We start from the raw sequence: 72,089 nt of genomic DNA, 5'->3' as shown, positions 1-72,089 counted from the left end.
GTGTGCCCGGAGCCTGTCTCCAAGTGCCACCAGCGCAGGCGCCAAGGCCAAATACACCCACATAAACTGCAGAACGGAAATGGGAATCAGAGACACCCAACGTATCGTCTGCTCAGATGGATTCTGAAGAAATGAGTTTTGTATTCACTTCCGAGGTTTCCTCTTCACACTGTGCCACCGAAAAAACAACAACAGCAACAAAACAAAAACGCAGCATCCCCTAATTATTTATCACGCCCCTAATCAACGCTTTTCTTAGGTGGTTTCAAGCACCCTCTGTTTCGACAGGCAGAGGTTGTGCTCGTGTTGCCAAGTTCAAAATTCAGCACGAGATTAAACCGACGGTGCACCGTGTCCAGCGGCCAAGACCTCTGATTGTTGAAGATGCCTTATGCCACATTTCTACCTGGATAGCGGAAGCCTGGCAGCCTCTGAGACCTGTCTCAGAACGATGGAAAGAACAGGTTCCTTAACTAGGACAGAAAGCCACCATTTTCCTTAAAAACAAAAACAAAACAAAATGTGTGTCACCCGCTGATTCCTGGCTCCATGATAGAGCTTCACTAAGTGCCTGGAAACACCTCCATCATCACCCTGGCCCCTCCGACCCCAGCGCTTCCCCAGGCCAGGACCCACCACTTCCCTCCAGAGAGCAGGCATGGCTTCCCAGGCGGGTGAGCAGGTGTCACTTGCTAACCCGCTAATTCCAACTTACTGCCTGACAGGTGCACATTATACAGATCTCGCAGGATGTGCCGCCTGGAGCTCTTGCCCCTTCCCGGGAGAGCGGAGCTGTTTGCTTTAATCTGCTGCAAGATGGAGAGCTCCGCCCCTGAAGAGGAGCTGGATCATTTCATTTTGTTACCACCAAACGGATGCAAGACAGGGGCCATTTGGGAACTGAATTTTTATTTTCAACAGAGCATGTTTGGATACTCCAAAGGCATGGGGAGGCGGGGAGTTTGACAAAGAGAAAGATGCTGTTCCCCCTCCCATTAGCACCTTTCTCAGCTTCCAAAACACTGGGCTGTCCTGGAGGAGGTGATGTGGTACCAGCATGGCTCTGTGGACGTGACTGCACATTGAGAAACAGATTCTTGTCCAGCCCCATCCTATAGGCTGCCGTGTTCTCCATGGGGTTCCAGATTGACACAGTATGTAAAGTAAGTAGGTTAACCAAGAAAGAATACATTCATCAAAGGAGAGAGAAGTGTCATTTACTAAGGACATTAAGTGCCATACACTGGGCTTCACACAATTTCCTTTGGTCCTTCCTGGTTTACAGGTGACATCGGCACTGAGAACATGTAATTGATTAGCCCAGACACCCAGCAAGCGTCAGTGTCAAGACTAGAACCCAAATCTCCCCGCTCAAGGGCCCTTTGCTCTTCCACAGTCTGCCCTGAGGATGGTGGGGCCTCCTCTGGTGACTAGAAGCTTCATGGCCGTGTGAGCTGAGCAATCACATGGGCCCCTTAGGAGGGCCTGAACTTGGCTTAGTGCTCTGCTGTTGCCATCTTGAAATTCTTAACACTGATTTTTGAATAAAGGCCCCTGCGTTTTCATTTTGCACAGGGCCAGCAAATTACTTAGCTGGTCCTGCTTGCAGGTATAGTCTAACTTCATCTCTGACACTTTCCTGATGCACCATTTTCTCCCATCACATTAGCTGCCTCTCTGAGACCCACATCTGTATCTTTCCTTGTTGTCCAGATATTGTTATTGATATCTGATTGGGGAAGGGTAGAGAGTAGGAAACAATCATGCGCTATTCCCCTGTGGGTACCATGCTATTGCATTTAATCATCGTGATAACCTGGAGATGGAGCTACTACTATCCCCATTTTATGGATGAAGAAACTTAGGCTCTGAGAAGTTAACTTACCCATAACTGATGAAGGCCAAACTGACATTTGGATCCAGATCTGACTTACTCTTCCCACTACATTATGCTTCCTTTTTCATCCCCTCTACCACTCCAACTTCTGTGCCAGAACTTGGCAGACTTTTTCTGCAAAGGGCCAAATAATAAATATTTCTAAGCCTTGCAGGCCATATAGTCCTGTCACAGCTCAACTTGGCCATCACAGCACCACAGCAGCCATAGACAATACATTAAACAAATGGGGGAGGCTGTATTCCAATGAAACTTTGTTTATAAAATAGGTGGTGAGCCAGATTTGGCCCGTGAACTATAGTTGGCCAGCCCCTGTTTTATATCAACTGCTATTTGAAAGCCCCTCATGAATTTCAACATGGTCTTTTCTTTATCTGAATTCTACAGTTTATGAGTCAGAAATCCGGCAGGAAACAGAATTCTACTCAGATATTTCAACTAAAGAGATGTTAATGTAGAAATTATTATACAGACGTAGAGGCAGGCTAAGGGACCCAGCAAGGATGTTGAGGTGCCCAGAGACCAGCAAAAGCAGGACCCTGATCCTATCTGGAAGCCACAATGGCAAGGAGGGGAAGTGGTGCCAGTGAAGTCCAGGGAGAGCTGGCGCCATGGAGAAGGGCCTCCCCAGGAGGAGCTGTGGTCACGGCACAAGGCTGCCATTTCTAGAGATACGGCACCAAAGCAGAGGAGGTAAAGAAGCATCCCAACCTCTCTCTCTCTCTTCCTTCTCTCTGATTTTCTGCCAGAACAACCCATTGGCCAAGTCCTAGTGGAAGCCAGCCAAGAAGGGTGCCCTGGTGATGTCACCTGTCAGCCTCCTGGGACACAGAGCAAGCAGTAAGGGTTGGAGAGTGAATCTGGGTGGGGCAAATGGAGAATGACCAACACTCTTATTTATTCTTTGTTCCTTCACATCCCAGTGCCCAACTGGACACTGTGTTGGATGTCCACATGTGGTTTTCAAGGGTAGCTCTTGACTCTCCAATTGGCCCATAAGACCTGGCACAGTAGTCAGCAGAGTGCTGGGTGCCCATTAGGTGTTTCTAATACAACAGCCTCCACTGGTGGTCCTGAGACACATGAACTCCTAGAACCCTTCTTTACATAACCATTGGGTCAATCCACTCTCTTAAGATTTCCCTCATTTAATTTGAGCCCCTTCAGAAAGTCCAACTTTCCCGTCCTGTTGCTATCCTGCTAGGTCCCTGGCAGAGGACTTCTTTGAGAAACACCCGAAGTGGCCTTTTGTGACTCACATGGCCTTATAATTTAACTAGTTCTGAAATAACATTACCCTTGGTCTTCATGTTCATAACACTTGGGAGAATTCCTAGCGAACTTAGGTCATAATGAACCATCTGTAAATCCTTTCTCTGATTTCCAGGAATCTAGCTCTGAAGAAAAATTCTGGAATGATTATCCTCTAAAACTAGCCATTCTTAGAAATCATGAATAGATGGGACAGTGAATGAAAAGCACTTAGAATAGGACCTGCTATATAATAAGGGCTTAATAACTTTAATGATTTTATTATTATAATTAATGTTTTGATTAGAGAATGCATTTAGCCAAAACAAAAATGCAATCAATACAGCTAATGGCTACCCAATATCCATTCTCCTCTTCTTCCTTTTAATATAAAACCACTCCCTACCCCATTCTCATCTATTCACCCAGGTAGAGACTACATTTACCAGCTTCCCTTGCAGCTAGGTAAGGCCATGTGACTAAGATCTGGCCAATGGGATGTGAGCCATAGTGACATACAGCTTGAGTCATGCCCATTACAAAGGAGACTACTTGACTCCCAGTCTTTTTTGCCCCTACCTAGGGGCCAGAATGCAAACATGATTCTATTAAGCCAACCTTGAACATGTCACAGAGAGCAACAATCCAGGAAATGATAAGCCACAACCAGAATAACCCTGGGACCCTGGGTGACCTCATGGAGCAGAGAAGTCTGCCTACCCTGTACCTCTCACCTCTGAACTGCTACAGTAGAGAGAGAATAAACTGTTCTGGTTTGAGCTACTGATTTTTAGAGTTTCTCTGCTACAGAAGCTTAGACCATACCCTAACTGATACATGACTTAAACACTTAAGAGGTTTTTCTTTTTTTCCTCATACAACGAGAAGTCCAATGCTGTACACCTGAAACTAACACAACATTATAAATCAACTATACCCCAATAAAATTAAAATTAAAAAAAAAAAAGAAGAAGTCCAGTAAACTTCTGCTGGCGTTGGTTCAACAGGTTCTAGGATGTCAGGACTGAAGTCTCTGTGATTCTCTTGAACTTTTATTCATGACCTCCGAATGGCTATTATAGCTACTGTTATAATGTCTGCATTTCTGAGGGGAAGGAGAAGGAAGGGAAAAGCAGGAAGGAAATGAAAGTCTTCCCAGAAATTCCCAGCGCTCATCCACTTCCATTTAATCAGCCAGATCACAACACTTGGCCGTTCCTATCTGAGCCAGGGAAGTGAGTTCTCCATTTTTCCCCCTTTCTAGTAGAGGAAGTCAAGGGGAAGGGGGTTGGCATGGCCATATTGAGAGAGCCACACTATTAATATGATTATTATTATAGCAGTTCTTAGAACTTCCTGGGCTGTCCCATGGAAATTCCTGGCTTTTCCCAACTCTGCTGCCGCCCCTTCCATCAAAGGCTTTAGATCTAGCTGGAGATGGGTATTGTCTTAAGCACCCCAAGTGGGAAGTGACAAGCAGAGGGTCCCCCTGAGCCTGCCCCTCCCAGCTTGCTCTCTGCAAACAGCTTTCCTTTGGAGCTCTGACATCAGACTTGTGGATGAAGGAGGCTGTGTCATCTAACTGAGGAAGCCACCAGGGAAATGTCTGGTGTTTGGAGGCCATGAGTGTGCAGGACATTGTGCCATATTTACAAGATTGATTCTTAGCCCCAAGGGAGCTTTAAGCGATCGTGAGGGTCTCACGGTGCCCTGGATGAGGACTCAGTACGAGCCGGGCACCAGGCTGAGCGCTTTCCAGGCTTTGTCACAGTTGCTGCTCTCCAAAGCCCTACAAAGTGGACGATATTATTTTCCAGATGAGAAAACTCATCTGAAAGGCTCAGAGAGGTTTAGAAGAATGGAGAGATATTAGGGGACATTTTGCTATGAATTATGCAATTCGTCTCTATTTTGCTTGGACTGACTTTGGTAATGATTTCGATGAATTTGCAATGCTTTGTGAAGGTCACATGGATGTGTCTTCTGGACATGACCCTGTGCTGAGCATGGCCAGCAGGCAGTTCTTTACGCAGGTCACACTCACTGTCTCTTTTCAGGCGGAAAGAGGCAGGGATGGTGACTCAGGTCTGTGCTGGGGCTGCCTCCAGTTCTGACTTCCGTGAGCGTGTGGTCCACGGCCACCATCAAAGTGGAGCAAGGAACCCCTTTCCCAGGCAAATCCTCCCGAGTTGCTCTGTATATGCCCTCTTACTGACTTCTTCACCAAAGGCCCCACTGCCAGCTCGAAAGCATTATCACGTGTTCAGTTTTCATAAGTTACAGATTTTCCCAACAAAATATTTACTCAGCCTTTGACCCAGTGAGTGTAAATGTTTACAACGACAAAGAACTCTAGAACAGAAACTCAGAGCCGAAGAAAGAAACACACTGCGGAAAGCCCTCCAATGAGGTACGCGGGGTTTCTCTTCCTCAGCTGGCTTTACCCCTACCTTACCCCTCCCCTCCGCCCATCAGATAAATGCGCCCTAGGTCCAATTAGATTGGCGGTTATCCCCCCGCCCCCTCCGAGCGCAGTCTTTCTTTCTTCCCACCCAAAGAACTGTCTGACCCTCTCTCGCTGCCCCGACCCACAAAAAAAGTGAATACAATGAATCGAGCAGAAAAACAGGCAGGAAGTCTCTACCCCCGGTTCCTGGACTACAGCCCAGGACTACATCCCATCTGAGTGGCCCCAGAAGTGATCTCGTGCAAGAAATGACTGATCTTTCCAGAACTCTGACTGCAGAATCTCCAGGAAAGTGGAGTAACGCCACTTCCCCAGGTTTTAACCGGTCGTTTCCTTCGTTTCCTTGTCCCCACACCTTTCTTGTGGTGTAAAATAAACATTTTCCTCTCACTTCTTTTATGTCCAGCCACCTCCCTGTAGACCTGGGGCTGCTACATTTGTCGAGATTGCTGCCAGCGAACGCTACAGTAGAAGAAGGACACGTAATGCCCCTTTGTCACAGGGTGGACATCTGTATTTACAGCCTTCCCAGCATCCTCTCTTCTAGGAACGGCTCACTGGTGTTCCTTGAGGTCCCAGCGCTCCTCCACCGCACTGCACGTGGTCTGGGTGGGGCTGACCCCATCACCCACTCTAGGAATCTGGCTTATCAGAGGGTCACGTCTCCCCTGGCTGTGGGGATTGGTTTAGGGGTAGGTGTATAACCCAAGCCAGGCCAAAAGAATCAACTCCGTTCCAAGATATCTGTGCAAACTGTAGAAAAGAGGCATGCAGACCATGCCTTACAGATTTCATTCTAAATGCAAAGGGATGAGGGGAGAATCACAGAAAGTTTAAACATGTTGACTGAGGCTTTTAAGAGATGGATCTGGCTACTGTGTGAAGAACGGAAGAAACTGGCTGATGGCAGTTGGAGCCAGTGCAATGGAGAGAAATGAATAGCTTCAAGATATATTTTGTAGTTCAATAGCCTTCCTGCTCTCCCCATGACAGATTTATGCAGAACAAAAGGCCCTCAAATCACCTTTGCACACTTTTCCCCGGATGAAAACAACAGCGGGAGTTTCCTCAGCCTCGTCCAGGAAGCAGCAGCAAGTGCTTTGACCCAAACAGGATTTTGAGAAAACGTGCACAGCTGTGGCATCTGCCATCTGCCCCCATGTGGCGAAAAATGCTGTTTGCAGTCCTCCCGCCCGAGCTCTTAGGGTTCATTCAGAAGATGGGAGGGAAAATGTTGGAGAGACTGGTTTAAAGATCCCCCCCAAATTTGGATTACACTTACCTGGACACTTAGGGAAAAACATACAGGGAAGCATGTTGGTTGCCTTTCTTCAGCTGATTATTCTGAAACAATAAAATGTTAGGTAGCTTTATTTATACAATTTAACATGAACCCTAGGAAGAAACTGAGTTTTCTTAACTGTTGTGGGTTAAATTATGTCTCCCAGAAAGATATGCCGATGTCCTCACCTCTGATAGGTGTGAATGTGACCTTATTTGGAAGTAGGGTCTTTGTAGATGTAATGCAGAAGTGGGTTAAGATGAGCTCATACTGGAGTAGGGTGGATTTTAATCAAATATGACCAGTGTCCTTACAGGAAAAGGAGAAGAGATTCAGAGAGACACAAAGGGGTAACACCGTGTGACATGTGACGTCAGAGGAATGGATAGGAGTGATGCCAAGGATTTCCAGCAACCACAAAAAGAAGCTCAGAAAGGGAGCATGGCTTTGCCGACACCTTGATCTTGGACTTCTAGCCTCCAGAACTGTGAGAGAATACATTTCTGTTGTCTTATGCCACCCAGTTGGTAGTATTTTTTGTGGCAGCCACAGGAAACTAACACGCTCGGGTTTTTTAATTAAAACAAGTTTTGAGTCTTTGCCAGAACTCCGAATTTGGGTTTGGGGATGTATATTCAAGATGTTTAAAAGCACCTCTTTCAGTACTTTCCAACTATGTTCATATGTAACTTTTATTTCTTAGTAAGGTCTTTGGGATTATCTGGGCAGTCATATTTGAGCCTTTTTAGGCTTTGCTGCATTAAAAAAAACTCATATGTTTTTAAAAATTAAAAAGCACAATTGTAAACACATATATAAACACACTACAACACATAATAGTTTCAAAATAGTATCCTACATCTATTTATTCAAATACTGGTTATTTGTGTGTAAATCCTTTTCTCATACCTCTCAGCTTCTTTAACCAAGCAGACATTCAAATATTGACTGAAAAATGAAAATCAATATTAGTAGCAAATTGATAGAGGCAAATTATTTTTGTAAGGAAAAAGGGCATTCACCCAAGAAACCCTTATCTAAAGACCCAAATCATAAATTTAAGGTTGGAGGGAAAATGAGGCTCATGTCTAGTTATTCCATGCCCCATCCTCTAGGTCATCTTGAGATTCTTCTCCATCCTAGTTCTTTTTTTTTTTTTTTTAATAAGATATTTATTTATTTATGGCTGCGTTGGGTCTTTGTTGCCGCATGCGGGCTTTCTCTAGTTGCAGCGAGCGGGGGCTGCTCTTTGTTGCGGTGCGCGGGCTTCTCATTGAGCTGGCTTCTCTTGTTGCAAAGCACGGGCGCACGGGCTTCAGTAGTTGTGGCTCATGGGCTCTAGAGCGCAGGCTCAGTCGTCGTGCGCACGGGCTTAGTTGCTCTGAGGCATGTGGGATCTTCCCGGACCAGGGCTCGAACCTGTGTCCCCTGCATTGGCAAGCGGATTCTTAACCACTGCGCCACCAGGGAAGTCCCCTCCAACCTAGTTCTATATGAGTATTATGGGTCTCGGATGGATGGATGGAGGGATGGATAGATGATAGATAGATAGACAGACAGACAGACAGACAGACAGATAGATAGATAGATAGATAGACAGACAGACAGACAACACGATAGAACTGGGAAGAAGAGCCGTACACTGGGCCATGAACTAAACTCAGCTAATCTCATTTTCAGCTATGAGTGCAGACTTGGGTTTCAGGGTTACAGAAACTTACTCTCATGATTCCCTAGTTTTCCAAAGTTTTGCAGCCACTCATATATTTCCCTCTTGCTTCATTGGAGGTCCCACAGCCAAGATATTCTCCTGTTTGAAGAGCCCATAGAGAAGACGGAAATTAGGGCCAAGTATACCCTCAAGTCCCCCTGCTCCCGTTACCTCCCTGAAGCAACCCCCTCTCTCCCAACCACTCCGAGAAGCTCTTGCCGGCCTGGTGTGGTCCGAGCCAGGACGACAGGAACAGGAAGCAGCCATTCCCGCTCCCTCCGGCTGCCAGCGCCTTGGCTGAGACAGGTTCACATATATAAACTCAGCCCTTCATCTTCTGCCTGTTTATTATTTTTAATGGGCACCATATGCAATTCACTGACTTTTGTTTAACGTTTTTCTTTTCCTTCCTGGTCCTTCGCAAGCTATTCCCACCAAGGCAGGCGAGTAAGCACAGCTGGAAAACACACACCATCATAAGAATCTGGTTCCTCTGAAGCCTTCTCTTTGCACCCAATTTTAGCCAGGGGAAGAAGGTGCGGGGGCGGGGCAGCAGGGGTAGTGGATTGTGCCCTGGTCTGGGCTGGAGGGACTGACATCATTTTAACTTATCAAAGGGAGCCAGGGCTATGATACATTTATGGGAAACTGCTGTCACTTCCAACTGAGTACATGCTATCTCCTTTAATTTCATGATTAGTGTCATTTCATCATTGGAAAGACCAAGCCTTTTCTTGTTCAGTGGCATAAAGCTAATGTAAAATCAAGTGTGTGGTTCCTGGAAATTTTCACACAGTGTTTTTTAAAAATTGACATGGTTCAATAGTTGGGCAGTAAATTTTCTTCCTAATGAGACACTGAAAAGAAAGTGAACATTGGATGTTATGCCCAAGGAGAGTTAGTTATTGAAGATTTATGGGCAATCTGTGCAAATACTGTCCTTTTCTTCCAATGAGTTTCTAATTTTGGTTTGATAGTCTCCAGGTGTCCATATTTGCCTGTGATATTAGATGCGTAAAACTGGGTAATAGACATATATTGTCTCTCTTCCTTCTTGAACTGTACCTCTCCCATGGGCTCATTCACAGCAGAATCATACGGAATCTGTTTATACGCCAGCTCTGCTGACATTGACATAGATACATGACACTAAATAAAGACCGGCCTCCAGCCACCCACACCAGCAGATAATGTGGGGAAAAAATTCTCCTTTCTACAGATTTTCCCCAGAGAAAGTTGGCCTTCTGAACAAGGAATGCAGAGCTTCTCTGCTGAGCCTGGGATGTTTCCCCACTTGGAATGCTCAGAAGCCAGAGGGCAGACATGGCCTGTAGGAACACCTTAGGTCTTTCCTCAGTAAGGGGTCTGGCATTCATTTTCTGCTAATGTTCAGATAAAACATTCCTTGCACCAGATCCCTTTGGAAGCCTGGCTGCACCAGGTCTTTTATCTTGTCCTGGGAGAAGCTATAGTGACCCCCTTAAATGTCTGTTGGCACCATTATGCACATCTGAGTGACTTCATGCAGTCTTGTTACCTTACCATAAATATCAAATGATGGGCCAGTGAGTAAACCTCAAAGGTCTTGCTAATGGTCAGCCATGTACGCAGTGCCCGGGAGGAGCAAAGTCATCTATTCTTTATGCTCAAGGCATCTATTGCTATCCACGTGGAGCCCTCCACGGTGGGATGGCCAGTGTGGCCTTTCTCTCCTATTTAGCTGCTCTCTCTTCTCCTTCTGAAGCATAATGAGCCTTTTTTGTCACATTAGGGGCACCTACACAACCACTCTTCTTCTGGTCCTCTGGAGTCCTCCCAAAGAAATCAGAAGACATGACAAGGGACAAGCACGCTGTGTAGACAGAAAACACAGTTACTTTCTGAAGTGTCTCTGATAAGGAACAAGTGATAGAAAGTTTATAACACACATAAGGTATTCTCTAATCTGCAAAGCTCTACACACTTGGTGGTGATGGTGACAGTGGTGGTGATGATGGTGTTGGTGGTGGTGATGATGATGGTGGTGATGGTGGTAGTGGTACTGGTGGTGGTGATAGTGGTAGTGATCATGATGGTGGTGATGGTGGCAGTTGTGATGGTGGTGATGATGGTAGCGGTGCTGGTAGTGGTGATGGTGGTGGTGATGATGATGGTGGTGATGGTGATGATGGTGGTGATGGTGGTGGTGGTGATGGTGGTGATGATAGTAGTGGTGACGGTGGTGGTGATGGTGGTAGTGGTGATGGTGGTGATGACGGTAGTGGTGCTGGTAGTGGTGATGGTGGTGGTGATGATGGTAGTGGTGATGGTGGTGGTGGTGATGGTGGTGGTGATGGTGGTAGTCGTGATGGTGGTGATGACGGTAGTGGTGCTGGTAGTGGTGATGGTGGTGGTGATGATGGTAGTGGTGATGGTGGTGGTGGTGATGGTGGTGGTGGTGGTGATGATGGTGGTGATGGTGGTGGTGGTGGTGATGATAGTGGTGATGGTGGTGGTGATGTTGGTGGTGATGATGATGGTGGTGATGGTGATGATGGTGGTGATGGTGGTGATGGTGGTGGTGGTGATGGTGGTGATGATAGTAGTGGTGATGGTGATGATGGTGGTGATGGTGGTGATGATGGTAGTGGTGCTGGTAGTGGTGATGGTGGTGGTGATGATGGCAGTGGTGATGGTGGTGGTGGTGATGGTGGTGGTGGTGATGGTAGTGGTGATTGTGGTGGTGGTGATGGTGGTGGTGGTGGTGATGATAGTGGTGATGATGATGATGATGATGATGGTGGTGATGGTGGTGATGGTGGTGGTGGGAGTGGCAGCCACAATGGTAGTATTTCAATATATTATCATGTCTTAATTTCAGTCTCATATTCCTCTGCTAAAGTACCCTATTGCTTAATAGAAAAACTTCTCCCACTGCCTGGTGCTGAACCACCTTCTCTACATTTCCTGGAGCCTCTCTGATGCAGAAGGGGAGTCCTGGGATCTTTCTGGAAACTTGACTCAGCCAGCATCCTGCTCCATCCCCACACCAGCAGGAATTATGGAGGGATAACCCCCACCTGGCTTTCTTCACTCCCACTTACTCTACTCCCGCAAGGCTGAATGGATGACCAGGAAGGGCAGAGCTGAGATGAGAGTAGTGGGACGTGGCCCAGAGAGAGGGATTGTCACACACTGCTATTGTCAATCCAGAGTCAACCACAGACCTGCCAGGCTGCTCTAGTAGACACCTTGGTGCCACCTGCTGGCCATTCCCAGTATGGCACCCTGGGAGGTTAAGCTGTCCTGTGAGAAGGGGCTGGAGGCACACACACTTCGAGGGTGACCACTCTGTACAAGGCAGATGGTGGACAGGACAAGGTCCCAGCTTCACAGGCTGCCTGGAAAATCAAGGCATGTACCAACTGGGGTCTCCTGGGGAATAAATGGGAAATGTGGATCAAAACCACTTGAGAAGGGCCTTGAATGACAAGCCAACAATTTGGGGCATCAGACTGCCTGAGTATCCCAGAGTGTACCCTGTGGAGGGCCAGGGGTATGCAAAACCCCAGGAAAAACATGGCACATTTTCTGGAGAACCTATTCTATTCAAAGACTTGGGAGGAGAAATTGCAATAATTTTGAAGACATTTTAAATTAAATGCATATATATTATGCAGAAGAATGCAAAGTTCTGCAAAATTTTAAAGACAACACAGCTGCCTCAAAGACGTCTTCCATGTCAGAAAACATCTGCAGCCCCCTGGAGGTCAGGGTATCTATTTTTTTTATTAATTTTTATTGGAGTATAGTTGCTTTACAATGTTGTGTTAGTTCCTGCTCCACAGCAAAGTGAATCAGCTATACATATACATATATCCCCTCTTTTTTGGATTTCCTTCCCATTTAGGTCACCACAGAGCACTGAGTAGAGTTCCCTGTTCTATACAATAGGTTCTCATTAGTTATCTATTTTATACATAGTCGTGTATATATGTCAATCCCAATCTCCCAATCATCCCACCCACCCTGGTCAGGGCATCTAAATGGAAGAGGTTGAGATACGTCACAGAAAGCCTTGGAAGGGACGACATTATGTGGGTGATTTCAGAGGGAAAAGGACTACTTCCAGCCTGGAGAGGGGCCAGGGAAGAAGAGGAAGCGATCTTCAGCACCATGTCAGCTGTGCCATGATGTCACTGACATCCGAGCATCCCCTTCTTGTGTGCTGCTGTCAGAGGCTGAAACTCAGCTGCAATGGAAGCTCAAGGTGAAAGACACCTGCCAGCCTGAGAGAAGGCAGCCTCCGTGACCCTCTCCAGCAACATTACAACAAGGGCACTGGTGGGAAAAGCAGGCTTTGCTGGCATGGAGGGTTATTGCAAACAGACGCCACCTCCAGAAAAAAGTGGCAAATGTCCGGCACTTTCATCCAGCTCATCTCCAGTCATTCCTTGCTTCCCTCTCTTGGTATAACATGGCCTAACCCCATTTCTGTACAAAGACAGAAAGGAAGACTTTTTTGATGCCTCATCCCTCATATCAGTTGAAACAGCTCAGGTCTTAGTGGAATGCTTGATTGGAATTTGACCTCTTTTATCCTCAAGCATTCATGACTTAAGGTATCTTCACTGAGAACACACACCCTGGAATGCCTTGACCATGGTCACTCGGTTCCCATGCACCAGTTCTACTCACTCAGCCTCTTTTGGAAATATGCACATATTTCCTCCATGTTTTCCCTATCCCTACCCCCACTTGTCAAATAAGAGCTTTGTTAAAGTAATTATTATTTTCTCAGGATGACCAGGCGGGTAGCAATTTACAAGGCTGTGCTAAGCCTGCCCATGGCTTTGATAGAATGTGAAGTCCACTGGCTGTTTAGACATAGTAGGAAGAATTGTACAAAGATGGCAACAGACCAACTACCCCTGACCCGTCGCTTCTTCAGTGAAGTGGTTTGTCTTTGCTAGGCATTTGTTTTGCTCTGAATTATGTCAAGTCAAGCAAATATGAAGAGTGCAGTGGGGCTGGGGGCTGGAGCTGAGTAGCTGGAGAAGTTAAAAAGTTTGTGGTGGAAAAGAGAGAAGACTGGGTGAAGCAGCTGAAACTTCATAAAGGCTTTCAAAGAGGGTCGCCTGTGTGATGTGCAGTAGCCCTTGCCTCCTGCACCTCTGCAAACCTGCGGTGAAATCTACCTCATTTATGAAGGCTTTCGGAGCTGGACTTGGGTTGTGTCGAGGATGTGGGGATGCACTAAGGCAATGAGAGGTCTGGGGGTGAGCAGGGGGTGAGGGCAGAAGCTGGAAAGGAAGCCCAGCTATTTGCCTGTTTATATATACATACCAGTTTGCAATGGAAGATGCCAGCACGGGGATGAAGCCATTAAAGAAATCACGGCAGGGTATCACTGAGAAAAAAGGGAGGGCTTTCATGTTAGAAAACCCTTGGTTCACTTCTCAGTGCTTCCCTTACTCTGCGTGTGACTTTGGTCAAGTCATGGAACCTCTTTAAGACTCAGAACGTGACTTCGTAAAATGGGGCTTATAATAGTACCCATCGGAGAGGATTGTTGTGAGGTTTCAATGAGATAATACATGGAAAGCAGAAGAATCCAAGATCCTTATTACTTCCTGGCTCTGAGACACACCTTTCCTCTCTACCCAGTCTTCCATGCACATAACCACACACACACACACACACAAGTGCACACCACCATGGGCCAGCTCTACTTCTTCATTACCCTTGATATTAATTTGTGATTCTTGTAAAAAAAAACACTAAAGCTCAACAAATAAGACTAGGGTCTCTTTGATCATCATCCTATGGGGCAGAGTACTCACTAAATATCCATATGGCCCCCCACATTGCCCAGCAACCCTTGCAGTTAGGTTGGGGTCATTTGACTAGTTCTGACCAATGGGCTATAAGCAGAAGTACCACATACGCTCTCAATCTTAGCAACTATGGAGATCTCGCATTTCCAATGGCAGAGATACAAAGTGGAGGAGGGCTGCCTTGCTCCTCCTTTTTATTATCTTAAGGCACTGGAGAGTCTAACCCAGTGATTCTCAAACTTGAGCCTGCACCAGGATTACCTGGAAGGTCTGTTAAAACATAGATTGCGGGCTTCCCTGGTGGCGCAGTGGTTGAGAATCTGCCTGCTAATGCAGGGGACACGGGTTCGAGCCCTGGTCTGGGAGGATCCCACATGCCGCGGAGCGGCTGGGCCCGTGAGCCACAACTACTGAGCCTGCGCCCGGCAACAGGAGGGGCCGCGATAGTGAAAGGCCCGCGCACCGCGATGAAGAGTGGCCCCCGCTTGCCGCAACTAGAGAAAGCCCTCGCACGAACCGAAGACCCAACACAGCCAAAAATAAAATAAATAAATAAATAAAGTAGCTATAAAATTAAAAAAAAAAAAAAAATACATTGCTGGGGCCCACCCCAGAGCTTCTGATTCGTAGGTCAGGTGGAGAGAGCCTAGGAATTTGCATTTCTAACAAGTTCCCAGGTGATGCAGAGGCTGCTGCTCTGGGACCACCCTTTGAGAGCCACTGGTCTAGCCTATCCTGATCTAACTAATCCATGCCTTTGACCCCAACTGACCTCTCACAAACTCAGAGGCGAAAACTCTCATTAACTTGTGTCTCCTTCCAATTTCTGTTTTATGCATTAACATACATATAGGTCTCTGTAAAAACTGTAGATTTACTCAATTTCACATACACGGGATCATGTTAAATATATTGTTCTGCATCTAATCTCTTCTATTCAGCAATACATCTTAGAGACTTACCCATGTTAACCCATGTAGGGCTAGCTCATTCTTTTTAGTTGCTGTGTGGCATTGCATATATAGATATACTATAGTATAGTATATATAGTGTAGTATAGTATAGATATACTATGCTTTCTTTTTTTGTCCCTGTTGGTAGATATTTAGATTGTTTCCAACAGCTTCCAATTCAAACAACTCTGCGACGAACTTCTTCACGCGTATTTCCCTGTGCGTATATTAGTGTTTTTATCAAGGGTATGTACATTAAAAAATGTAATAGCTACTGTTGGCCATTCTTATTTTTTCTAGGACAAAGCTGGAATTCATGAAGAGAAGAAAAAAGAAATCTTAACAGTAAACTTTGGCTTCTGGGCTTTTGGGGCCCTCACAGTACAAGTGTGACATTTCTCAAAGTTTGTTTTATAGGGGAAAAAAGAGACTTGTGTTCAAATAAGAGTGAGCAGGTCAGAGTTAAACAGCTTTATATACTACAGGACTTCTCAGAGCCTTTAATACATGAACATGCACTATAGATTGCTGAGAGAGGCAGGTAGCCTGCAACACTTCTCAAACTGACTTGCCTTGGATACCGTTCTTCATTTGGAAGTCTTGAAACTAGGGTTACTCAGCACCCACTTGAGGAAATAAGGTTATAATAGAAAGAGCTTGAGTTTGGGAAGCCATCTTGGGATTGACTCTTAACTCCGCCACTTACTAGCTATATGACCTTGAACAAGCTATTTAGCCTTTCTGAACCTCCATTTATTCAACTGTAAAATAGGAGAAACAAATCCTACAGAATTGTTGTGATTAAATGAGATAATAAATGTGAAACCGCCTGGCCTAAAAAGTGTCACAAAATATTTTCTCTACAGCCCAAGGCTGGGCAAGAGGCTAGGGTCAGTTTCTTCAGCTACGATATAAAATATTTCCCATCAGAACCTGACTGCCCCAGTGTCAAGAACATTTTGTTTCTGGTGTGTGGTCCCTAGAAGACGGGATAGAGTAGAAGTTATTTAGACTCTAGAATCAAATTAGGTACAAACCCCAGCTTATCACTCACAGACTGTGTGACCCTGGGCGAGTTACCTAGCTTCTCTGGGCTCAGTTCTGTCATCTATAGAAGGGGACAGTAGCAACACCCACCTCATACAATTGCTGAGGCTGAAATGAGAGAATCCATGTCAAGCTCTTATGATGAGCACGGTGCCTGGTGCAGAGTAACAGTAAGCCCCAGGAAGGGCTATGGTATCAGTTGTTGATGTCAAGCATGCAGTGGCATAGACAACATGACTGCTAATTTCCACGTATCACATGCAGTGACCTGGTTGGAAAGTGCAGTAACAACTGGGCTTCCATCCTGCCACTCTGAGCAACAGCTGAGGTCTGACATGAGAAGACAAGGGTCAGGAAGTGCCCAGGAGAGGATAAGGTCTTTGCAGGGCAATGCAAGAAAAATATGAAACAGCTATAAATGTGCTCTGCAACATTCAGATGACAAAAAGGAAAAAGCCATATTACTTTCTTAAAAAAAAAAAAATCAAATTAGATCTGGCTCTGAGCCCCACACGTGCCTAGATAACTAGAAATTCTATCTCAATCATGTTTCAAGAGAGGAGGTTATAAGGGTCACGTGACATCCGGGAAGGTGACGTGGTGCCCAGAAAAGGTGTCTAAGGTCTGCCCTTAGTGTATGGGGGTCGCCTTATTATCACTGCTCCTTCTGCTAAGCTTTGCTCGCATGGGTCTGGTTGTCAGCCCCGGGAGCCTGGGTGAGCCCAGAGGTGCTTCCCAGCACCGTCTACAGTGAGTGACGACTCTGAGACTCCCTCTCCCTCTGCACCCAGACTTTGGGCTTAGTGGTCTCTCTCCACCGCAGCCCGCAGCCATCTCCACATCTGGCTGCTGCACGTCAACGGAACTCAGGGCAACAGTACTTGTGAACTGCACACCCACACACACACACACTCAAATCCATCCCCTTCCCAGTCCTGGGGGAGCTCAAGTTCATTTTCTGACCTGAGCTACCTCTGCAACTTCACTCGGCTTCTCCAAGAACCTAGATCCCCAAACAAAGCCATGATGGGTCTGGGAGTTATGACCCATGTGCCCGGCAGGTGCCATTTTTGACTCTGAAACATGAAGGCAATTAGGGCAAGAGAGCCCCAGCTGGGAGGGTCTGGGAGCATATGCAGCACAGAGGAAGGAGAACACCACTCATGCGTATGGGCTGCAAGAATAGCATACGGATGGGCATCTCCAAAAATCACCTGCCCCACAGGCACCCACACAGCCGATGTGTTTTTCACGTATGATGTATACAAACCATACACCAGCATTTAATTCCTATTGCTTCAGTCCTGATTTTGTCCTGAAATTAATAAATTTCTCAAAGATTCTCAAAGACCCAATTGGTTCCCAATTCCCATGATGGCACAGAACTGCAGAAAGGACATGGGCTTAGAAAAGTGTTATTCTGAGCATGAAGGGAACGTAGTGAATATCTGGGTTTTCCTCTATTTTATTGGTTCATTTTTGTTAATCTTTTTCCCCTGCTTACAAAAGAAGTATTTGTATATTATAAAATGTCCAAAATATTACAGAAATATTTGCTCTAAGAAGCAAAAGTCTTCCATAATCTCACCTCTCAGAGTTAAATATCAATAATGGTTTGATGCTTATTTCTCCACTTTTTTTTGTTAATTTATTTTGGCTGTGCCGGGTCTTAGTTGCGGCACATGGGATCTTTGTTGCAGCATGCAGGATTTTTAGTTGCAGCATGCGCGCTTCTTAGTTGTGGCATGCATTCAGGATCTAGTTCCCCGACCAGGGATTGAACCCGGGCCCCCTGCATTGGGAGAGTGGAGTCTTACCCACTGGACCACCAGGGAAGTCTCTCTCCACATTTTCTTTGTCCACGTGCATATTTTAATTACTTTTTTGAAAAATAGAATGATACCATATGTGAAAACTTTTTTCAAACAACAGATCTTAGACCTGCCAAAGCAAAGAGATCTACCTGCCTCATTCTTTTGAAAAGTTGTACAGTGTTTTCTTGTATGCACCATAATTTATTTAATCTGTCTGTCACTGGCTGACATTTTATCTACCCAGCTTTCTAAGTGGATCCCAAAGGGGCTAACTGGCTTGTGCCAGGTCACATGGATATTGAGAGGTGACCCCCAGACTCAAGCCTCCTCATGCCCAAGCTACTCTGCTGCCCCTTGAGTTTCAATTTTATTTACTCTTATTGCCACGGGCAGGAGTAGGGTCTGTACTGGAGAAGGACTCTTGAACCAGCTTTTGTCCCAAGGATTCTGGAGAAGAACTGAGGACAATTGGCTGTCACAGCTAAGAGAATGCCAGCCAGGTCCTTTCACTAAGGAATGATTTAGACACATGCCATCCTACTGAATTAGTAAGAACATACAGACAAAGGACATAAAAGAATCTGCGGGGGAAAAAAAAAAAAACTGGCGTCTGGTCCTTAAATCAATTTTTGATAATGAGTGTCATATATTTAAATGTTCACACATAATCATCACATTAGTATTAACCATACCATCAAAGACAATCTGATTATATAATATGCTTCTTCATGTATCACCGCCATGAACTTGTTAATACATGTAATTATAAATGGAGAAGTAGATTGAGAGTATATTCAATAGAAGCCTCTGGAAGTCTGAGTGTGATTTCCTGCTGTTTCCCATCAACTTGCATGAGACAAAGCTAAACGACTGTCCTGGCACAAGGACGCCAGGCCTCACTGCCAGGCCGTTCACCCCAGGCCTCATCTTGGACCCACTTTTGCTGATTTTGGGGGGCCCTGTGATCCCTGTGTGTCACCCAGGACTCCTCTGGTTGCAAGAGTCTTGTGCCCAACTCCAACCGGCATCAGTGGGAAAGGGTTGGTGGGAGGGGTACCAGGAAGTCGCTGGGTGATGCCCAGATGGAAGGGGTCTAAATAAGCCAGAATCGGGAAAGCAGACATGAGGCTGACCCTGGGAATCTCAGGAACTGGAAGCAGCTCAAATTCTGCCCCCCATGTCCACACCCCCTCACTCCACTGGGGCCCTGACACCCACTGACCCACCTCCTGCACAGATGCCCCCTTGCCCTGCAGAGGTTCCAACACTCTATGCTAGGCCACCCTCCTCTCCTCACGCTCGGATCCCCCTGCTTGCCACCCCCTGAGGGAGGGCACCCCTGCCATGCCACGTGGGCTCCCAAACTCTACGACAGCTCTGCCACCCTCACTAGGCCACCCCTCCGGACACAAATGCCCTCAGTGCTCTCAGGACCCACCCCCGCCCAGGTACCAGGGCCCCAGACGCCCTGTGCAGACACCGCCCTTGCCTGGTCCCACCTAAGGGCACCTGGACCAAATTGTTTGGGAAGGAGAGGGGGAGGGGGAAGGACAGAAAATTTCTGACCTGAGAAAATATAATTCTATCTAGGATGAAGAAAAAAGGGTATCAAAACAGTACATAGGGTTTCCCTGGTGGCACAGTGGTTAAGAATCCGCCTGCCAATGCAGGGGACAGGGGTTCAAGCCCTGGTCAGGGAAGATCCCACACGCCGCGGAGCAACTAAGCCCGTGTGCCACAACTACTGAGCCTGTGTTCTAGAGCCTGTGTGCCATAACTACTGAGCCAGTGTGCCACAACTACTGAGACTGCACTCTAGGGCCCGCGAGCCACAACTGCTGAAGCCCGTGCGCCTAGAGCCTGTGCTCCGCAACAAGAGAAGCCACCGCAATGAGAAGCCTGCGCACCGCAGCGAAGGGTATCCCCCGCTCGCCGCAACTAGAGAAAGCCTGCGCGCAGCAACGAAGACCCAGCGCAGCCAAAAATAAAAATAAATAAAATAAATTTAAAAAAAGAAAGTACATGCACTAGCGTGACTCTCAGAGGCAGGGACCCCAGTGTCGGGGCTGGTTTAACAGTCCTGAGCACGGCAACGGGGTGGAGGGCGGGAAATGGATCGCTGTGCTCGGCTGAGTTTTGATTTTCATCTGCAAAAGGGGCATGTAGTAAAATGAGCTCATGTTTTACTCTAAAATTCTGTGCATTACCATAGAACTCTTCTTTCCACCCAAATGATGGTGGCACAATCTGCTCAGCTTAAAACTGGACATTTACCCCCTCAGAGTGTCCCATGGTCTCTCCAGGAGTGAAGGGCTTGTCGCTGTGAGCCCACGGCCGTCACCATGTGGTGTCTTCCTCCCCTTCCCCTCTGGGTCCCGCGAGTCCACATCTGGGTCCTTAAAGCTCCATGGAGAAGCCTCCCCAAGGCCACGGCCATCATGAACCCCAGGGCCCCTTCGAATGACCCGAGTGTTCTGCAGGTCTCCAGGGCTAGAGGCGGCAGAGCACTTCTCGATACTGTTATCTCCTTCCTTTGGCACCTGAGCCCCAAAGTGGCTCTGACTTTACACAGAATCTAACTTATCCCAGGAAACAATTTTCCATGTTTGGATACAATGGAAACAATTGTATCTCATGGAAACAATTCTGTCTGTTCCAACGCTCATCCCTCCAACCACAGCACCTCTTCCCTAGACCAAGGGGCTGGCCGAGCAGCAGATCTTATCAACTCCTCTCCCTCCTCTGTTTATCCCACCGTCCTCTTTCCTCCCAAAAGTCCTCCTTCTTTACCCAGTAACAAAACGTATGCTCCTAGATATATCAACGGATACCAGCAGATCGCAAGGGTAGGGGAAGGATAGAACCCTTATCAGTAGCACCTGAACGCCATCCAAAGATGCCTAAGACTTGTATTAAATAGGAGAGACTCTGAGCAATAATAGTGTGACAGAGTTTCCAAATTTCAAAGGAATCATTTGTATAAGGCTGGATACTGAAGACTTCTATCTTCAGAGATATCAACTCTCACAGCCAGTTATTAGTGTTTTCAAGAAAGACCCAATGGATAAAAACAAAGGGACCGCTGATATTCAGTCTTGAAGATGACCACATGACTATGGTCAGAGCAGAATTGCATTCTGGGAAGTGCTTGAGCTCTGAAGTGAACCAACCTGGGTTCAGATCCTCCCTCTACCATTTACAACTTAATAGACCTCGAGCAACCCCCTTGATGTCTCTGGGTCTCTGTTTCTTTATCAAGATTGTTTGACAATATCCGTGTCAAGCCTCTGGTACATGGAAGACACTAATACACAGCAATTATTATTACTGACTAATATTGGGGTACACAAGCTACTTTATTTTACTTACATTTTATTAAATGTATACAAAGTTGTCTGGAATATTTTTTATATTTGTTTGTCAAATTGCCCATTAAAGATCCATCCAAAATATTATACCATTTTAGCAAAAACTAAAATGATGGAAATCCAACTCAGTTTTTGGACTGTTTTCTATCTAATTGGAATTTCCATGGAGACCAGGCATCGAAAGTTCTCTCTCCCCCAACCCATGGCTGGGGGCAGTCAGCTCCCCTCCCCCGCCAGGCTGCCCACAACCTAGGTGTAATATATCCGTGAGCCCCTCATGTTTCAGATCCAGCCCAGAGAATACCCTCCAGCAGCTTGTTGGCTGGGTATTTTTTGGTGGAAATTCAGCATTTCATTCTACCATTTCAAATGGAAAACTGAAATCCAGTAATGAAACTTTTTATATTCTTTTCGACCATGGAAAAAACCAGGGGAACTACTCAAGGAGACATTGTCCACCAAGCCATCATTGAGATGTGGACTGTCTTCCCTGAAATGACTTTCAAGGTCACTGTTCGATCTTTGACCTTGGACTGGGAGAATGACGAGTTAGGTTTTCACATGGTAGTCACATACATAGAAGCTGGGCTTGGGGTGCCGCTGACATGATACAGGGAATGGGGTGAGGGCTGGGAATCAGGGAGAAGGGAAGCAAATCTTCAGTTTCACCGAGAATCTTGCTTCCCCCAGCCCTTCTTAGCTCATCTCATTGGGTAGATCAGTCATCTTTGGCCCAGTAAGACTACCACTTTCTGCTTGGCTAATACCCAGTGCTTTACTGAACCAGAAAATGCCCTCAGCAGGGAAAGCAGAGGTAGACACATGAGATAAAACTCACTTCAAGTCTTTCGTGTCCTTGAAGGATTGTGTTCCCTCCGGTTCCTGGCTGCTTGGGTTGCTCTCCAGTGCCTGCAAACAAACACATCCAGAGATTACATATATATATATAATACATCTTCTATATAACATGTTATATATAATGTGTACAATTTTCCTCCAGCTTTTATAATTGCTATCAGTGGAAGGGCTAACCCAATACATGCTACTTTGACTGGAACTGGAACTCTAGTTAGAACGATGTTTAATAGTAGGAGGCAACACTTGCACAAGACTCTTCAAATGAAGTCTTATGTGAAAGCCTAATACATTAAACAGGTGAAAGAAAAGCTAGTCCAGTATTGGCCAGGTCGGTAGAAAGTATCCAGATTCACACACACAGAAAATGGAACATAAAGCTGGTCATATTCTTTGGGACTCTTGAAGTTTGAAAACTACCAAGAGAAAGGATGTGGGTTTTGGCTTCTGAGAGACCTCAGCTTGAATGTCAGACCTTACTAGGTATGTGTCCATAGGTAAGTGATTTAACTTCTCTCAAGAAAGTCACCTTGTCTGCAACATGGAGACAGTGGTACCCATCTTGTTTTCATTTTTGTTTTTGTTTTCTTTTTGGGCTGCGCCGTGCAGCTTGTGGGGTCTTAGTTCCCTGACCAGTGAATGATCCTGGGCCCTCAGCAGTGAAAGTGTGGAGTTCTAACCACTGGAATGCCAGGGAATTCCCCCCATCTTGCTTTTTAATGAAAAGTTGTTATAAGGATTATCACAAAGTACATGAAAAGCATCTTGCACATTGCCTGGTGTATAGTGGACAAAATTGTGAGCTTCTCTCAAATGCAGGGCTATTTTCTGCACTTTTCTAACTCACTTAGCTCCTATCCAAGGATTGTACACTTGCTTGTTGTTTTACTTGCCTTTTCTCTATTAAAAATATTTCCATGTAGGCCTCCACAGCCCTAAATCCTGAGCTGTCATTATTCTGAAATAGCACCGTAGGACACAAGAGCATATTGAGAAGTATTAGGCTAAACAGAGCTTTTAATTGCAAATGGAAGATAAAGGAAGATGGACTCCTGTCTATGTATGCACATGAAAACTAACAGTTCCGATGGTGATAAGAAATTGACACTTCTACCTGCCATGCTTGATATGAATTATAAACTGATCTTCTGTAACAGCCCAAATATCTCTAAAGACATGTAATGTAACCATTCAGTAGCACACCCTTTTTTAAAAAAATAAATTTGCTTTACTAAATGTGTAAATGGATTAATGGATAGAGGATCATGGAAGCCTTTGCCACTGTGTATTGATAATCTTGTTAATAAAACATCATGAAATTTTTCTAGGAAAAAAAAGATGAGTCTTCTGATTTCAGCCTTAAAAGAAGGGGAAAAAAAAAAAAAAAGAAGGGGAAAACATTTCTTGCATCATAGCAAACCTAGGGAAGGCTGGAGAATAGCACTAATAAATATAAAAAGGGGACATTAATTAATCAGAAAACAAGAAAGGAGAAGACAGTAAATAAACAATTCTCTAGATAGTGTAATTTAAAAAAAGAGAGAAAATAGATATTGATAATTAGAAATAAGTAAAGGAGTATAAGCAAAGATATTGAAGCTATTTTAAATCTTAGAGAAATAATATGCATAATTCTATGATACTAAATTTTAAAGGCTTGATAAAATGGATGGTTTTCTAAGAAACTGTAAATTGTCAAAATTGTCTTAAGAAATAAATAGGAAATCTGAGCAGATTAGCAACTCTGCAGAAAGCTACAGCACCATGAAAAGAAAAAACAATAGACCAAACTCTCTTGTGAATATAGATATAAATTTAAATTGCAAATCAAGTCAAATCAATTTTCAAGTGATAGTAACACCATAACTAAGTATGATTTGGAATAAAGGGTAGTTCAATGGCAGGAAAGCTATTAATGTAATTTATCACATCAGTAGATCAAAGAAGGTACCACAGTAGGAAGAGAGGAGAGGTAGAGGCCAAGCATCAGATGCTGAAGACAGAGCCCATGGGTTGGAAACATGGCTTTTCTTCTTATGTTGTGACTTTTACCAAGCAGTCTAACTTCCCTGCGCCTCAGTTCCCTCACTGTAAAATGGAGATACTAACATTATCTACTTTAGGGAGTTGTTGTGAGAAATCAATAAATTAACATTTGTAAAGTGGTTTACACCGTGGCTTGGTGTTTAGTAAGCCAGATACAAGTACTTGCTTAAAAAAACAAAACCCAATCATCATCTGTCTAAAGGCTGATGATAAATTTATCATCATTTCCTGTTAGACGCTTTTGATAAACTGAATAGCAGGATATTTCCTTAACATCATAAAGAATGTCTATCCCAGACTAACAACTAACATCACTCCACTGAGACAATAAACGGACAAATACAGAAAAGGGAAAAGCTAGACTATATCCTGTGGTGTTGAACTGGAACTAGAGGTATTGGTATGAACCAATGGGTTTTAACAAATACAGATCACTCAGTATGAAAATAGGTATGTGTGTGTGTGTGTGTGTGTGTGTGTTTGTGTGTATGTACACATACATCTATTTCTTAGCTCTGCCCACCCCAAGGGCCTATAAGCAATGACACTCCAGTAGCAGTAAGCTACTAGTATCCAGAGATCAGTTTCTAAATACTATTATCCATTAAAATGAAACAGGGTTCCTTGGAGAAATTGCTGATTCCAGGGCAGAGACAGGGGAAGTACAAACTGAGCCTAGGACAGCTTCTGCCATAAAGAAAGGACATGCTTAAAAATGATGGAGACATGTCAAAAGTATTGGGAAGCCAATTTAAGGGGATCTCATGGAAAACTCTGGGACAATTTGAACATCAAAATATTTAATGATAAGAAGTTATAACCTGTTGAAAAAGATAAAATCCATGAGTCCACACTGATGTAAGTAAGCAAATACATACATACATATATACAGACATGGATGGATGGATAGATAGATAGATAGATAAGAAGGAAAAGCTCCTTTTTACAGAGAAAAGCCAATGAATAAACGTGGAAGAAATGATGGAATTAGGAAATCACCCTCATGGTAACAACTGATTAAGGCGAGAATCATTAATGGATGCTTAAACCAGTGAGTGAAATTGTTATTTTTACATGTGAATGTTTATATAGTCACTAAGAATCTCTCCATAAGATACTTGTAGTGTTCACTATAAATGTCAAAATAGTATTTTTACAGTAGAAAAAACTAGCAAGCTCTACCTGCATCAAAGAATCAGTGTTAACATCATCAGTAATGGGTCAAACCATAGTATATGCCTCTCAATACAACCCACAGAGAACACACCATCGCTTTGGAGGTATTCCTGCCAAAATCACACACTCTAAATCTCACCGTGAGGAAACATCAGACAAACCCAAAGAGGGCATTCTGAAAGATAAGCGCTCTAGAATCTTCAAAGCAGTCTCCCCTCACCGCCCCTCCCAGTTCTCCAAACCGGGGCCTCTGGGAGGGTAGCTCTCCACACTAGGGGTGTTGCTGCTTTGCAGAGCCGGGGAGCTGCCTCCCCCCACGGCTTTGGCCTGACGTCAGGCGGAGAAAGGGGAAGCCGCACAGGTAGCCATGGCCGGGGGAGGAGGGGCTGGAGCCCTGGGCAGCCATCCCAGGAGATTTTCCTTGGACCGAAAGGAAGGTTCCAGAGAGCCAGCCCGGAAGGCTCTGCGAGTCAGGGCCCTTCCCCTGGACCCCATCTGGGGCAGGCGAATCACGTACATGCGTACTCCCACCCCGCGCCCAGCCCCGAATCCTCATCAGGCAGCCATGAGATAGGGGAGAACTGGAGAGCTACCTCGGATGGGGAACAGACGGGCAAGACAGCTTCTGTCATTCCTCCAGAGCAGGCAGCTGGGACACGGAGGAGGAGGGTGCAACACCACCGTTGTCTGACTTCAAAACCGCCTTCTTGGGCTTCCCTGGTGGCGCAGTGGTTGAGAATCTGCCTGCCAATGCAGGGAACACGGGTTCGAGCCCTGGTCCGAAAAGCTCCCACATGCCACCGAGCAACTAGGCCCGTTCGCCACAATTACTGAGCATGCGCATCTGGAGCCTGTGCTCCGCAACGAAAGGCCGCGATACTGAGAGGCCCGCGCACCGCGATGAAGAGTGGCCCCCGCTCGCCGCAATTAGAGAAAGCCCTCACTTAGAAACGAAGACCCAACACAGCCAAAAATAAATAAATAAATAAATAATTTTAAAACTCTTAGAAAAAAAACAAAACCCCTTTTTGGGACTGCAAAACCGCCAGTGGTTAAGACCCCGCACTTCCACCGCAGGGGGCGTGGGTTCGCTACCTGGTCAGGGAACTAAGATCCCACACGCCAGGAGGTGCAGCCAAAAAATTAAAAAATTAAATAACAACACCACCACCTTCTTAATGACTCTGCCCTCTGGACTCTCCGTGAAAGTAGACTGGGGTGCAGCGGGGAGGGAGTCTTCATGGGGGGCACTCCAGGTCTAGATCACGTCAATCCACTCAGCTGACAGATATTTACTGAGCCTGGGACGTGGGTTCCGAATCAAAGGTTGCGCAGCCGATCCTAACAGACTTTACCAAACTCGCACGATGACTGACATCAGGGGCCCAAGATACACAGACAGGTTCTGGACCCGATCCCAGGCCCCCTGAGCCCTTCCCTAGGGGAGAGGCCTGGGAATCTGCACTTTTAACCGGTACTCCAGAGGCTTGCTCTCCCCGGGTTAATTTGAGAAATGGTGGCGCAGCTGTTTCCTGTTTCCTGTGCAGGTGGGGCGGGGCTGGCCTCGTTAAGGGGGTGGTTTTGCTAATCCCGCATCACCAGATGCTGCTCTCCTAACAGTGAAAAGCACAGGGAGTGGGTCTAGCATGGACCCTCAGAGCCTCGGGCCTGAGACAGGGCTGAGGCTACTTCTCATCCCAGTCGTTCCCAAAGTGCCACACGGTCCCCCTGAAAGCTCATTTGGGTGGTTTCTCCAACTTAACGAGGCCAAACCAGAACCTTGGTTTTCACACTGGACCAGCTGTTCCCCCATCTTCCCCATCTCACTCAATGGTGCCATTGTCTGCCAGGTGTCCAGACCCAAACTCTGGGAACCCTCCTTGCATCCTCTCCTTCCCTCTTCATCCCCAACATCCAATCCATCAACAAGTCCTGGCAGCGCTCCCCACAAAACATATCCCAAGTTTGCCGCCTCTCCATCAGCTCTGCTCCCACCCAGACCAAGCCTTCCTCAGCATCCCCCCCCCACCCCGGGCCTGGGCAAGAGACCCATCTCCTCCACGCTCCTCCTCCTCCTCCCTCTCGGGCCCTCTCATGTCACCGCCCACAGTGATCCTTTCTAAAAGGAAATCAGATCAAGTCCGTCCCTGCTTAAAACTCTTCATGGTGACCCACTGCAACTAAAATAAAATCCTAATCCCTTACTAGACTATTCTTTCCACGAGGGGAAGGAACATTTTCATGCAGTTCACTGCTCCGCCCTCCAGACCTGGGACAGTGTCTCCACTGGCTCATCAATAGTCGTTTCCATAATTAATTGTCTTTTACAATGACCCAGGCTGTTTCCTGTTGAGCTTTACACAAGCGAAATAGCTGGCAAGTGTGACAGTCAGACAGTGCAACACCCAAGTGGGAGGGGCAGAGGGTGACTCGGGAGGGAGTGAGAAGAACGATGACGTGTCTCCACGCAGCCAGGGGAGAAGGTCAGGGCCAGGGCTCCTTCATTTGATTGGGTCTCTCCTAGCAGAGGGAAAATGAGGTGCCGGCAGGGTTTATATGATTACTGACAAGCGTGGACCCCTTGTACCTGGACCCCTGCCCCTTTAGTAGGGCAGCTTGTCAATAAGAGGCAAGGTCACAGCTTTGATGGCAAAGCAACCCCCAGTGCTCTGGGTCTCTTTGTGGGCTTTCCAGGGCCCTAGAGAGCCCAGCTGTGCTGGGTCTATCGGCTCTCCCCACCTATGTGTGTACAGAAGATGCTACACCACAAATGACCTCATTTCTGAGAACACAGATTAGGGTTGTGGGCATCCTATGTTAAGCTGTGAGTTCTCAGACTTAAGGCTTTGCAGAGACATAGATATATAGTGACCTTTTCACTGATTGAGGGGTGGATGGCAAAGGGAAGTATTGATCCTAAAGTCCTGGATAGGAAGGCAAAGTATAGGCCAGCAGTGCTGGAAGAAATGTCTATATTGAGAAAATTGACAATATACCAGAGACTAATGTTAGCCCTAGGAATGTCCATAAGAAAAAATAGAGCAGATAATGGGGAATCTGGAAGGAACAGTTAACTGTTCATTCATCAGCGTTTATGGTGTGTCTCCTCTGGGCTGGCTTTCCAGGTGCCTAGGAAGAAACGCCCCTGGCTCTGGAGGCCCCATAGGACACTTCTCAGAGGCTAAAACAGAGCCCACCAAGTTGTACTGTATTATCTGGGCTGGGGGCTCCTCATGGTGGGGACTGTCATTTCTGTGTGCTAGCACAGAATCCAGTAGTGGGCAGTGGAGGTGGGGTGCCTGAAGCTTTTCCCTGGAGAAAAGTTCATCCTAGGAAAATACAACACTTTGTCACAAGATGGCACTCAAGGCTCACACAGCTTTGGACACAGTTTTGTTTGTTTGTTTTGTTTTGTTTTGCTTATGTTTTGTTTTTGAGCAGCGCAAGTGTTCTTAAAGATCATCTACATCCCACCAGAGTTTTTGGGTTTTGTTCATTTTTCAGTATATGGAGGAGAATCCGGTTTTCCTAAACAGCTTTCCAGCTCTCCCCCATCAAATTCTAATTTTTCTTCAAACCCAGAATCTTGTAAACAAGCCGTAAGATGGTCTTCTGGGTTGTCTGGGCACCAGGCTGAGTTGACTTTGTAGATGGCTGTGAAATGTGTGGGAGGTTTGACTTGTTGATATCTGGAAAGCATGCCTCTATTCTGAGCCAGCTTGGGCCGGGCTAGGTACTGTTGCCTTGCTGGCCTTGAGCCAACAGGTCTGATCCAAGTACATTCCATGACTTTCATAGGAATTATTGCGTCAAGAAATTCCTTTACAGGGGGTCTCGCTAGTGATAAGGCTGCAAGCCTGAGCTTCTAGAGAGCTGCCAGTGTATGAAGACAACAGAGAGAAAAGGAGCACCGAGAGCTGAAGAGAGAGGGACAGGAGCCTGGGGACCCATCTGAGCCCCTGGATCCCTCGTGCCTGAAGGCAGCTCTGGAGTTTCCAGCTGCAACAGCCAACGTCAGCCAATAAATTCCTTTTCCGCTTAAAGCCAGTTTGAGTTGGGTTTCTCTCGCTTGATACTGAAAGAATTCTTGCTAATACATTTGGAGAAAGGTCCTTGTCAACTGTTGTGGTTTAATCAACCAAAAGCGGAGGTAAGGTTAGGTCTCTGGGGTCAGCTGTTTGCCTTTGACCCAGGGGGTCCAGGCAGCAGCTTCAGGAAGCCCCGACACAGCCTCAGAGCTGCCCAGCACCTAAAATCCAGACGCAGTGCCGGGCACCAGACATCTCTGTGCCTGAGGAGGCTGGGGGAGTAAAACAGCCTCTGAGTGCTAGCTCTGTGCAATAATGATGATAGAACGAGCATTTCAGATGAAAACAGGGTCTTGAAGAGACATCCGCACCCCAGTGTTCACTGCAGCATTATTCATAATAGCCAAAACATGGAAAACAATCTAAGTGCCCATCAATGGATGACTGGATAAAGAAAATGGAGATATATATGAATATCATTCAGCCATGAGAAAGAGGAATATCCTGCCATTTGCCATGACATGGGTGGACCATGAGGGCATTACGCTAAGTGCAACAAGTCAGACAGAGAAAGACAGATACTATATGATACCACTTATATGTGGAACCTAAAGAACACCAAACTCATAGAAACAGAGGCTAGAATGTTGGTTACCAAAATGGACAGATATAGGTCAAACGGTATAAATTGCCAGTTGTGAGATGAATAAGTTCTGGGGATCTACTGGGCAGCATGGTGACTCTAGTTAATAATTCTGTATTATATGCTTGAAAGTTGTTAAGAGGTTAGGTCTTAAATATTCTCACTACAAAAAAAGAAATGATAATTATGTGACATGATGGAGGTATGTGCTAAGCTACTGTGGTAATCGTTTTGCAATATAAAAGTGTATCAGATCAACACATTATACACCTTAAACGTACATAATGTTATATATCAATTATATCTCAATAAAGCTGGGGGGTGGATATCATGTAACCTTTCATGAGTAATGTGTGTCAGACCCTATTCTGAGTGCCTTACATGTGTTATTTCATTTAATCCTCTCAGCACTTCTATGCAGTGAGCTGTCATCCCACCAACAGTGAGGAAACTGGATAGTAAAGAAACTCAGACTTGGCCAAGGTCACTTGCTAGTAAGGAGGGCTGGATTTGAATCTAGGCCTTTGAGGTAAGGAGCCCAAGGGAACCTCCTTCTCAGAGCTGGGACCCAGGGCCCAAGCTGGAAATGTGACAGACTAGCTACTGAGTCATCTGACCCACCGCCTCAGGATCTCACAAACCCCCAGCCAGGACAGAGCTGGTCCTGAGCACGGGGGCGATGCTGAACCTGCAGGTGTGGACCAGCGGTTCTCCTGTGGGGACAGAAGTCATTGGCACAACTAGTTGAGCTTTGGAGTAAGACCCGTGCCCAAATCCTGGATCTGTCACTTGGCAGTGGGGCACTGAACCTCCCCGAGCATCAGTTTCCTTGTTCATAAAATGGGACCAACAAAAATATCCACTTTACGAGATTATTGTGAGGATTCCAAGAGGTCATGCAGGTAAAGACACATAGTGCTGTGCCCAGTGCCCAGTGTCCAGTCGTTAAAAGCTCATTATCAGAGTTATTGTATGTGAGATGGGGAGGAAGTGATTGGGAGACTTAAAAAAAAAAAATCTGAGAGGCTCTGGAACTTTGAAAATGAGATACAGCAGTGGAAAGGTGACAGTTCTATAAATCAGTGGTTCTTTGCCTGGGTAGCCCATTAAAATCACTTAGGGGAGGGACTTCCCTGGTGGCGCAATGGTTAAGAATCCACCTGCCAATACAGGGGACACAGGTTCGGTCCCTGGTCCACGAAGATCCCACATGCCTCGGAGCAACTAAGCCCGCGCGCCGCAACTACTGAGCCTGCACTCTGGAGCCCATGAGCCACAACTACTGAGCCTGCGCACCGCAAATACTGAAGCCCACGCGCCTAGAGCCGGGGCTCCGCAACAAGAGAAGCCACCGCAGTGAGAAGCCCTCGCACCACAACAAAGAGTAGCCTCCACTCGCTGCAACTAGAGAAAGCCCGCGTGCAGCAACGAAGACCCAATGCAGCCAAAAATAAATAAATTTCTTTTTAAAAAATCACTTAGGGGAGATTTTTTTTAAATCCCATGCCTGGACCACACCCCTACACCAATTACATGAGAATCCTCGGGGATGCAGCCCAAATATTGGTCTTTTTTCAAAGCACCCCAGGTGACCACTGTCCATCCAGAATAGAGAGCCGCTGCTGCGGGGCACGAGAGTCTCGTGTGGCAGAGATCGGTGAGGCCCTCGCCAGCTTTCTTCACGCAATAGGAACGGGTGGCCTCTCCAACAGTAAAATCAAAGCTCAGGGTCCCACTCTGATAGATGAAATTTACACATGCTTTGGACAAGTCTGTTCTCCACCCTGGGGTTGCAATTAGCAGTTCCTCCCAGCTTCAATGACATGGTGACAGATGGATGAAATGAATACACTGGGAGATTAAACAACGAGGAAATGTTATGCCAACAAAATTAACTTGTCCAGCCCCGTTCCTTAGCAACTGCACTCTTATTTCAGGTTTCCTCCCAAAGCCTCTGGTTGTTCACACCACTCCCTTTCATTAACATGTGAGGCACAGTTATTTATAACTTTAAGGAAAGGGCGAGAAAGGCAAGGAATGAGGCAAGAGAAGCTTCCAACCACCCCTCAAGTTGCATCGGGCCTGCCCCAGACAAATAGGATCAAATTGGCAACTTGTAAACGGGGGTACTGATTTCATTTTCCTGCAGGCGTAGCATTTGGTACCCCTTCAAGGCTTCACAAAGCAGTCCCGACTTTTATGAAAACACAGGCATTTGCCAATCCAATCTGGGGCTGCCTTGATAGTCATCATGTGGGAGTCATGCCCTGGATGCCAGAGCACAGACCACAGTGCCCTCAGAAGAAAACCCCTTTTGTGCAGCAGGAACAGGCGCAGAGCGGGTAATTGGCTGGTTGTCAGGAAGGGGTGCAGGCCCTCTTCTTTCTAAACTGCCCAGTTGAATTGCCAAAGACCGATCCTCTTCTCAGAGGAAGTCTCTCCTGGGTGACCAGCAAGACCAGGGTTTGCTGAGCTTTTCCACTTGACTGATGCAGAGTCCATGGGTCTGGGTAGCAGGAATCTCTGAGATCCAGTGCCCGGCCCAGAAACTTGGCTTCCTGTGATCTCCTAATCGGATCCAGCTGTGCTCTTGGCTGCCCTGGCCTCATCATCTTATTTATTGACCACTGTGGACTTCTGGTCTTAAATGACTTTTTTTTTAAGTGTCTGCCAGAAATCTCTGCCTATAGGGTTTGCTGTTATTGCTCTGTTTTATCCTTAAAGCTGAGGTTGTTAACCAGGGTCAAGAATTCAGTGGATCTGTGAAGTGGAATCAGAAAGTAATTGACCTTTATTTTTGACTTGTTATAACTAAAATTTGGCATTTCCTTCAATGATGAGAGGCAGGGTCAAATAAGAGGCATCAGTGACTCTGTCCCCAGCAGAAATCACAGATCATTTGACATTACACTGCAACTGTGGCAGATTCTCAAAATACCACTAATGTAAATCACTACTTCAATATTACAGTGACCATTAGACCTACATATTTTATCTAATATATTAAGAAAGAAATGGATATATTAATATATCCCAAACGTGGGTTTGTTAATATTCTGATAACCAAGTTTTAACATAATTGGTTCCCTCTGTAAAGCTACGTGTTTTATTTTATGCACTTAAAAACGTTACCTTGGAACTTCTGCTTCCAGGAAGATAGAATGCATGTACTTTTTCCTATTTCTCCTGCTAAGTACAAAAAAATCCTAAATATTTTTTTTATAAATTCATTTATTTATTTTTGGCTGCATTGGGTCTCTGTTGCTGCGCACAGGCTTTCTCAAGTTGCGGCGAGCGGGGGCTACTCTTCGTTGAGGTGCGTGGGCTTCTCATTGCAGTGGCTTCTTTTTGTTGCAGAGCACGGGCTCTAGGTGCGGGGGCTTCAGTAGTTGTGGCTCACGGGCTCTAGAGCACAGGCTAAGTAGTTGTGGCGCACGGGCTTAGTTGCTCTGCAGCATGTGGGATCTTCCCGGAGCAGGGATCGAACCCATGTCCCCTGAACTGGCAGGTGGATTCTTAACCACTGCACCACCAGGGAAGCCCCCCAAAATCCCAAATATTATACATAAAGAAAAACATAAGGAGATTCTGAAAGAGAGAAGGAAGAAGGCAGACCAGCTAGGGACCTCAAAACCTGGGGAGTGACACAGTGGTGAGTTCCCCGGGTTTTCTTTTTGCCTCATAAAGAAAAAAAAAAAAAAGCTGGCAGATTTGGAGCTGAAAAAGCTGGCAACACAAAAATGCCACTAAACATGAGTTTTTTAAAAACTCCATTCTCTCAGGCCAAGCTCAGTAAAGAAGCTTAGCAAGACAGATAAGCTTCAGGCAATAACTGCTCTCTACTCCAGCCAAAGACCACAGGAAAACTGTGGCCACACCTATACCAGCAAAAGCTGAATGGGGAGCAGAGACTTCCACCCTCATGAGGAACCCCAACACCCCCACTGGGGTGGTAATGGGAAGGCCAAGGAGGGAACCAGGACTTTCATCCCAGCCAGACCCTAACAAGCTCCCACCACACTCCCCACCTCCCAGCTGGGACATCTACCTCCACCGGCAGTAATAAGGCATCTCTTCCCCTCCCCACTGGGCTGGTATCAGAGGAGGCCTAATAAGAGTCAGCACCCTCAGTAGTAACAAAGCACCTCCTTGGGTGTCAACAGAGGTCAAATGGAAAACCTGGACATCTACCTCCATCTGGCAGTAATGAAGCTGTGCCTACCCCTCCCCCTACCAAAATGGGGTCAGGGAAAGTCAGCTAAAAGAGAAGGTTTAAATAAGATCCAAAGTCTCAGAATATAAAACAAAAGTGTTCAGCTTTCCATCAAAAATCACTGCTCATACCAAGAAAAGCCAAGATCTCAACCTGATTTTTAAAAAAGACACTTAATTGAGGCCAACACCAAGATGAAAGTGATGTTAGAAATATCTGACAGAGATGTTAAAGGAGCTGAGATTAAAAAATGCTTCAATGAGCAATTATGAACACACTTGAAACAAGTGGAAAAAAAATAGAAAATTTCAGGAAAGAAGTAGGTCTCCTCAAATAGGTTATGTAAATAAAAACTAAATGGAAATTTTAGAACTGACAACTACAATAACCAAAATTAATAGGTTTAATTTCAAAACTCAGTGGATGGCTCAACAGCAATATGGGGGAGACAGAGAAAAGAATCAGTGAACTGAAAGACAGAACAATAGAATGTAGCCAATCTGCTAAAACAGAAACAAAAATAGAAAAATGGACTGAAAAAAAAAAAAAGAATAGAGCCTCAGGGACCTGTGGGGCTATAACAGAAGATTTATCATTTGTACCATCAGAGTCCTGGAAAGCAAAGACAGAGAATGAGGCCAAAAAGCAGTAGAAGATAAGCTGGCTAAAAACTTCCAAAATTTGGAAAGACATAAACCTACAGATTCAAGCTGCTGATAAAAACAGGACAAACCTAAAGAAATCCATGCCAAGACACATCATAATTAAACTTCAGAAAACTAGAAACAACACAAAATCCTGAAAACAGCCACCGGAAGAAAATGACACCCAAGTACAGGGCAAAAACAATTAGAATGACAGTGGATTTCTCATCAGAAACTGTGGAGGCTGGATCAAAATGGAACCATATTTTTCAGGTGATGAAAAAATAACTTAAAACTCAAAATCCTCTACATAGAAAAAACAGTCTTCAGGAATGAAGGAGAAATCGATGAAGATATTCTCACATAAAAGAAAACTAAGGGAATTTTTTGCCAGCACACCTACCCTAAAACAATGGCTAAAGGAATTTCTCTAAACAGAAAAGAAACAATAAAAGTATTCTTGGAACATTAGGAAGATCAAAACTGGTAAGAAAAAATCGAAAACTCTTGAGTTTTCTGAATTATGTTTGACAGTTGAAGCAAAAATTATAACACTGACTGATATGGTTCTAAATGTATGAAAAGAAAATATTTAAGACAATTATATTATAAATGGGAGAGGGTAAAAGGACATAAAGGAAGTAAGTTTTCTATACTTTACTCAGACTGGTAAATTCCTGACATCAGTAGACTGTGAAAAGTTATACACATATAATGTATTGAATAATACCTAGGGCAATCATTAAAGAAGCTATACAGGGACGTCCCTGGTGGTCCAGTGGTTAGGACTCCACTCTCCCAGTGCAAGGGGCCCAGGTTCAATCCCTGGTCAGGGAACTAGATCCCGCCTGCTGCAACTAAGAGAGCCCGCATGCCACAACTAAAGATCCCATGTGCCACAATGGAGACCCAGCGCAGCCAAATAAATAAAATTTTTTTTTAAAAGAAGCTATACAAAAAGATACACTCAAAAAACACTATAGAGGAATCAAGTATAATCCTAAAAAAAAAAATTCAAGTAACCCACAGGAAAGCAGAAAAAATTTAAAAATGAAAAATAGGCCAAACAGAAAACAAAAAAATAAAATGACAGACGTAAGCCCTAACACATCACTAATTACATTACATGTAAATAATCTAATACTCAAATTAAAAGACGGAAATTGAGAGAATAGATTAAAGACATGACCCAACTATACGCTGTCTAAACAAATCTTGCTTCAAATATAACAATATAGGCAGGTTGAAAGTAAAAGGATGGAAGAGATATATCATACAAACATCAATCAAAGGAGAGTAGGACGGCTCTATTAATATCAGATAACATCATAAAGATGTCAATCCTCTGCTTCCTCTCATGCATATTAACTGTGTAGAGGCATGGGGGACATATGTTATTTAACATATTGAACAAATATGAATATATCTTCTTTTGTCTTCCAGGGAGGTGGGGAGATGAGGTGAGAAAATAAATCTCGTTTCTGCTTGTTCCCTTTCACTTACAGTGAAGAAGGGTGGAGGGAGAAAAGACATGCTAAAATTTCAGTGTTTCTCCTGATTCTCCTCTGACACTAGTGGAGGGACCTGAAGGTGAGAACAGTTCCTTCACTTAGAGCACACAAGGTAGGCTGAGCACTGCGATGTGTCTCTCAGATCTGCCTTCAGAGAAGAGGGATGCATTCCCCAGCTGCTGGGAGCGCTGCCAGGAGACAGCCCTCACCTAGCAGTCCCCTTCAAGCATTGCTTCTGCTGGAAAGAAAACCGCCTCCCCCAAGGTCCTGCACCCTCTAGGGACAGCTGCATCCAATGACTAATTGGTGCCACGGTATAATGGCCCAGCCTCTTGTCCCAACTCAAGACAACGCTGAAGGACCATCCCAGCTTCAGAGTAACCTGTAGGATCAGCTGTGGCCTCTATTGACAGTGATCGCAAATCAACTCCTCCCTGTGCCGATCATGCTTCCTCACTTTCCTTCCACAGGTATTGATCCCAAGAGCACTTTCTAATAAATACCCTGTGTCATAACCTCCAGTCTGCTTCCTGGTAACCCAATTTGGAACCACCGGTGCCAAGAATGATCCAAGAAAGCAGATACCGGCATGGAATCTCTCAGCTGTCATGAAGACCCCATCACAGGTGGTAGGTGAAGCTCAGATAGCTCTGGGCACACGGTGGCAGTGCAACTGTTAAAACTTTCACGGGTGGTGAACTGGAATGGTAAACCAACTGGAAGGATTACGCTAGATGGTGCGATGTATAAGATATTCAAGAAGTGCGGAGGAAATAGTGTCTATGAAGACAGTGGAAGGCAGTTGGCTGTCACCGTTTAAAATTATAACAAAGGCCGAGAGTGATTAATTGGCAATTTAAAGCTATATGTAGAATCCAGAGGGTCTTCTTGGTAGCATATGAAAAGGCTCTTGTCCTTTACCAAAGAGCAGAGAAAGCTGAGGACCAAACCCAGGACTTAATTGTAAGATTAACCAAGCTCTTAACCTAAGCATGTTTACTAGGTCAAGGTCAAGACCCTGTTGGGAAAGAATGGGATCCTGATACATGGTATAGGGATATCTGAACTAATGCACCCAAAATCTTGGTCTCAAGGTTGAGAACAGTAATCTCAATGAAAAGTCATGATTTCATGTTCAGTTTCTAGACCCAGAATCCATTGACTAAAGCAAAACCTGGTTCCTGGGAAGGATTCAACAACACCAGGGCAAGTGTACATGGTAGTGATTATCTCAGTCTTTCCCTAAAGGACCCTACAGCCATTTACTCAGATAACTGTACACTGAGGAAAAAGAAATACCCAAAAAGTTCAAGATTCTTGGGCACAGGATCCAAGTTCACACTGATACCTGGAGACCCAAAGCTTCATCATGCTTCGCTGGGGTCATTTGGGAGCCAGGTAATAAATGAAGTCTTGGCCGGATTTGACTCACGATAGCCCACCAGGTCCATGGATTCACCTAGTGTTCATTTTTGTGGTCCCCAAATAATTAGAATAAACTCACTTGATAGTTAGTATAACCACTACATTGGTCCCATGGTCTGTGGAGTAAAAGCTATCAGAATGGGGAAGGCCATCTGAAAAACTCTGAAACAGCCTCCCTCAGCCAAAATAATAAATCAAAAGCAATATCTAAAAAAAAAAAAAAGCAATATCTTATTCCAGAAGGAATAGCACATATTCGTGCCACCCTTAAGGGCCTGAAGGACGCAGAGGTTGTGAGTATTCATTATCTCCATTTTATTCACCAGTCTGGGCCCTATAAAATCTAGGTGGATCCTGGAATGACAATGGAATACTGTAAAATCAACCAAGTAGTGGTTTAAATTGCAGCTGCTGTACTGGATATGGTATCTTTGCTAGAAAAGATTAATATGGTTTACAGCCTTCAATCAGGCAAATACATTCTTTTCCTTCCCTTTCAGAACAAAATATCAGAAACAGTTTGCATTTAATATACATTTTAAAGTCTTGTCTCAGGACTATGTTAACTTTCCTGCTTTCCAACATAATATACTCCAAAAATGTTGACTAGATGAACATCCAACAAAACATCAGACTGGCTCACTATCAACGACATTATGCCAAATGGATCTAATGAGCTAATTGGACCAAATGAGCAAGATAAAACTGATACATTTTGATTAGTGCCAAGCAGGGCCAGAGGACCCGAGCTTTATGAGCGAGTAGCCAGGCCCCCCATGTCATCCACCACAGCTACATCAGCACCTTTCCTTCAGCTCACACCTTTGGTCATTTGTTCATCAATGGGTCAGTTCAGTATGTTTGTAGAAGTCAAAAATAGATGGTGATTGCATTATAGCCCCTCTTAGTAATGGTCTTGAAAGACAATAGTGAGGTATGAATAGAGCTTCAGGCAGTATACCTGACCATCCACTTTGGGTGGAAAGAGAAGTTGCCCCTGGTTAGAATCTATGTGGACTCTCACAGGTGGTGTGAAATGGCCTGATTGGATGCAGGAACCACCAGCCCCTTCAGGGACTGCCTCAAAAGAGCCAACTCATTCAAGGTCATGCCTCCTTCCCGTGGCAGCCCACATCCAATGACTGACTGACACAGGGTAGGGTTCCATGCTTCCTGTCTCCAAGACCAGACATCCTAGATATTTCCATATGGTTAGCTAAGGCCTCCACTGAGACTGCCTTGCAGCTCAACTTCTCCTTCTGACCAATTACCTCCTTCCCTTCCTTTCCCTTCCCTTTCCTCCCACAGGTTGTTGATCCTCAAAGCACTCCTTAATAAACAGACTGCATGCTAATCTCTGTATCAAGAGTGTGTTTCTCAGGGAACTTAACCTGTGACACTATCTTTGAATATGTTAAGATGAGCTCCAAGGTAAGTAGGAATTGGGGAGTGTTATGGACTGAATTGTGTCTCCCTTCCAAATTCATACGTTAAGCCCTAACCTCCAATGTGACTGTATTCAGAGATAGGGCCTTAAGAGATAATTAAATGAGGTCATAAGTGTGTGATCCTAATCCAATATGACTGGTGTCCTTAAAAGAACAGGAAGAGACACCAAGGATGTGCACACATAGAGAAAAGGTCATGTGAGGACAAGTAAGAAGGCAGCCACCTGCAAGCCAAGGAGAGAGGCGTCAGGAGAAATCAAATCTGCTGACACCTTGATCTTGGACTTCCAAACTCTAGAACTGTGAGAAATAAATTCCTGTTGTTTAAGCCACCCAGACTATGGTATTTTGTTATGGCAGCCTGAGCTGACTAATACACAGCCCTAGCAAACTAATACAGACAGCTAAAGGACTAAGTTGAGGAGATTCCCCAAAAGAGAGAAATAATGAGATGTGAGGTTAATCTTGATGGAAAGGAGCTGACCAATAGTTTGGAGACTGGAGCCCAAGGGGGAAAAATGAGACCAACAGGACATTTTCATTTGGGGGGTTGCTGAGGGATTTTGTGATGTTTTAAGTACTTTATAGTATTAGGGTATAAGTCCTCCTTAGGTGAGAGGCTTGAGGATAAATCAATAAAAAGGTGCTGAGGTCCACATAGGGCTGACCCTAAGCAGAGAGAAGAATACATCCACAGGAGATAAGGCTCAAGGGAAACTAGGAGTTCACTTGGGGTAGGAACTCAGAACCATATAACCAAGTGGTCATTAGAACACAGGCCCTAGGAATTCTCAGAAATCTTGGAGAGCCCACTGGCCAGAATGTGGGATAGATGTCCATGTCAATTTTATTTAAATCCAAAGGAGGTTGACTTATGTTAGAATTGGGATATGTCGACTCTAGTTTGGGGCCCTGTACCCCTTCCTCTATGGTTTTATCATGGTTTTCATGATCATCCTCTTATCCAAGGACAATTGTAAGTTCCCAAAAAGAGAGACCATGTTTCATCTCATACCACCCAGAGAACCTAGCCAGTGTCAAAAATAAATAAATAAGCAGGTGAGTATGTGAATGAATGACTGAATAAAACATCTGACAGGGGCAAGACACTCTTCTCTTTGTAGTAAGAAGATTATTCTAGGGACATTTGTGTTTGGGACTGCCCAGCCTCCACTCCCCCTTTCTGAGGGCACTCTCACTTCCTTTAGCTCTTTCTCCATGGTTCCAGACTGATAGGACTACACTCAGGTTCCTTGCGCTCTCTGACCAGGGAACAAAACCAAGTCCATCAGATGTCCTCTCCTTATAATTTTAAGCTTGAGCTGAGAGACACAGAGATTGAAAGTAGCATTCAGACTACTGGCCCCCAACCAGACTATTCCTTCTATGAGCTTCTTGTTGTAGTTCTTGGGCAAGTTAAACTCCCTTTTGGTACCTAAGTTTCTTCATATTAAACACTGTCTTGGTCCATTCATTTTTCTGTAACAAAATATCATAGGTGGCTTATAAACTTATTTCTCACAGTTCTGGAGGATGGGAAGTCCAAGATCAAGGGGCTGGAATATTTGGTGAGCCAGCATCATGATTCATAGATGGTCATCTTCTCACATGGCAGAAGGGGAAAGAGATCTCTCTGGGACCTCTTTTATAAGGGCACCAATCCCATTCATGAGGGCTCCACCATCATTACCTAATTATCCCCTAAAGGTCCCATCTCCAAATACCATCACAATGGGGATTAGATTTCCACATATGAATTGGGGAGAGGGACACAAATATTTAGTCTATGTTAAACACATGCACAAATACCCACCTTTCAAAGGTTATTGTAAAGATAAGAATTAATAGTAAACACTTCACAGAACACTTGCATAGTGGGAACTCAACATATGTGAGTCCTTCTATGCCCTTACCTTTCTCTACACCTACCAGAATCCTACAGTCAGTGCAGGGCTCCAGGATGCCCCAAATAGTGCCACGGGATATAAAACAACATCTTTGCCTTAAATAAGCTTTACCTGGAACTGATCCCAACTGATCTGCTGTCACTGTAAAGGCTGGGTGAGTGAGTGTGTGTTTTCAATAAATTCTTTAGAAAAAAAAACCATCAGTCAGTGGATATTAGGACTTCCCTGGTGGCGCAGTGGATAACACTCCGTGCTCCCAATGCAGGGGACACGGGTTCAATCCCTGGTCAGGGAACTAGATCCCACATGCATGCTGCAACTAAGACCCGGTGCAACCAAATAAATAAATAAATAATTTTTTTTTTTTAAATCAGTGGATATTAGCTATTCAATTGCCTGCCAGTTGCTCTATTCCCATTGGCTACTTTATTCTTAATGTGTCTGAAATAAGCCTGATTCTGCATAAACTCAGTGACATGCTTATAGAGTTTAAGAAATCACTAATATGTTTCCATTTCTTCTTTATACTTTTTTGTATTGTTTGTTTTAACCAAAAGATTTTTGTATTATTTATAAAATCAGAAAAAATCTTTTTAACAGAATTGAAAAAAAATCACTGAAGTATATCCCTGCTGTGCCACCAACACAGGCTGTGTGGCCTGGGAAAAGCCCCACACCCTCTCTGGACTTCAGTTACCTTCACTGTTAAAGGCAGGGATGAGCCCAGATGCTCCCTCGGGGTCCCTCTCACAGTCTTGGACTCTACATGTGTTTCAGAGTCTCTCGCCCACTGGAATAGGGTATTTTCTTTTGCAGCACTACCAGCCAGTGGGCAACCCTCAGTCTTTTCCAAGTCACAGCTGGCACAGCTGTAGCCAGAGTTCTGTAATGTGGGCAGTTCTTGGACTGTCCCAGAGTGAGAGCTTGCAATCAAATCCAGAGACAAGCCTTGTTTCCATGATGTGTAAGGCTATGCCTGCCGCTTTTAGGGTCTCTTTCATCTGCTGTGGGTATCAGGCACTTGGCCTGTTCACTGAGTCTGGTTTGCTGTTGAAAGAGAGCATAACAAGCTACTGTTCTCTGAGCAGGTGTGCTGACTGGGGGAAAGGGTGATGAGTATGCTTTGCGAGTATTAAATGCACTCAAAACGAAATCACCCTTAATGAATGGATTCATTAAGACACAGGTCTGAACTGCCTTGACAATAAGCATGAGAAATGAACAAATACTTCCTTGCCACCATCTTTCCTCTCTTAATCCAGGAAGGCTGTTTTCTATTCAGGCTTCAGCTGCAGTCCCAGAGTGTCATTACTTCTTGATTAGCATAATGAGCACCTGAGTAGTAATGGCCTGACAAATTGCTCTTGTACTTCTGTATTTAGTAGGGCACTCATTCAAGCAGCCAAAGCAACCTCCATCCTTGCATCCAAGTAGAAAATCACCAGTATCAGAAGAACAAAAATATGGGCAATAAATGTGTGCAGGCAGGTGGGAAGGATGGAAGGGAGGGAGGGAGGAAGGAAGGAAGGAAGGAAGGAAGGAAGGAAGGAAGGAAGGAAGGGAGGGAGGGAGGGAGGGAGGGAGGGAGGGAGGGAGGAAGGAAGGGAGGAAGGGAGGAAGGAAAGAAGGGAATTCCATCCCATGATAAAATTTCAGACCTCACTTGGTCAGCATCCAAAGAGGGCATGAGTTTGCTTGGAAGACCCACTGTGGGTTTGGGCTTTGTCTCAAAGCCAGCCTCTGCACAACAAGAGAACAGTTATCTGAGTGTCAAAGAATACTGCAAACTTGGAGCAACATGGATGGACCTAGAGATTGTCATACTGAGTGAAGTAAGTCAGACAGAGAAAGACAAATATCATATGATATCGCTTATATGTGGAATCTTAAAAAATGGTGCAAATGAACTTTTATAAAACAGAAATAGAGTCACAAGATGTAGAAAACAAACTTATGGTTACTGGGGGGAAGTGGGGGAGGGATAAACTGGGAGATTGGGATTGACATATACACACTATTATACATAAAATAGAGAACTAAAAAGGACCTACTGTATAGCACAGGAAACTCTACTCAATACTCTAATGGCCTATGTGGGAAAATAATCTAAAAAAGAGTGGATATATGTATATGTATAACTGATTCACTTTGCTGTACACCTGAAACTAACACAACATTGTAAACCAGCTACTATACTCCAATAAAAATTGAAAAAAAGAGAATATGGCAAACACAGCGCTAACGGGGGCAGAGAGAGAGCATGTTCAGGACAACCTGTCACCCTGTCGGGAAACACCTGCTTCTTGAGAGCGAGCACAGTTTAGTGAGGAAGGAATCGGGCTTTGGAGCAGTCTGCCTGAGTTTGAGTCTCAGCTTTGTGACTGACTGACAAGCCGTGTGATCTTGGACGAGCTACCTAGCCTCTCTGGGACTTACTTTCCTGCCCTATAAAATGCGGAGTAGGTAGATTGCAAATGGCCATGAACACCCTGTAGCTCCTTCCATCAGGAGGTGGGGATTTTCATGCCTCCTGTCTCACGGTGTTACTATCTAGCTATAAAATTCTAGGCTACCTGGCACAAAGAAAACTTTCCATAAAATGTAGCAATAGTTATTATTATCATACTGTTATTTGTCATTATCACGTCACTTGTGTGGTGCAAGACAATGTGACAGGAAGGGGCTTTGGAACCAGACAGGCATGGATTCAATGCCAGTGCCACTCACCGACTTTGGGTAAATGACTTCTCTGAGCTTTAGTTTCTTCACCTGTAAAACTGGGACAAGCAATGCCACCCTTGCAGGGCTGTGGTGAGCTTGGCACAGAGTGGGAATCTCACGGAAGAACACGACTGCCACCACGCCTGCTGCCTGGCATACCCAGGGCGGCAGGACCTGAGCGCCCGCCGTGGGCACCTCCCCAGGCCCACCTGGAGCTCCGAGGGACCTGGAGAGAACACGGGTGCACTGAGGCCCCTGCGGGGCTGCCTTCGCCCTGACAGAGTCCTCATTTCTTGCTAGAAGTTGCACGCAGAAAATAATCAAAGGAGACAGTACCTCACACGCTCAAGGCACCTGAGAAGCACCCTCCCCGATCTCGGCCGATTGACGATGAATTTCAGTTCAACAACAGAGGGATGTGTTTCCTAGCAAGATTTTTTTCTTTTTAACACGTCTACCAGAGCAACACTTTTCTTTAACTGATTCCCAAACACCGTTTTTTAAAATATATGGTTCCACACCAAGAGGCTCTAATACAGTAGGTCTCAAGTAGGGACCGGGCCCCTGTGTTTTCTTTTCTTTTTTTTTTTTTTTTATATTCTAAATATCTGCTTCATTCTTCTTTTTTTTTTTTTTTTAAACATCTTTATTGAAGTATAATTGCCCTACAATGGTGTGTTAGCTTCTGCTTTACAACAAAGTGAATCAGTTATACAGATACAATATGTTCCCATATCTCTTCCCTCTTGCATCTCCCTCCCTCCCACCCTCCCCATCCCACCCCTCTAGGTGATCACAAAGCACCGAGCTGATCTCCCTGTGCTATGCGGCTGCTTCCCACTAGCTATCTATTTTACATTTGGTAGTGTATATATGTCCATGACACTCTCTTACCCTGTCACATCTCACCCCACCCCCTCCCCATATCCTCAAGTCCATTCTCTAGTAGGTCTGTGTCTTTATTCCCGTCTTGCCACTAGGTTCTTCATGGCTTTTTTTTTTTTTTTCCTTAGATTCTGTATATATGTGTTAGCATACTGTATTTGTTTTTCTCTTTCTGACTTACTTCACTCTGTATGACAGACTCTAACTCCATCCACCTCATTACAAATACCTCCATTTCATTTCTTTTTATGGCTGAGTAATAGTCCATTGGATATATGTGCCACATTTTCTTTATCCATTCATCTGTCGATGGACATTTAGGTTGCTTCCATGTCCTGGCTATTGTAAATAGAGCTGCAATGAACATTTTGGTACATGACTCTTTTTGAACTATGGTTTTCTCAGGGTATATGCCCAGTAGTGGGATTGCTGGGTCGTATGGTAGTTCTATTTGTAGTTTTTTAAGGAACCTCCATTCTGTCTCCATAGTGGCTGTATCAATTTACATTCCCACCAACAGTGCAAGAGGGTTCCCTTTCCTCCACACCCTCTCCAGCATTTGTTTCTAGATTTTTTATGATGGCCATTCTGATCGGTGTGAGATGATATCTCATTGTAGTTTTGATTTGCATCTCTAATGATTAATGATGTTGAGCATTCTTTCATGTGTCTGTTGGCCATCTGTATATCTTCTTTGGAGAAATGTCTATTTAGGTCTTCTGCCCATTTTTGGATTGGGTTGTTCGTTTTTTTGTTATTGAGCTGCATGAGCTGCTTGTAAATCTTGGAGATTAATCCTTTGTCAGTTGCTTCATTTGCAAATATTTTCTCCCATTCTGAGGGTTGTCTTTTGGTCTTGTTTATGGTTTCCTTTGCTGTGCAAAAGCTTTTAAGTTTCATTAGGTCCCATTTGTTTATTTGTGTTCTTATTTCCATTTCTCTGGGAGCTGGGTCAAAAAGAATCTTGCTGTGATGTATGTCATAGAGTGTTCTGCCTATGTTTTCCTCTAAGAGTTTGATAGTGTCTGGCCTTACACTTAGGTCTTTAATCCATTTTGAGTTTATTTTTGTGCACTCCTCAGGGAGTGTTCTAATTTCATACTTTTACATGTATCTGTCCAATTTTTCCAGCACCACTTATTGAAGAGGCTGTCTTTTCTCCACTGTATATTCTTGCCTCCTTTATCAAAGGAGCCAGCCGTGGCTGGCTGAAGGCAGAGGCAAAGGGAGGGGTGATCCTCCACCAGGCCTTCTAAACCGTTAAGGGCAGCATGGCGTGGCGGGTGAGGGCCTAACTTGGAACCAGGGGATCTGGATTTGAATCCCAGGTCCCCACTGCTCACCTTGGACCAGGTGAGTCACTTCCCTTGCCGCCTTCACAAATGAGGATAACCCCTGCCCTACTCACCTCCAGGTGCTGTGGTGCAGGTCAGATAAAATCATTCTCGGGCTTCCCTGGTGGCGCAGTGGTTAAGAATCCTCCTGCCAATGCAGAGGACACGGGTTCGAGCCCTGGTCCGGGAAGATCCCACGTGCCGTGGAGCAACGAAGCCCATGTGCCACAACTACTGAGCCCGCGCTCTAGAGCCCACAAGCCACAACTACTGAGACCGTGTGCCACAACTACTGAAGCTCGCGCGCCTAGAGCCCATGCTCTGCAACAAGAGAGGCCACTGCAATGAGAAGCCTGCGCACCACAATGAAGAGTAGCCCCCACTCGCCACAACTAGAGAAAGCCCGTGCACAGCAAAGAAGACCCAAGACAGCCAAAAATGAAAAATAAATAAAAATTTAAAAAAATATATATATATAAAGAGGAGACTGTCCTTTGCTTTTTCTGGCTCAGGTTTCCTCGCTATAGCCCCAAACATCAAAATGAAACACATTTGACCTTTCGTTATTAGGGCCCTCTTGAAAGCTCTGCATGAGATTTATCATGTCAGGGGCCCTGTGGAGATTCTGTGCAAACTCCTGTTATCCACCTTTGCCTGGCGCTTGTCTGTGAAATATTAATTGTATGAGCTCCAAGACCCCACAGTGGGCAGGAAATTCAACAAGCAGCTGCCCTTGCCTCATTTGTTGCAGCCTGCCCTCCGCAAGGGGATTAGCCAGGGTGTCTCCCCAACATGATTCACCAGAAAATAGATGCTTGAATCCCACCACCTCCCCTTCACTGGGGTGGAGGGAGCTTCAGATCAGAGGTATTTATAGATGATACGGAAAAATAGAACTAAAAAAAGGCAGAATAGAAACAGTGGGAAATGAAGAGGAATTGACTTGGAAAACAGAGAAGAACAATTCAAAACCTGTTAGAAGTGTACACGTTCAATTTTCAAAATAAGGCTTTCTACTTCCAAAGACTGACTGGGAATGTACAGTCTTTTAACAAATCAAGATTGCAACTTGCATCCATCCAAATAAATATTTTACATTTTCAACATCTGTATACTGTCTTCTCTCACTTTGCAAAAAAAATCCCTGGAAAGGTATTCATAAATCCATTTTTAAGTCTTAGTTTAGATGTACCAGAAAATTCTGTTTACGATGCTATCATGAAGGTTTTGGAATGTAGATGATTAAATTTTGTTTATAGACCCACGTGTTGAATGTTTTTAAATTTCTCAAGTCATAGGTGGAAGTGGGTGATTAAATGCTAACATTTAAATAATGATTCAGATTTATGATGATATAGAAATTAAGCATGAAGTTCTCCACTCTCCCTCTGATGGGCCATCGGATTTAGACACCTGCAGTCTTGGAGAACACAGAGCTTGGTGCCATGTACAGAAATGCTATCACTACTTAGATTGGGGCCAGGGGGTCACAGGCCCGAAATGAACAGTTCATTCTTGGAATTAGCTGGAATTGACAAATTAAGATTGAGTAGCATGTTTTCCTAGGCATGATTTATCCTTGCTTTGATCCTGGCCATCCTGAGGTTGTGTGGTTACACTGTGTGTGTAGCTGGCTTAGTTTATTAATCCCACGGCTGGAGACTGTTCTACTGATTTAATGTTTATTGAGAACCCACAATGTGTGAAACACAGTACAAGCCCCAGCCTGAAGAGCTTCACACAGTGGGTCAGCCACAGATACATCTTATGCACATAACAAAGACATCAGTGCCTGAGGGGAAATCAATCAGGGACTTACCTTGGGGAATAAAGGTGCTCCTAACCTCTCATCTGGGGGGGATGGACCCTGGGTTCACTCCCAGATCTAGCCACACTCTTGCCTGCGTCCCCTTGATGTCAGCTCCGTGCCTTGTATTTGCCAGACTACTAGGTGTTCGGGAATGCAAGCCACAGGACAGAGGTGAACTAGCCTACCTGAGAAAATAAACCTGGAACTTAGCACCCCCAGTAGAAGAGCAGACTGAAGACTGAAAATCCACAAGAACAAAAATTCAGGAACCTTACATCAATTGGTATTGTTACCTTAGCATCTCTCACAGTTGCTATTTCCAGGTAACTGTGGCCAACACATATTGAAACAGCCCCCAGCCGATTTAGTGAGACAAATCTATTGGTTGACTGCCAAAAGTAAGACTTGGTGACAACACTTGCAAAGAGGAGTACAGAACCTCCCATCAGCCTCAGAAAGGGCTAGTGCCAAGTACCAGGCTGGCTCCATTCCCAGCTTTACGACTCCTTGCAGGAAAAGGGCTGGATACTTGGTATTAACTAAAATGAACTACTATATTAAATTAAAAGTTCTACCTCAACCCTCTGTGGATTTCCCTAGGACTCACTTCTGAGAGATTTGTTTGATCAGTTTGCTTTGTAGTCAGACAAGTCCCAAATAGATTTCAGATAGGGTAAGAATTAATTAGTTGCTGTTCAGTTGCCAATTTGCATAATTTGTAAAGATGTCTATATACACAATTCTCCAGCCTCTTTAGGCGCTCCATAAAGTCCACATAAATGTTAAAAAAAATTTTTTTTTTTAACTTAAGTTATAGGCATGATAGAAACTGCTGGGAGCTTTTCTAGTAATTAATGGGGATGCTTTCTTCTCACGGTTGACTTAAATCAAACTATCAGGGAACATTTCAATTTTTTTAACATGCCAGCAACCAGGATTTGGAATAATTCATGGTGTATAACTTTATAACGCCATTGACCTAAAATTGAATGACAATACTTTCAAAAAAAAAAAAACTGATTGGACTCATACAGAGCCTTTCAAGTAGATGTGTAAGGAAACTGTTGAATAGATACCTATATATTCTGATTATAGGATTTACCTCTATGTGCTCCACCAGGTATTGTCTAAAGGCTAATCGAGTATTCCCAAAGCTTCATTCAGATGTTTCTGAGGTTCATTAGAAAGAGAATAATTCTTAAGGCATTTAACCCTGGATGCATGTTAAAATCATCTGAAGTGCTTTGAAAAATGCTGATGCCCAGTCCCCATCTCAAATCAATTGGACTCTCTGGGGATAGGTAGGACCTAGGCACTGATGGTTTTTGAAAGCTCCCCAGGTAATTCTAGGAGCAGCCAGGGCTGAGAACCAGTGACTTAAACCCTCCAGTGAAGAGACCACAATTAATCAGACTCCTCCCCCAACTACTTCCACCCCTTCCCCCAGTCCCTCCCGTCTCCACACATACCCATCCAAAGAATGATCTGAGGAAACAGGAAATGTCTAGCCTTGAATCTCCCAAACAGTAGAGCTGCTGGAAGCACAGGAACCAGTCCCTGGGATGCTGGGAGATGAGCTCATTTGGGGCGGGGGAGTGATATCAATAATGTGCGTGGGCCACATTATTAGAGCACAGGCTCTTTGTTCTCTAAATCCACAGACAAAGCTGAAAGTTAGTTTTAGCGCCATTGCCAGAGGTAATGGCATCTCCCAAGTTCACCTGCCTTTTCCTTTCTCCAGCCTTTTCCTGCCCTTCCCCATGCTGTGAAAAGTCTAGTCATATAAGTACTAAAGACTCATATTGCTAACTAGCCCAGCGATGAATGGAACCACTCTTCCATTGTGGTTACTGACATCAGAGTAATAGGATATAATCCTTGTCATCCCCAAATCACGCCCTCTTTCCCTTCCTTTCAGGGCACACTTTAATGAGTGAATGAGCTCATTGAGAGTAAGAGAAGGGGAGAGGTGGGAAAACACTGGTTCTGCTGTTTAGTGCTGGAGTAGTCCTGGAATCTTCCAGTTGGTAACTGAATAGCTGCAGACACCAGTCCATGGTTTATATGCCACAAGGGCTAATCTGACAGCTGCATATCATGTATCATTTCCCAAGACCCCTGCCTTCACTGCCACTGTCATTATTCCAACATCAATGTGGAAACCCTTGTCCCAAGGCTCTTCTCCTCATTTAAAGAGCTCTTGGGATGTTAAGGTAAGGATTAGCAGCCTGGTATCATGGCCCAATAGTCTTCACCTCTTCCCTTCACCCTGAAAGGAATTCAGTGTTTGATCTGTGCATCCTGTAGGTGGAAGTTTATTTTTCTGTTCTGGATTTAAATAAGCTTCTCCCAGTCCTTATATTCTGAGTTGATCGTGTTCCAAGTGTGTCACCACAGAGCAGGTGCTGAGCAGTCAGTTGACAGCTGTTGATCTGTTGCGAGATCGTGAAAGAGCATGCTATGGCACACAGCTTACACTGAGTATCCAGAAAACCAAATATTTGAGTGCCTGCCTTGTGGCAAACACTGGGTGTGTATATACAAACATGCACACGGATAGGATGTCTGTCCTATGCAGTTATATATCCCCTTAAACGATTTGAACCTTTTCCTCTTTATCCCTATTTATCTATATCTTCATCAACTAATTCATCTCATCATTTTCAAATAGAAATTGGGGGATAAGGAGGAAGGAAAACAGTAGCAAAACCTCTTGAAAGGTGGTTTGTGTTTTTGTACTATAAATTCAAGTGGATTTAAAATTAAAACCCCTTTGGCATATAAAGGTCTTATTCAGGAAATGCTGAAATTCTAGATGTAGATTTTTAGTACATATTTCTCTGGAATCCCAGAAATTAATGGGTTCAAATTGACTAAGCAATTGTATCTCGGCTGCGCCCCTTTTAAAAGGCAACCTGAAAAGCTTTACCAACCCCAACACAGTCATTTTAAACACCCTGCTCATTGTTCCTTCATCTCCCCATTGAGCAAGCAGAAGAGAAAGCAAGGAAGACAGCTACGGTTCTGAAATACTGTTCTGAACCAGGAGAAAGAGCTTTGTTTGGCCTTCAAGGGCAAACGCAGGAAATAACAAATCCTCTTTTCCTCTCCCTGGCCTCCTCCAAGCAAAGCACAAAACTCTCAACAAAGCCCACCTGGCATTTTACAAAGACACAGGACAAGGAAAGACAGCTGGACGAGAAGGTTGGGCTGGAAGCTTTGCCCCTTCTTGGCTTAGCATTAGCTTAGCTCTGGAAGAAGCTCTCCAGTCCGGCCTCGGGTGGGCATCCTCGGAGACAAGCGGACATGGAGCTCCCCCAGGCCTGGCTTAGCGGCATCAGATGACCACGCTGACTGTCATGCTCTGGCCGCGCGGCGCGATCTTGCGGGGCCAGGTGAGCAACAGCTTGCGTAGCTCCTCGCGGAAGCTGTCGTGCAGCCAGGCGTAGATGAAGGGGTTGTAGCAGGCCGAGCTCATGGCGAGCCAGTGGCACAGCAGCTGCACTAACCCGAAGGCATAGGGGTCTATGGCGCGCGGGTCGAGATCCCGCAGCAGGTTGAAGACGTGCAGGGGCAGCCAGCAGACGGCGAACACCACCACCACCACCACCAGCAGGCAGAAGGTGCGGCGGCGGCGCGCGCGATCCCAGTCCGCTTGGCTCGGGGTCACGCAGCCCGGCACCACGCGGTTGCGGAGCTTCACCGACACCCGGACGTAAGACAAGAGGATGACCAGCAGGGGGAGCAGGTAGGTGACGAGCAGCAGCCCCCAAGCGTAGAGCTGGCGTTGGCGCTCCTGGTACCCCCAGAACTCCTCGCAGAGGCGCACGCGGTGTGGCTTGAGCTCGACGTGGTAGGTGTGCACGGCGGCCGGCAGCGCCAGCACCGCGGACAGCGCCCAGATGGCCAGCACCGCGTAGGCGCTGAGGCGCAGCGAGATGCGCCGGCGCAGAGGGTGCACCAGCACGACGTAGCGGTCCACCGCGATGGTGGTGAGCGTGAACACAGACACATAGACGGTGACGGGCTGCAGGAAGAAGACCAGGTGGCACAGGCCGCCGCCGAACACCCAGCCGCGTGGCTCGAAAGCGTAGGCCAGCGTGAGCGGCACGCAGGCGGTGCACATGAGCACGTCCGACAAGGCCAGGTTGCCGATCAGGAAGTTGGTCACGTTGTGCAGCCGACGCACCCGTGCGATCACCAGCACCAGCAGGCAGTTGCCCACCAGCCCCACGACCACCACGATGCTGTAGAGCAGCACAATCAGCCCCTTCAGCTGATGCACCAGCTGCAGGCTCTGGAATGGCGTGATGGCCTGAGTGCCCGGACCAGCCACCGACCCATTGCCCACCAAGGCTTCGGAGCTCTGGTTGGCCGGCGTTGAAGCCGCCGGCAGCAGCCCAGAAAATAAGTCAGGGGCCCCGGGACCCTGAGTCGGCAATGAGGCCATGGCCACCTGTCCAAAGAGAATCAAAGACCGTCACTTCCCATTCTCTCTCCGCCCCCTCCTACACCAGCTGCGCCCCGCAACACACACACACACTTCAGTGACCCAAATATTCCTCTGGAATAACTGGCCACAATAAATAACAACAAAATTGTAAGTGCCGTCACCCCTACCTCTGTAAAATTAAATCTATGAGTTAGATGTGCACAGGTTATTTAAATGCCTTCTACTCTATTTAGAGCCCTCGCTGTCCCCACAGGCCAGATCCAGGAGCACAGTCCTACCTGGTGACTGGGGCTTGGCGGATGGAAAAGCGCTCCGGGGAACGAGGGGGAGAATTCTGGCTGTCCCTAGAGGTCCTCCACCCAAGACGGCCGTGCAGGCTTCTCCGCTTCTCCGCGGAGCTGAAGAGATTCAAGCGTTCCCAGTGGGCTCGCGGCGCCTCCCCTCCGCCCCGCCCCCCACTCCATCGTGCCCTTGTACGGAAAATAGGGGCGGAGCACGCACCTCCCGACTCGGTGCTTAAGAGAACTAGAGGGGTGGATAGTGTGGGGAGAATAGAAACAGAAGAGGAAGGAGCGGCCGGAAACCTGGGCCGGAGGGGCGAGGGAGACCCTCTGCTGCGGGAGCTTGCCGCGCCCTGGGAGAGTCCCGCTCTGGAGGAGAGCGCAGTGGACTAGGGAGAGGAGGGGCGTGAAGCCCCGGGCTCTCGGCAGGACCTGGTGCTGTTTGAACAAGGAAGGCGCAGGGGAGGAAGTGGGTGGGAGTTGAGATCCACGACGGGATGCAGGGGAAAGATGAGGGACTCGCCCTCAAGCGCTGGATCCTGCGTGGAGTCCTGGCTTGCGCTAACAGAGTCGCACAGGGGGTTCTGTCAGGGATCTGAATCTTAGAGCTTGGAGCTCGCCGCAGGCCTTCGGGCGCCCGCGCTCCCCTGGACCCACTGAGCCCTCCCTCCGCCTAGGCTGGCAACGCGATTCGAGAGTCGCGGGTCCGACCAAACCCAAGAAAGTGTTCAGCACCACGGACAGCTCCCACGGCCCGGGCTGCGCCGCGCGTGAGTGCCTGCCAGCGGACGATTAGGGAGTGCAGCCCCTCTCTGTGTTCTATGCATTTGGAGAAGGAACCTGGTCCCTGGCCTGGTTCAAAGAGCTGCCTCGCCGCCTGCTTCCTGGGTCGGAGCTGCAGACTTCAAGAGCTGTAGGGCGGAGTGGAGGAAGATGGGCCGGGGTCTCTGGGGGTCGGAGGGTGGTGCCTTGTGCTCCTGCTACGGGTCACCGCACATAGTGCCAAGGACGACGCTGTCTTTTATCTCCCTGGGTCAGAAAAATGCAGCCTTCGTGCCATTTACCTTAGACAGGCACACTTCAATACCTGCTCCCCCCTACTCTGTTACTCCCTTTTTCTCTCCCTCTTTCTCGGCTACCAAGCTCTAATCCGTATCTGCCTGACAATACCAGTAAGGAATGTCAGTTCTGAGACCCTACCCTCTCCTTCCTTAAATAAACACCCTTAGGGCGCCTCACCACATACATACACACACACACACACACACATAGATAATGCAGGATTTCTACCAGGATAACAAACATTTGAGAAACTTAAAAGTTACATACAATCTTTAGTAGTATTAAGCCATCATTGAAATGTAAATTTAACCTGGACCACGTTGGGGAAGGCAGGAAGGAGACTTTGTAGCCTCCCTCCTTTGAAGCTATCTCCTCCCTTCACATTTTCTTTCCTTTTCCCAGAGGCTGGGGCTTCATTGTGCCCTCTCTCATAAGCCCTTGTACTTTGTCTTCTGGCTGCAGATATTCCAGTTAGGCTGGAAAGAAGTAAAATGATTCTACTCTCCAAATTTAAGTGATTCACTCATACAGGGAGAAAAGTCAACATTGGAACAAAAGCAATCCAATTTTATGCACCTGTATTTATTCTAAACCCACGTGTTCTGGGTTATAATCACTTTAGCTAAAGCAAGTATGATATTAAAAAAAAAACACCTCAAAATAAAATACAATCTGTGCCTGCCTAATCCCTTACCCAGTGATTTTTCTCATCATGTTCACCAACAGGGTTATATGTACCCAAGAGCAGAGGCACTCTTTTGCTTCAAAATATCTTTAACAGTGGCGCAGTGGTTAAGAATCCGCCTGCCAATGCACGGGACACGGGTTCTTGCCCTGGGCCGGGAAGATCCCACATGCCGCGGAGCAACTAAGCTCGTGCGCCACAACTACTGAGCCTGCGCTCTAGAGCCCAGGAGCCACAGCTACCAAGCCGGCGAGCTGCAACTACTGAAGCCCACGCGCCTAGAGCCCATGCTCCGCAACAAGAGAGGCCACTGCAATGAGAAGCCTGCGCAGTGCAACGAAGAGTAGCCACCCCTCGCTGCAACTAGAGAAAGCCCGTGCGCAGCAACAAAGACCCAACGCAGCCAAAAATAAAATAAATAAATTTTGTTTAAAAAAGAATTCTTTAAAAAAATATCTTTAGCACAGGAAATTGTGGTAACATAGTTGAAAAGGATTTGGGATGCAGTTAGGCCTATAACTAGAGCCATCACTCTAGTCAATATCATTGACTATATAATACTAAAAATAGTAACAAGACAAACTTATCAACAACTAGAGGCCATGTAAATGTCAGTATTTGAAAGTTCAATATTGGGGGTACCCTCCAGAGAAGAAAGTTGATCATTTGTCAAGCTCCTGATAAAATCTGGTAAGGGTTTCAATGTTGTGAGCTTTTGCAAGATGGAAAGAAAGTGAACATCTCAGAATAGAATAGCCTATTTTAGATTTCTATTCTCTCTGGTCCTCACTGGAGTTAAGGCTAGTGTCCCTCTCAGCTAGGACATCACAATTAAACCATACTAATGTTCAGACTTTCCTGTACTAATAGTGCTCCAGAAACCTGAGAGATCATGAATAAACAAAAAACTTTTAGGACAAATGAAGGAAAGACAGTACTTCACATAGTAAATAGCAAACTACAGGATTGTATTATCTCCTCTACCCCCAAAGTCTTCAACAGCCCATCAAACAAAGACCAGAGGCTTTAGCATGGCATTTCCAATCACATGCCCCCCTATTCTGATCCTCCTCCTTTTTTTTTGGTCTGTCTTCCCACCTCTGTCTCAATCCCTATATTCAGGCCACACTAGACTGTTGGACACAGACATGTCCTCACCATCCAACATCTCTCTTGGGGTTTAGTCCCTTTCTCTAGAATACTGGTTGCTTCATCCCCACGCAACTTACATTCTTCACATCCTACGGGGCCCAACTCAAAGATTACCCTGTCTTCAAAGCCTTTTCCCTTTCATGATATTTCTGTCCTTTATTACATTCTACCTTTGAAATTCTGAAAGTGTTTCCTCCGGAGCCTCCACCAACCATGATGTAAACTCTTTACAGGCAAGGGCCAATGTCTTGAAGCATTTTTGTAACTACAACATGCCTGAACCCAGCAGATACCAAATAAATGTCCCTTTTGATTGAATGGATAAAAATAGCCCCCATTTATTGAGGGCATTTTACATGCCAGGCACTGTGCTAAGTACTTCACACACATTATCCCATTTGATCCCCTCAAAACTATTGTGTTGTTTTTGGCTGTGCCACAGGGCTTGTGGGATCTTAGCTCCCCAACCAGGGATTGAACCCAGGCCCTCGGCAGGCAAAGTGTGGAGTCCTAACCACTGGACTGCCAGGAAATTCCCCTCAAAACTATTATTATGTTTATTTTACAAATGAGGAAAGTGGTACTTCAAGGCTAAGTAACTAACCATAATGGCACAACTAATAAGCAGTGGGGCTGGAATCTCAACTTAGATTTGCCTGATTCTGCAAGCAAACACTCCACTACTGTACTTTACTGCCTCTGAATCCATGACAGATGCACTGAAAAATACAAGTAGGTTCTGATGGGGTTGAATAAATATAGGGAACCCCTCCCCCACAGTGGTTTATTACAGGAAGCTCTAACAAATTTGGTTACAACTCTACCTTTATTGTATTTAAGCTAAACAGATCTTTAGGAACTTCCCTGGTGGTGCAGTGATTAAGAATCCGCCTGCCAATGCAGGGGACATGGGTTCGAGCCCTGGTATGGGAAGATCCCACATGCAGGGGACATGGGTTCAAGCCCTGGTCCGGGAAGATCCCACATGCCGCAGAGCAACTAAGCCCGTGCGCCACAACTACTGAGCCTGCGCTCTAGAGCCCGTGAGCCACAACTACTGAGCCCGAGTGCCACAACTACTGAAGCCCACGGGCCTAGAGCCTGTGCTCCGCAACAAGAGAATCCGCTGCAATGAGAAGCCCGTGCACTGAAACGAAGAACAGCCCCTGCTCGCCGTAACTAGAGAAAGCCCGCGCGCAGCAACAAAGACCCAAAGCGGCCAAAAATAAAAATAAATAAAATTTTAAAAATAAATAAATAAACAGATCTTTATGCCTCACCCAAATGTCCCTTGCTTATATCCCATGTAGGAGACAAAACCTTGGGCTGTATGAACTTCAGGAGGTGGTATTATGCTTTATGAGGACAATAGGCAACAGGACATAGAGAACAGAAGACAGAGACAACAGAGGTAAAGACTGCAGTTAGGAGTCTGAGAAAACTGCTTAAGGGCTCTGAAGATTTTATGACAGCTAAGTGCATGCTGATACACGGCAATGAGCCCAAACTTAGGAGAAACCACTAGACGTCATATTTTTAATTACTAGGGAGGAGAGAGCAGTTTTTGAAACTTAAGTCCAGGCAATGACAGAATAGATGCTCCCCCAGACATGAGTTTTGTCTTCTAAGCCTGCCCTGTGTGTGTTGCAAAAGCCAGGCACCCCCTGGCTTCTCAGACTGAGCCAACTCAGTGTGGCAGGCTGGCCACCTACGGGAGAGGAGAGCCAGTGACAGGCAGTGTGAGAACAGACACGGCATCACAAACAAACACGAAGAAAACCCCATATGCTTCCTTTAGACGACTTTGGGAAAATGCTTTATTTCATCTCATACTCCAGACATACTAATTATTGCTTCCAGCTCTGTCACACACACACTACTTGTTTTTTAACTCTTCAATTCAGCTTTGCCCAAACACAGAGTGGAGGCTTCAATGCTATTATTCTGACCAGAAATCATCTTTCTTTGGTTGGACTTTTCTTCTCACCCCATCAAAAATCAAAAGGGAGGGAATTCCCTGGTGGTCCAGTGGTTAAGACTCCACCCTTCCACTGCAGGGGCGCCGGGTTCAATCCCTGGTTGGGGAAATAAGATCCCACATGCACGCTGCGCTGCCAAAAAAAAAAAAAAAAACTCAGAAGGGAGCCCCAAATGGCCTTGTCTTCTCTAACCCAGATCATCTCTGAAGCAGCATGCAGGGTATACATCTTGCATCTGTCTCATTTTAATCTGAGCCCCATTGTGGGTCCCCACTCTTGGGCCTGGATACCTAGGCAACCTCTGGGCTTTCTCTAGTCAACCTTGTGTGAAAGCTCTTGACCATGCTCTTAGCTCTGGAAGGGTGAGAAGGCACAGAAACTTGCTAGAAAGAAAACTTACTATTAGATGATCTCACACACACGTGGAGTTCAGAGGATGGGGTAAGGCAGCCCTTTATTTTTCTCACTCGTCACCTGTCAGGCCATACTTATTTCGGGCAGATTTTGGACGGGTCCCAGGGAATCACTAGATGACAGTGGTGATCCTTGCTGGCAAGGTCTCAGAGTAGAACATCTGCAAGTCAAATACACTTTCCTTTTACAGTGTAGATTCCTGCTAATTACATACTTTTGTAACCAGACTAACAAAGTCGTGTCTTTTCTCTACCTTCACCGATCCAGAAGTTAGGCTATCTCCCCAGGAAAGGAGTGGGTAACCCCCCAGAGTAGCATGAGGAGTTGGGGTGTGGTAGGAAACTTCCCTGCCACCTGAGAAAAGGGAATAATAAAACCTGCTAATTCAACAGCTATTTGTGATTCATCTATATGTGACACGTCCTGGACAAGGTGCATTGAGTGAAAGATGAGTGAGTATGACACACTCCCTGCCCTCAAAGAGCTCACAGTCTGGGGCAGAATTTTCTAGAAACAGAGTCAGCTAGCAGAAGGAACTATGAAAATAATCTCAGGGTGCTGCTACTCTAAAAAACCCAACGTTAAAACTGAAAAGCCCTGTGGCTTAAGTAAGTTAGCAATCTCTGGGAGTCTTGATTTCCAATTCTTTTCAGACATATATTTCATTAGAGCTGTTTCTCTAATTTCTTTTTCCTTTTTTTTTTTTCATAATGGTTTATACATGAATTACCCACTCAGCTAGAAATAAGGAAATAATACCTTGAGTTAGCAGTCAGGGTATTAAGAATAAAGAGGTGCACACAAGCACTCTATATTGATGGGCACATTTGCATCAATCCTGGCTGGTCTATTCCTACACCCATCTCTGGACAAGTTTCTTCAGTATCCAAACACTTAATGAAATAAACACAAAAGATGTTTTCAAACACAAAGCTCCCCACCTCCAACACACATTGAAAAGGTGATCAATATGTTAAAATAAAACATCAAAGTATTCTCTAAGCCAATCTTCTGTCACAGCAAACCAAATGTTAATCTGCTTGCTCTTGGCTGGAGTGGGGCAGGTGCCCTCAATCCTTCCTGTTCTCTTTTAACCTCTTCTAGGCCCAGAATGTAAAGCCTTCCAGTTCCCTCAGGGAAGAGCTGCCTGATGTGGTCTCCCTCTGCCCGGTCTTTTCCCTGCTCCCAGAAGTTCTAAAGCCCCGTACCTAGAGCCTGGAAAGAAAGGAGGACCTTCAGTCTTTGGTTCTAAACTGAATATGCACAACGTTACTAGATGAAAGGAGACTTTTTAAAGGACTCTAGGTTTTAAAGAACTTCACCACTGATAAACCTCGTGCATCAGTTAGAGCTCTTCCTTGCAAACAACAGAACCCACTCTGGCTGGTTTAAGTAGAAGAGAATGGCAGCTCCCCCCTGTAACTGCCGAGAGGACTGCGGGATCAGCCTCAAGACCCAGCTTCCAAAACCATCCTTGATGAAGAAATCTCCACCCCACATGCAAAGTTGCTGCCGCTGCTGTCACCTCCACCAATGCCATTTTGCATCAGGAACTCGATCTTGCAGCCAGCACTGTTCCCCAAAGCCAGGCACCTCTGCAGCCACTGTGTCCCAACAAAATGGGGCCCCCATTTCCTTAGGTGTCCTCAGGTCCCGCATTTCTTTTTTTTTTTTTTTTTAATATTTATTTATTTATTTGGCTGCCCCGGGTCTTAGTTGCAGCATGTGGGATCCTCGTCTCAGCATGCGGGATCTTTTAGTTGAGGCATGCGGGCTCCAGTTCCCCGACCAGGGATTGCTTCCCCTGCATTGGGAGCACAGAGTCTTAGCCACTAGACCATGAGGGAGGTCCAGGTCCCTCATTTCTAAATGAAAGTTTCACTCAGGTGTATCTGAGAGGCAGAGCCTGGATCCCATACCTGAGTTCTAATTGCAAAATATGCTGGGAATTTGGGTTCTGACTTCCACTTTGATGGAAGATAATGAGGAATTTCCCCAAACAAGAGCAGATGACAACCAGCCATGAGTTATATAACAAATGTTCACTCTACCCTATTATCAGTCTTGAACATCAGTTTTAAAGACCAAAAGCTATGAGGAGACCCATATGCTCTCTTAATTTGCTACCCTGCTTCTCCATCATTTTGAATGAAAATGTCAGATAAAGACATGAGAGAATTAAGGATGTAAAAAGTATTATGTATATTTTAGAGCATATTAATTTAGTTTACCCTAACATATGTAATAACTGTGCTCCACTTTATGAGAAAAACTCCCCCCAGAAAACAGCTTCCAAAGATATAAGAAATGTAGCAACACCTTATAGCAGGGTTTCTCAGGCTCGGCACTAGTGACATTTTGGACAGGATAAATCCTGTGTCGTGCGAGGCTGTCCTTTACATTATGAGATGTTTAGCAGCATCCCAGGCCTCTTCCCTCTAGATGCCAGTTGTACACACACCTAGTTGCAACAACCAAAAATGTTTCTAGCATTACCAAATATCCCCTGTGGTGGGGATAGGAGACAAAATCACCCCTGGTTGCGAAGCAGTGCCCTACACCAATACAGCACTTTTAAAATTCCCAAAGTACTCTGGCTTGGGAGTGCTACTAGCCTTCGTAGTTGGCTCTCTTCAGACAGCAAGACCGCAGAGTTGTGTTTCAAAAACACTGAATTTTCTCAGATTGTCCTCTTACTGCTTCTTAAAATAGCAACAGGGCAAATGGAGAAAGATGATGTTTAAGACAAAAAGAAATCCCTACGATAAGCACAAGTTGATTGCCAATAGGAGGACAGAAATGGTCCCAAAGACCAAATAAGGAAAAGCATACAGCTCTCGGGCTTGTGTAACGGCGCTGCCTTCTGAGTTGTCGTAATCCCAGAAGAATCCCAGTTTTGGAAAATATAAGAAATTCATAATAATGCCCATCTCTGAAGAACGTTGAGAAGATCCAATACGTGTGAACAAACTGGCACACAGCTGGCTCACAGTGATGGGGGCTACTTTGGGGGAACCCTTTGTCCTGCCTTATGTCACCACCTCTTGTCAAGAGGTTTCTTGCGTGCAATTCCAACTCTTTCACTTGAATGTTACTTTGGAAGATAGTCTTTGTAATGAGAAGAATTTGCTAGTTTTTAGTCTAAAGGCTTTCCTTCATTTCATCCTTGTTTACCAGGCATGCAAAGCCCAGGGTGAGATATTGCAAGAGGAATCAGAGACCCCAAGAAAAGGACAACATTGTCTAGAATTTTGCAGTCTAGTAAGAGAGAAGTCTACAAAAATCACTATGCTGTATGATCATGATAAATGCTACTACCACCACCTGCTGTGAAAGGGGGACATGAATGCTCACTGGGAAATTTACTAATTGCTTTAGTAAATTAGAACTGTGTTTACCCTTATAGATCATATTTATTTTAATGCACAAGCGTCTTCAAAGTGTTCACAACATTTGTTACTCAACCATATCAACATTGCACAGGTTGCTTAAACCTGTCCCCTTTCCTATGTTTATGTCAAACATACACAACAACTTAGGGCCCATTATGAATGTTAAGTGTTCAGGTGGCAGGAAATGAACAAGAAGTGAGTGTTCACTATGTCTTTCTAATTATCAAAATGTTCTTCAGGCTGAAGCTTTGTGTCAGGAATCCATCCCCCTTCTTTCCCCAGCCACCGCTCAGCATCATTTCTTCCCAGGGTAGGTGCTCCCAGTAAACCCTGCATCCCTAGCAGGCCCTGGTCTGGAGCACCTGGGTGAGGCTGCTGCATGGCACAGCTCCTTCCTCCTCCCTCTGATCGTGTATGTCTTTGAAATGTATGTCTTTAACAATATCCCAAGAGGTCCATGACTGATGCTGCCAGGGCTGCCTATTTTTGATGTGATTATCCAGGGCTGCGGGGAGGTCCAGACTGGCTGAGTTGCTGGACCTGAACTCTCTGAGACATTCTAGGGCAGCTGTAGTACCTGCCCTTGACTTATCTAGGGTCTCTTGCCACAGGCAGTCTCACTGCAACCATCCCTGGACTTCACTGAATTCCTGAAGATCCAGGATACAGTCAGGCCACCTTCTTTAGTGACACTCTGTACAAAAACCCCCTTAAAAGACATAAGGCTTGGCCAACCTGCCCAAGTCAGGATCTCAGCCCATTTTATTTTTCGACTTTTGATTGGACTCTTACCAATAGCCAGATATTAGCAGCATGGATGGCATACCTAATCCGAGTCTATTAGGAGTAGAAAATATATACAAGTGCATAGATAGATAGATAGATAAATGATAGATAGATAGATAGATAGATAGATAGATAGATAGGTAGATAAACATGGAGAGCAAAACAAAACACTTGAAAGCCATTTCTATTACATTCTCTTCCTAAGGCAGGGACAAGACAATTTGCTTTCCCATTTTGATTCCTATCCCATTTCATTATTGACTAGAAATGCCTTTTATGGATGGTAAAAATCATCTCGCATCTGCATTGTGCCATTTAGCGGTGAAGGGCTCTTTGTGGTCACATTTACATGGAAACCATGACCTTATAGAAGCCCCTCATTCGGGTTTCCATTAATATATGTCTCCTGACAAAACACAGTGATGAGCCTAACTGCCGTCCACCTCCGAATTATTACGTACACATATCTAAGTTCATTCTGGTGTTGCTATCTAACGTGACGGCCCCTTCTTGTTTTTTTTTTTAGACAAAGCACAGAACTGCTATGGTCCTCGCAGTGTTTTTCAAGTGCATTGTTCATGTGCGCTCACGCGCGCCCACACACACACAGCTTTTAGGGATGGCAGTCTAGCAGTTAGAATGTCTAGGATGGGTGTGCCTTCCCTGTGTTTTATCTTAGCAAGTGGGTCCTTTTCACCAGGGAAACAGCCCTGGCTTTCATCTGTGAGGACATCATGAGCAGTGTCTCAGCAAAGGGGGAAGAACAGAAATTTATTATTCTCCTCCCAAAGACTACCTTCATCAGAATCAACTCTGGCCCTTATTAAAAATGCAGATTGCGGGAATTCCCTGGTGGTCCAGTGGTTTGGACTCAGCACTTTCACTGCCTTGGGCCGGAGTTTGACCCCTGGTCGGGGAACTAAGATCCCGCAAGCCCGGAGGCAGGGCCAAAAAAAAACAAACAAAAAATGCAGATTGATGGACCAAAAGACAGACCCATTAAATCAGAATTGTTGATGGTGAGACCTGGGAAAAAGAAGCTATCACAAGTACTGCGGGTTCTTCTGATGCACACTCAATTGTAAGAACCACTGCCCTACAATCTGCCATTAGTAATCCTGGCTCCCTACTTCCCCAAACTTGATGAAGCAGCTGCCAAATGCAGCCTGGCTTTCTGCCACAGAAGCCCAACACTGGATTTCAGCCCTCACACTCTCCTTATATGACAGATACTGGAAGGCAATTGTATTGTACTAGCTCGGTGGTTCCTCTATATCACATCTTTTTCAAGTTACTTTTAATGACATAAGTAGCATCTGAACACATTCTCCTGTTTAACAGACATAAAACAGAGAAGCCTAAAATCCCACTCTCTCCCTCAGAGGTTATACGTGTCCTTTCTCTGTGCATTTACATGCATATATCTGAACCCGGAGAAAAGTATTGATGGACATTTAGGTTGTTTGCCACTTTTTGTTATTACAAACCTCACTATAATAAAGATAATAAAGATGTTCCAGATGTTGGTCAAAGAGTACAAACTTCCAGCTATAAGATGAATAAATTCTGGGTGTCTGATGTACAGCATGGTGATTATAGTTAATAATACTGCATTATATACTTGACAGTCGATAAGAGGCTAGATCTTAAATTTGTTCTCACCACAAAAAAGAAAGGGTAATTATGTGACGTGATGGAGGTGTTAGCTAACACTATAGTGGTAATCATTTTGCGATATATATCAACTCAACTAGTTGTGCACCTTAAACTTACACAAGGCTATATATCAGTTATATCTCAATGACGCTGGAAAAAAGATTCCATATACTTATATTTGGGTTGAGAATATGGCACCTTGTCAGTGATGATGTTTTCTAGCTGACCAACATATTCTTATATTGCTCTATATTCATTAGTTATTTTGCAACAACTCGAGATTCAAATTCAGAGAAATTAAAGTAAAATAGAATAAAATAAACATGTTCCCATATGCCATCTTAGAGAGATTTCTCCAAGAGGCCATTCAGCAAAGGGAAATTTATAAGTCACAAGATATGACCCAACTCAAACTTATCAGCACTGCAGGGGACTCTCTTTTGCTTCATGAATTGTAACAGCTTATTAACTACAGCATGAGTTCTTATAATGGCCAGGTGAGGTTGGAAAGGAAATGCAGCATTTTTCATGGATGTTGGGAAAACCCCCAAACACCCCAACCTGGTTTTTCCTGCATGTTCCCCTTCCTACAGCCCATGGCCAACCAGGGCCTCACGATGGCTGCTGGGAAGGACAAATTCTCCTGGGGCGGGGGCGTGGTTGGGGGAACATTGGCTCAGCCGGCAGGAGCTGTGTAAAGTGCACGCATTGGCCTAAGTAAGGTACTGCTTTCCACTTGGTTCTGGGCTCAGCAGAGGGACCTCTATTTTAATATGTTGTTGAAATGAGGCACCCGTGGGGTACATCACTGAAGCTCATAACCCTGTGATGAATAACATGTCTGAGGCCAAAATCTCAGCCAGTGGACCCCTGGACCGGGTGGAGTCCTGGTGGAGGGACCATCGCCAGCCAGGATTTTGTAGGACTGAGCTGGGATGAGGAGGAGCAGACAGCTTGAAGAGATACAAGAGGAAAGCCTTATGTTCCTAGACCCATGAATCAGGACACTGGGTGCAAATTCCCGCACTGAAAATAACTACCGGAGTCACCCAGAGCAAGCCCCACCCAACTCGGGATCTCCGTGTCCTCATCAGTAAAGCAGGTTGGGGAAGGAGAACTAGACAATCCCAAAGGTCTCCACAAGCTCTGATAGTCCAGGAGCCCAAGTCTGTGGTCCTGAGAGAGTCATGTCAACTATCTACACACCTGGATGCCACCACTCACTTGTCTGCACACACCTGGATGACATTATCTGTCCACACATCTGGATGACACCACTTGTCCCTGGTTCCTCCTTAATGAAAGATGGTCTACCTTCTAGCCAATGCACCTGGACATCCTTTTACAGCTTCACTTTAGTTTTCCTCTCCACACACCGTTCTTCTTACAAATCTAGGAAATAACCTTAGGCCCTTGGAGTCGAACTTCCCTGAGGGAAGATTCTCTGAAGAAAATAATTTAGTCCATGTGTACCCCTCACAACATTTCAGCTCTCAAGACGTAAGCAGCATGAGGAAAGTCAACCTGTGTAATTGCTGCAGGCTTCAGAGTTTAGGAAGTTGCGTTTTGTTTGATTCTCATGATTCACCAGATCCAATCAAAAGAATTACGTATTCATTCTCACTCTTCATACGTTTTCTGGTCGTATGAAGGCTCTGCCGGTTACGATCATGCTTTTGCATGCAAGAGTTTTTAACAATCGTAATAGTCTGTGTACTGTTCTCCCAGCTACTTCCCTTTCATATCACAAATTTCAAAAACACACTTAAGGGATATGCTGGGCTTTTTTCCCTTAAATCAAACCCACAAAATTAAACATAGTTGGAGAGGTCCCTGAGATATTTCTTATGCAAGTCTCCTCATTACCAAAAAACAGAAAACGCACAGGACACAAGGCAATAAGGTGTTTTCCTAGAAACTGTCCTGCCATAAATCAAATGCTCAAGCAGCTGACAATCCTGGGAAAATACTAGGACTTGAGACCTTCTTGCTTTCATTTCTGTTTTATTTTTTTCAGTTCTATTTACTGATCTGTCAGACATGGGTTTAACTATTTTGGAGGCTTTGCTACTCAAAGTGTGGTCCATGCACCAGCAGTGGCAGCCTCACTTGCGATTTGTTAGAATTAGAATCTCAGGCCCCACCCCAGACCTCCCAAATCGGAATTGCATTTTAACAAGGTCCCAGGTGATCGGTGTGCACGTTTCAATTTGAGAAGCGCTGTGCTAGAAGCTTCTCCATCTTGCCTTCAGTTGGGTTCTCAGAATCATATCCCTCATTCTGCATCTGAGCAGATACACCAGTACCATTTAGGAAAACCCCTCTATGTAGCTCAGGCCAATAATCAGGCCCTGAAAAGACCGGAACTGTTTAGAGTTTCCCCTGACTTTGTCCTGGTCTTTTGAACGGAAATGTCTCACCCCGCTGCAGATCCCACACAGCATTTTGTGTCTCACTGCTGAAAGCACCACGTCCCTGGGTCACCGGCTCCCCTCAACCAAGCTCTGGTACCGCAAAATCCATCCAGGGCACCCAGGTGCTTCCCAAGGAGCCCAGGAAAAAAGACAAACATGGAACTCAGGGTAAAAAGGTTTTTTACAGGTGAGGAGACTGAGGCCAGGCTGAAGGACAGGCCAAGGTCGCCCACTCAGTAGCACAGCGAGGCCATGCCCCAGCTCTCTGGAACTCACACTCAGTGCTTTTTCCTCCGGGTGGAGGGAGTTCTCATGACACTAATGACCACCTGAAAGAGGAACCAATTCATCTGGTTTTCCAGAACTTTCTGATCTGTCTCTTCATTCAAAATTGAAAACCACGCTGGCTGTGCAGACACAGTAATAAAAATAGAGAAAATGAGCTGCGCTCAGAGGCCAAGTTTGTTCACTCCCAACTCATCGCCTTTGCCTGGGCTGTGCCCTGCTCCCCCCCGCCGCCCCACCCCATAAGTAAGGGCATCCTCAACCATGTTTATCTTCTAAAATCCTGTTTATTTTATAAAACCAAGAAAAAATGGACCACTTTTCCCCATTTCAAGCCCACACTGACCTCTTCCTCTTCCCAACTCCTGCAGCTCCGGCTGCCCCACCAGTTCTGGGTCCCGCTCTCGCTTGCACGCGCTGCTTTCTCCTTCCCCCGGGTTTCATTTGTTGGGCTGATTGCTCCCGTGAGACCAGCCAGGGCCGATGATTCATCCTTCCGCTCCCCACGGCACATGGTAGGTTCTGGTTAAGTTACATGCAGACGAAGGAGACTGACAACTTCCCAAATCAGCTGAAGCAGCGTGAACATGAGCAGACCGGTAAGACACGATGCTGGTTCCAGCCAGTGGGGATGAGACAAGAAAAAAAGTTCTCCCTGGAGATAGAGTGAGACAGGATCTTGTCTGCTTTATAAATTCGACCTTTGCCTTTTTTCCTTCGATTCCTCGAAGGCAGAGCATTGATTTTACAGGAGAAAGAATGGATTTGTACAATGCCTGTTCACCTTCCTTTTTTTTTTTTCACTGAAAATGGCCTTTGAGCTGAAACAGACACCACTGGGGAGGAGTCCGACCTGGAGCAGAGAGCAGGTGGGCTTTGCTTTCCCTGAGACATTTAAAGAGAAACTAGAGAAAGCCTGCGTGCAGCAACGAAGACCCAATGCAGCCAAAAATAAATAAAATCAATTAATTAATTTTTTTTAAATCCCTCATTTAATTCTTTCATAAATTGAAAGGATAACTGCTCTCATGCTGTACAGTTTGGGGTTAAGAGTGTAGATTATGGGGCTTCCCTGGTGGCACAGTGGTTGAGAATCTGCCTGCCAATGCAGGGGACACGGGTTCGAGCCCTGGTCCGGGAAGATCCCACATGCCACGGAGCAACTGGGCCTGTGAGCCACAATTACTGAGCCTGCGCGTCTGGAGCCTGTGCCCCGCAACAAGAGAGGCCACAATAGTGAGAGGCCCGCGCACCGCGATGAAGAGTGGCCCCCGCTTGCCACAACTAGAGAAAGCCCTCGCACAGAAACGAAGACCCAACACAGCCATAAATAAATAAAATTTTTTTTTTTTTTAAAAACTGGGGCTCAACAAGGAGGCTTCAACAATTAAAAAAAAAAAAAAAAAGAGTGTAGATTATGGAGCCAGACTGCTGAGGTCAAATAGAGGCTCCACTACAGACCAGCTATGTGACTATGGGCTATTACTTAATCTCTAGGTGGCCTCAGTTTTCCTGTCTCTAAAATGGACATAGTAATTTTTGTACCCATCTCAGAAGATTGAATGACGCAAGTGCTTAGAATAGCACCTGGCACAGTGTAAGCACTCAGTAAATATTAGCTCCGACTAGCCACAGTTTACAGATGAAGAGTGTGAGAGGGGCAGAAACTCGAAGCTCGGTTTCTAGAATTCTTCTTCCTTTAAGAGCCCAGCCCATCTGCTCAAGGCCAGATCCACCCGGCTGGAGCATCTCAGTGCCAGTGTCAGCCACCTGCCCAAACAGTCAGCCACCTTGTCTAACTCAATCCACGCATAACGCCTTCTACTATCATGGGATTCTTTTAAAAATATTAACTAGATGTATCTTTATTTCCTGAAGCCTTGTTGCTTTTTAGCACACAATCAAGAAATAAAGCCTCAGGGGTGAAGAGCAATGTAATTATGACAAAGATTAAACCAGTATTTAAAGGCTAATTTTGACGTGTACCTTGAGCAACAAAAATCAGAATAATATAAGCAGGTTGAGAGCGTGGATGAAAGCACACTCTGATTCTAGACCACAATGGGAAATACTCTCAAGTTCAGGTGAAAACACTGTCTGGAAACATAATATGCTTTTCTTTTCTGTGGTTAAATAAAAATCTAATTAAGTCATAGAACGTGCCCTGGAGATCTCCAACGATGCCATGATGTGATTTAATTAAAAAGGAAAATGTGTAAGTACGGTGGGCACACACAGATTCAAGCCATCAAGACATGGCGTTGCTGGGATTAACATAAAACTGGTATCGAGCACATTCTACACACTTTAAGACTATTGCCAAACTGTGTAAAAAGACCAATGCTTCTGGGACTTCTCTGGTGGTGCAGTGGTTAGGAACCTGCCTGCCAATGCAGGGGACACTTGTTCAAGCCCTGGTCCGGGAAGATCCCACATGTCGCGGAGCAACTAAGCCCGCACACCGCAACTCGCCGCAACTACAAAAAGTCCTCGCACAGCAACGAAGACCCAATGCAGTCAAAAAATAAATTAATTAATTTTAAAAACCAATGCTTCCTAAACAATTTTAAAATACCAGTAGCACAAACACTCATTTTCAAATGAGGTCAGATCTCAGTTTTGTTTCTTCCCACTCAAAGATAAGGGAACACAAATGTGGAGAGGCATATTACTTTTCAAGGCCCCCAGTTCTAGGGTAGAGAATCTTTTCCTCAGGCTGGTGGCAATTTCAGAGAAAAATGTGGGAGGGGGGTTTTCTGCCTGCAAGCCCAGCCTGACTCACTGTGAGGGGTAGTTACTAAGAAAATGAACACCTGTTAGACAACATTAATAATAATTATGAGGAAGACGAGGACGATTAGTGGAAGAACAGGGTGAGAGTTTAAGGAGATGGTTGTCCCACGATCTCACTTATTTACTTAACACTCAGTCTGACCTGGAGCCAGCCTGGAAGAAACACAGGGGGAAAAGTAGTGTTTATATGATAAAAAGAAGGCACATCTAGGAGGAAAAGTTCGTGGCACTGAGGTCCTTTAGGTTAAAGAAACAAAGTAGCAATTAACAAGGCTTGGGGCAGAGAAGGGGAGAGACTGAGGGTGTTAGGGAGTCCAAGCTCACTCTGCTTGCCACACGACAGGCCAATGTGCCAATAAATCGGAGACAAGGTGTTGAGACAAGGAATATGACTTTATCTGGAAAACCGGCAGACCCAGAAGATGGCAGACTACTGTCTCAGAATAACCATCTTCTGGGGTTTGGATGCCAGTTTCTTTTACAGCACAGAGAGGGGGAGGAGATGAGGAAGTAAAGTAAAAAGGCCATAAGTTTTGCAAATATCCCCTGGAATGGCCAGCCTTGGGGAGGGGATGTGTTAATTTCTTTTTTCTTATAGCCATCCCCTGGTGGAAAAGGGTCCGGATGTTTCCCTGAACAAAGGCACTTTGGTTTAACTTTCAGGCAGAGGGGCGGGGTTGCCTGAGGCAGGCCATTATGTACAGACAGTATCCGTTTAGTAAACAAAAGCAGCAGAAAGCAAAGGTTAAAGAAACAGATCCAACACGTGGGATTTGGCTCTTCCCTGTTACACGGGGTCCAAGAAAATACAATAAGATTATCTTGGATATGAAGGTTCCTACAAATACACTTGTCATTGACATATATTTATTCATAAGAATATAGCAAGCAGAACTCTTTTATTCAAGACTATTCCTTTTGCATGTATTTTCCTTGAATATATTTTTGAATGAGTTAATTTTATTCAATGAATAGATCATCTTAAGACTATAGTCTTAGGAATATGTTCTTATAAATATATTCATGATTCCTCATCTTCTTGTCTTTTCCTCTGGGGTCCCCAGCTTTCTTCCCTCATCATTAGTCTCTGTTCTTCAGGCTCTGGCTTTGCTAACAGGGAGTGAAGGCAAAAACAAACTGAATAGTCCTTAAAATACTTCCGTGAAGACAGAAAGAAAATCAGTAAATTAAAACTACCATGTTTCATCTTTCTATTTTAATTTTTCAGTCAATGTGGTGGATTGACAGTGGCCATTCAGCAAATTGGTTGTCTGTGAATTAACCTGATGGCAGGTCATGTGGAAAAGATACAAAGATGCGAGAAGTTTCAGTCAAGTCTCAATGAACTCACTGTGTTAGTTGGTATCAAGGTCATTAGAAATAAGTTAGTAGTGGACTAATTAAAAAGCTACATATATTTAGATGACATTATGAATAATAATAATAACCCTTCCCACTGACCATGGTTGACTGAGTCAGAGGTGGCCAGCTGACCCAAGCAAGGCCAATCGGAATTCTTTCCTAAGACTTTTCAAATTGAAATTGAGAAAGGGATTGAGCCCTCTTAAGATTGAGCCCTTAAGAAGTAAGACAGGTGTAGGGGAAGAAGAAATTTTCCTCAACCCTCGTAGGGTCCCTGGCTGGGTCTAAAAATTAAACTGACAAAAATCAACAGGACAAAAACGTACACATTTTACTGAATTTTTACATGTACATGGGAGCCTTCACAAGAGAACGAAGACCCAAAGAGGTGTCCAGAGCAAGAAGCTTTTATACCTTTTAGACAAAGAAACAATAAATTTGTGAACAACTGACAAGAAAAAAGGCTTGGGTCGGGCTGATAAACCATGACGAAGTAGCTAGGAAGATAAGGGTTGGTTTAGCAAGGTTTGTTTGTAAAGATTTCTCAGCCCCAAATTCCTGTGTCTGGCGATAAGAATGTCTCCTTACTCCTGGTGCAGGGAGGATACCTTCCACTTGGGAGATTTATTTGTTTCAAGGAAGAAGAATGAAGGTGGAAGGGGTCAGAGTGATCTTCCTGCTTCTGTCGTTTTTTTGTTTTCTGTTTTTTAATTCCTTCAGCTTAAGATATTCAATATGCCAAGGAGGCATATCTTGGGGTAGTGTGTCCTGAATTAACTCCATCACAGGGACTCCTGGGCAGGCCTGTTTCCCACTAAGTGAAATAAGACCCCAACTGAATGGAGCTGAGTGGCAGAGAGTAGCTAAGAACCTGGAGCAAGAGAGAGTTTTGACAGTGTCCAAGCACCTGGATCCCACTCTTCCTGAAGCCCAGATGCACCCTGGCCCTGCCCACAGGAGGAAGTGGCTAGTTCCAACCTGAGGGGATGGGTCAGGACATGCTTGGAATGAGACTTGGAAGATGAGAAAGACTGAGAGAGAAAGAAACATAAAGACCTGGAAGATCAGTCACCCAGCCCAGAAGTGCCAGTGGTGCAGGTGGCTGGGCAGAGTTTGGGCGAAG

At 45.3% G+C, this 72,089-nt stretch overlaps 1 protein-coding gene across 1 annotated transcript; it reads right to left on the bottom strand.

Annotated features, from left to right (window-relative positions):
* Positions 1–46,400: 46,400 nt before the first annotated feature.
* Positions 46,401–68,146, bottom strand: PRLHR (prolactin releasing hormone receptor). Its single transcript, XM_082424792.1, has 2 exons — positions 67,158–68,146; positions 46,401–52,708 (listed from the first exon to the last, which is right to left on the bottom strand). The coding sequence occupies exons 1-2, from the start codon at positions 67,323–67,325 to the stop codon at positions 51,590–51,592; spliced, it is 1,287 nt and encodes a 428-aa protein (XP_082280918.1). The 5' UTR covers positions 67,326–68,146; the 3' UTR covers positions 46,401–51,589.
* Between the last annotated feature and the right edge of the window lie 3,943 nt (positions 68,147–72,089).

Source organism: Balaenoptera physalus (assembly GCF_965194825.1).
Source record: "Balaenoptera physalus genome assembly, chromosome: 14".
In the NCBI taxonomy this organism is placed as follows: Eukaryota; Metazoa; Chordata; class Mammalia; order Artiodactyla; family Balaenopteridae; genus Balaenoptera; species Balaenoptera physalus.
Note: the sequence above shows the minus strand (reverse complement) of the source record. Positions and strands in the feature narration are given on the sequence as shown.

Excerpts from the sequence above, each read along its gene's own strand:
- PRLHR (XM_082424792.1), bottom strand. The coding sequence starts at position 67,325 with ATGTGCCGTGGGGAGCGGAAGGATGAATCATCGGCCCTGGCTGGTCTC. Across the intron at positions 52,709-67,157 it reads GGAGTTGGGAAGAGGAAGAG|GTGGCCATGGCCTCATTGCC; the intron begins GTCAGTGTGGGC and ends CTCTTTGGACAG.